At 35.1% G+C, this 72,089-nt stretch overlaps 4 protein-coding genes across 6 annotated transcripts; 2 read left to right on the forward strand and 2 right to left on the reverse strand.

Annotated features, from left to right (window-relative positions):
* Positions 1–341: 341 nt before the first annotated feature.
* Positions 342–19,866, reverse strand: LOC120626080. The gene is made up of 18 exons (XM_039893367.1): positions 19,219–19,866; positions 18,578–18,700; positions 17,866–18,043; positions 17,368–17,522; positions 16,142–16,297; positions 15,186–15,406; positions 14,374–14,545; positions 13,810–13,979; positions 13,197–13,479; positions 12,814–12,897; positions 11,667–11,957; positions 10,283–10,479; positions 9,179–9,263; positions 8,191–8,373; positions 7,411–7,608; positions 6,290–6,374; positions 5,973–6,178; positions 342–5,038 (listed from the first exon to the last, which is right to left on the reverse strand). The coding sequence occupies exons 1-18, from the start codon at positions 19,654–19,656 to the stop codon at positions 4,124–4,126; spliced, it is 4,140 nt and encodes a 1,379-aa protein (XP_039749301.1). The 5' UTR covers positions 19,657–19,866; the 3' UTR covers positions 342–4,123.
* A 452-nt stretch (positions 19,867–20,318) lies between these two features.
* On the forward strand, positions 20,319–22,303 carry LOC120626082 (mpv17-like protein 2). Of its 2 annotated transcripts, none has more exons than XM_039893370.1 (4): positions 20,319–20,445; positions 20,766–20,997; positions 21,426–21,664; positions 22,128–22,303. In XM_039893370.1, exons 2-4 carry the CDS (start codon positions 20,772–20,774, stop codon positions 22,269–22,271), a joined length of 609 nt encoding a protein of 202 aa, XP_039749304.1. In that variant the 5' UTR covers positions 20,319–20,445; positions 20,766–20,771; the 3' UTR covers positions 22,272–22,303. The 2 variants fall into 2 exon arrangements, with proteins under 2 accessions (XP_039749304.1, XP_039749305.1); XM_039893371.1 differs by lacking the exon at positions 20,319–20,445 and adding an exon at positions 20,600–20,681.
* A 2,350-nt stretch (positions 22,304–24,653) lies between these two features.
* LOC120626081 (histone-lysine N-methyltransferase 2C-like) lies at positions 24,654–28,675 on the reverse strand. Of its 2 annotated transcripts, none has more exons than XM_039893369.1 (6): positions 28,483–28,675; positions 28,155–28,367; positions 27,426–27,730; positions 26,506–27,066; positions 25,894–26,262; positions 24,654–24,915 (listed from the first exon to the last, which is right to left on the reverse strand). In XM_039893369.1, exons 2-6 carry the CDS (start codon positions 28,303–28,305, stop codon positions 24,769–24,771), a joined length of 1,533 nt encoding a protein of 510 aa, XP_039749303.1. In that variant the 5' UTR covers positions 28,306–28,367; positions 28,483–28,675; the 3' UTR covers positions 24,654–24,768. The 2 variants fall into 2 exon arrangements, with proteins under 2 accessions (XP_039749303.1, XP_039749302.1); XM_039893368.1 differs by having other exon boundaries at positions 28,155–28,403.
* A 495-nt stretch (positions 28,676–29,170) lies between these two features.
* LOC120625714 (GTPase Era, mitochondrial) lies at positions 29,171–34,697 on the forward strand. The gene is made up of 5 exons (XM_039892873.1): positions 29,171–29,429; positions 29,552–29,676; positions 30,912–31,086; positions 31,798–31,983; positions 34,245–34,697. The coding sequence occupies exons 1-5, from the start codon at positions 29,241–29,243 to the stop codon at positions 34,629–34,631; spliced, it is 1,062 nt and encodes a 353-aa protein (XP_039748807.1). The 5' UTR covers positions 29,171–29,240; the 3' UTR covers positions 34,632–34,697.
* The last annotated feature ends 37,392 nt before the right edge of the window (positions 34,698–72,089 follow it).

The following is a 72,089-nucleotide window of genomic DNA, read 5'->3' on the forward strand; positions in this document are numbered from 1 at the left end:
AAACTTATTTCTCACAAACAAAAATAAATTCGTTGAAAACCTTGTACACGTCTCAAATGATGATCGATGATTTAATATAAGATTAATGCTAAATGATTTATAAAAATAATATTTTCATAGAACATAGATATGTTGTAACTACAGGCAAATAACTTGAACAATGTTCTTTTTCTTGAAATAAAATTAACTGTGATTTATCTTGACGTCAGGCCTGAGCGAGCAATGATGAAAAGTGAAGCGTGCTTTCATAGAAAATACCTTTTCACTCTTTAAAATACTAGTTATACGAATATACGTCTCAAGAAACGGGTTGGAATCAGAAACGTAAATATAATAGTTAGTTTTCAACCTGCGTTCAAAAGAACTTTTTTTTTTTTTGGATAGGTAAGCCTTGAAAATTGACGCTGGTCGTTATTACCATTTTTTACTGAAATTAATTTATTTATTTATTACTGGCTCAGTCGGAGCCTAGTAATAAATAAATAAATAAAAACACGAAAATCACAAAATTAGTGCCATTTTTTGCTAAACACATCATTTGTAGTTGGTTTTTAAAACTAGTTTGAGGCTGGCGATATGGACTTATGAAGAGCACCTCAATATTTATTCTGTGTTCAAGTTATTTGCCGGGAAGTACGCATATAATATAAAATAAGCTGACTCGCCTTTATCACAATACATATTTATAGCAGCAAGCATCTAATAGACGGAGTAAGTTTGTCAAATATAAAATAATAAAAATAGGTAACATACATACATTTGAAACTTAAAAATAATGCAAAAATATATTCAACTATATCTCCGGACGGCAATAAGGCATGTCTAAAATATTTCAATTGCTAGCAAAAAAAGCTAACTTATGGCCTTGACTAGATTAATCATATAGTATGTAAATTAACAATAAAAAAGTTACTGGTGCCAATTCTGCTGTCTTATATCTCAAGAGTGCTTAGTGTGAGTCTTTCTACTGTTTTCCAGTATTGTAACTAGCTGTCCCTCTTTCGATTTCATACAAATCGTAGTTAACTTTCACACGATAGTGTAGGTAAACGAAGCTAGGTAATTTCACACGAGGCATTCAGAACTAAACTTGCGAGTTTCCATCCATTCTGCTGGCAACATTGTGAAAAGGACAGCACTACTTTTATCTCCTATTGGATATTTTAAGAGATTTGGTTACAACAGAACTGTCCCCATTATTAACCTAGTTTTAAAAACACCTAAGAGGAACATAAGTGTTACGTTCTACACATTAATTATCCCAAAACCAAGTGGTATGATTAATATTGAACTACAATAAATAAAAATAAACAAGGGATATGTATGACGGATTATGTAGAGATAATAATCTCTTTTCTATAGATCGCAACAATGACGGCGACGAGATAATGGGTAGTCATAATTTCTCGTGGTGCGCCTACTAGCTCTGCTGGTGGGTGCAGGACTAATAATTTGCGAACAGACATTTGTGTAAAGGGTGGGTACTAATATTTAAACAGAACTCTTTTTAATACGATAAAACTTGTCATATCCATACAGAATTTTACAAAATTTTACTTTTTACTGTTGTGAAATTTTTATGTCACCGGTTGGTAACTGTCGAAAAAATTATACAATACGGTCAATACTTATACAATACAAGATTACGAACTACTTTCAACGATTAGAAGCGGTAGAGTACCCAAATTACTCGATGCGGCGCGTTATAGTGTGGGGTGTTACCCAAATATTAATCTGTGAGGATGGGTCTAGTATAGGCCCTAAATATAACACAACAATACTTGACATAATATCATGGTACTTACAATAAAACAAGGATAATGGAGCCGATTCTGTTTTCCACGAATTAATCGACCTTAATTAACAGGATCTTGAAGTTAGTGCTTTTTTTTTAACTGCTTTTTTTTTTTTAGCTGTATATCCCGCACGGAAAAAGACAATTTTTTATCCTCCCATTATAACCACAGATAAGGGACAAAATTAACTTGTACACCTGCCAAAGACAAACAACAGGGTGACGGAGAATTTAACCCCGTCTGCTATTTATTGCACATATTATTTCAACACATGCGATCATGCTTGGAGAGTGGATAAAACAGGATAGGATACAGGGTTTTAAGACATGTCAATTTAGCTAAGAGAGACAACGGAATTGGCACCATTATCAATTCATCATAACAAACCGTTATAAATATCACTTATCATACATAGTACAATACATATTCCTCCCATCTATGGGTACATAAAAGACACAACTTAACAAAACATCTAAGAGTAAACAAAATACTCGCTAATAAAATTATTTATTCTAGAATAACATAAGATTAATGATTGAAGTAACAATAAAGAGACAACACTAACAAACATTGGAACTATTTTAATAACAACACTTGAAACTATGTATCTATAAAAAAAACATGTCATGGTGATAAAAATCAGCGCAAAAAAGTTACGTATAAGTAACTGTACCTGTCCATATTTTCTTAAAATTATATTGTTTAATGGGTGCGGACCCAAGCTTCCACAAATTCAAGTTGTGGTATTAAAAAAGTAGCCTGAAAACTGTGTTTGTAATAATAAACATTATAATAAATTTGTTACATACACAATTACCCCGATTTGAATATTTTGATATCGGCGTTGCAACAGTAAATAAATTGGGAGCGACTCATATTACAGGTAAATAATTAGCTACATGCGGGCATAGAATAAAGAAGATGCAGAACCCTCATTCAGCCATTATTGCATGCAGTGCATTGTGTCCACAAACATTGATAACGCTCATCGCACGTCTCACTTCACACCCGCGGAAAGTTGCGAGCTCACAGAAACTTTTCCCATTTTACCTATATTATGGTCCACGTTTAGAAAATTAGAGGTAAAATAATTACTGTCAAATGGAATTAAGTGACTAACCTATTCGAAAAACAAGTTGGTATAATCTTTACACATAACATAAAAGTTCATAATGTACAGATGTATGCGAAATACTGAAAAGGACTTAGTAATATAAATTTGTAAGCTATGTAGAAGTTAATACTTGAAATTCATAATAACTTAAGTACTGCTACCACAGTTATATTTTACAATAAAACATATGGAATAAGGTTTGCATGTCCTTTAAAATTGAGCCATTTTAAGCGGAAAATTAAGTCTATTTAAATTAAGCTAATCTGTGAACAACTGTATACATATTCACTAATAACCATAATTTTATTCTTAACTCTACCAAGATTGCTTTATATTGGTACAAATTCTGTTATATAAATATTTCCGTACTAAACCTAATTGTCAAAAAATAGTACTATCCCTATTCAGCATGAATCCAATGAAAGGGATGGCAATACTTCTAGACTTGTCAATACATTTAAGTTTAGACGAGTATACACCAGAATTAACAATTTTATTCGTAGTTCGGCCGTTCAAAGAGTAGGTTCCTGACGCAATGGACGTTTTATACTAATATGTTTTGCCCTGCTAACGAATGATTACTATCATAAAAACTACATCAATAAATAAACCAATAATTGTACATTCCAAATTTAATAATCAATTTAATTCAAAGTGCAAGGTTATGACAACTATATTATTGTTTTATATGACCACCAACCAACAGATTCGTCAGGAATGCAAGAAAATTTTAGGGGTCGGATTATATATTTTATTTGAATATAGAAAAGTGTAAGTTACTAATGATGGTCACACTTTAATACGGATTTTTTTTTAATTAACATCAATGCAATGGTAAAACATTCTGCCGCTTAAGGAAGAGCACGCTTGGCTAGATATTTATTTCATTTTGATTTAGGAGCTTCAAAACATTACTATATTCATGTGATGAATACATGATAATTAATTTTTTTCCTTATAATATGAAAAAAAGGTACGACAGATTGTGGTTGGAAAACATTATGGATATTTAACCGTCTAAACATTGACGATAGCCACGAAATTGCTACGTTACATATTGTAGATTAAGAGAGAAAAATCATCATTTCATCATCAGTTCTAATAGTTAGTCATTCTCTTATAATTTCCAACCTAATATTGTTATAAACACCCAAAATATATTAGGGGAAGAATGTTAGGAGAAAGGCATCCTTTATCTACTTTCAATAGACATTCAGCCCCATGTATCCAAAATTTCGCTACACATGTTCAAATAGAATTTAGGTGACAGTATTTTGCTGTACTGAGCGCAATCGTTCGAATACATTATCGCCGCTGCCATGGTGTTGGCATTGGTCTCCATATATTTGCGCAAAACCGCTTCCAAATCCTCGACGTCCAAACTATTTTCCAAATAGAAATCTTTCGCGAAGCGGAAACAAGATTCCCACAGCCCACTATCGACAGGGAAAATACTTATGCATTTGTCTATAATCTGTGCAGCTTTTACGGATAAACTGATTTCAGTTATATTTGTGATAGACTTGGGTAGGATTTGCTTGGTCGTGTATTTCAGTTCGTCACAACAACAAGGCAATGTTTGGAATACGCTCGTATCGATCAGAGGGTAAGCTTCCTCGTTAAGAATGGTCATGGATATGTCCTTGATACGTTTGGACATGACATTTGTTATTATTATTTTGAGTTCATCTTTCTTCCGGGAAACGTTAGTGTCGTCTAAATCATCTTGATGGGCCACGTAGAACTGGTCCGCTTGGATTCCACGCTTTAAATTACCGAGCATGAACCTCAGACAGTCTGCGTACATTTTCCTGTGGTAGGCCAACTTTGCCGCCATGTTTAGGTTCGCGGAAAGATTTTCCTCGTTGATCCAGGGTTTGAGGAGCTGAATAACATCGTCAGCCCAGGACTTCTTCTTGAAATCCGCGAGGGAATTCAGTGGGTTCAATCTCGGCTCTATAGGGGTTCGTTCAATACCGTCTATGTCGAATGGAAACATTATGTCGATCCAATCAACCGCTTGGAATAAGAACTTGTTGTTGCTTCGACTGGCCGGAATTTTTATCACGCGCTTTGTCGTCTTCATCATTATTACGCGGTTATTCAGTTTTTCCTTGTCGTTATAGCCCTGTCAAAAACAATTTTATAAAATAATATCTACCTACTCTAATCTACTATCGACTTGAGTTATAGGTTAAACGTGTTATGTAAACAATCTATAACGCGGTGCAGTGTAACCTTGATCTCTCCTTGAAAAAAGCATATCAAGTCTCGTAGAAATAGGTTCAGTCGTTCCGGAAATTAGATTGGACAAACCAACAGACAGATAAGCAGTTAAAATTTTTATAAAGACGTTCTTATTTTCTTGTAGGTAGGTTTATAATTGGTTATTTGATGTCCTGAAACTTCAACTACTTTTTTATCGTATCGTTGTAATAATCAAATGAGCCTCGAAAATCACTGGCAGACATAATACCATTTGTAAAGAATCCATATACGTATTATAGATAGATCATGTTTTAAATAAGTAACAAATAATATAAGAAGGGTGCTTGTAAGTGACTAAACGCCTCTCCCAGTGCGACGCTATGCCCAAGCGACAGATTTTTTTGAAATTTAATTTCACTACAACTTAGCCTTCACCTACAATCTCACCTGGTGGTAAGTGATGATGCAGTCTAAGATGCTAGCGGGCTAACCTGTTAGGGATCTACGCGTCATCGCACCGGGACACTAAATCGCTTACGAGAACGTCTTTGTCTGGTGGTAACTAGCCACGGCCAAAGCCTCCCACCAGACCAGACCAGAGAAATTCAGAAATTATAAATACCCAAATTTCCCCTGACGGGTATCGAACTTGGAACCTCCTAGAACAATTCACACCGTTGCGCCAGGGAGGTAGTAAAAGACTTGTTGGCATTTGCAGTAGATGATAGTAGTAACAAAAAGAACGCTGCTGCCCATTCTCAGTTTATATTCTCATAGTAGCCTCGTATGAAACCCGTGGTAAGAGGGGGGATATTGACAACCGCCGTCACCGAGCGTCAAAAAAAATTACTTACTTGCAAATGCATGTTCCCAGTAGCATATACCCTTCCGTCGTCATCAATGAATATAGTGAAGTCGCCACCACAAGCGATCAGCGCCTTGGATTTTGCATCAGGGTTTTCCTTATCGGGTGATTTGTTGGGTTTTACGCCATCGGGCTGCGTGTCTGTGCGGATTTTAACCTCCGTCGGTGTTTGCACTTGCTTGCGATCTCCACTACCTATAGAAAACAAAATAATTCAAATATTTTACTCTAGAAAAATACATCCTTAATCCTATTTTATTATTTTTTAAGTACGTACATCTCAGTAATAAGCAACTATAAACTTACCTAGTTGGCCATCAAAGTTAAGACCCCAAGAGTATATCGTGCCAGCGTCGTTTAATAAACAAGAGTGATGCCAACCTGCTGATAGCTGCAAGAAAAAGTAAATAGTATATAGTGATGTAGAAAGACCATAGAGCAATGGTTCGCGCGCGAGAGTAGTAACAAGTAGAGTGCCTAATATTGAAAATTTCGCAAACTATGAGTAAAAACACGTTCCAGAAACGCTTCCTTTTAGGAATCACGTCGCTTTTATAATGGATGCGACATCCAAGTGGTTTGAAGCACACAGTTTGAAATTTTAGTTTGTTTTACTTTTTATAATTTTTTTATTTTTTTTTATTGCAATTTTTATAAGATTAAAATATAAATATTTTAACTGTCTTAAATTTTGATTTAATGGTAATTTTAGTTTGATTTATGTAAGTTATATTATCGTAGTCTTAATTTGATTATCTTTACTGTATTTTATTGTTTTAATTATTGTCATATGGTTATTTTACGCAAAATAAAAACAGTTATTTATTATTATTACTACTACTAAAACTTAAAAACGGCTAGACCGATTTGATTTTTTTTTTAACAAAATAGCAAAAAAATCAATCTTTACGTTATTTTGTTTGGTACAAAGTTCACTGGGTCATCTTATGTTATGTTGTTTTGCGGATTCTTATGAATAATCTGATGGTTTATAGAACTAATGGGGTTCTACAAAATAGCAAAAAATTCTTGGAATTATCCTTAATGTCATCATGGAATCTCATTACAGGGCCCGCAATGAGGAGAGCCTTAGGAGTTAAGGCCGTACCCCACGCTAGCCCAATGCGGATTGGTGGATTTAGAATTATAAAGTTTGGTAAAAAAGTATCTAAAAAGATTCAAGTGGATTTTCTGCTATAATTTCAGCCTATCCTGAAGATCCTGCTTCCGATATAGCTGCATATATTAAAACTGTTCTTGCGAGGTAAGGTTTGAATCCGAAAAAAATGGCTTACGTGTTAAATTATTTTCCTAAAAAAATGGCTTACCTGTATCATTTTTCCCTTAAATAAAATGGCTTACCTGTATAATTTTTCCCTTAAAAATGGCTTACCTGTATCATTTTTCCCCGGAAAAAAATTGCTTACCTGTATAATTTTTCCGTTAACTTTTCCCAAGTCTACCAGGTGCGGTGACAGATGCGGATCTGGCGCGAGTGAGGTGATGATATTCTGGGAGGGAAGCGGCGCGGCCGTTGGGCTTGCGGACCTGCGTGCTTGAGTCGACCGCACTTGCTGAGGACTCGCGCCCCAACACCAAAGCTGGCCTTTTGATGATAACGCCAACTGCAATTATAATAATAAATAACAATAATAATATATTGGGACAATACTATCATCGCCATCTAGCCCCAAATTAAGCGTAGCTTGTGTTGTGGGTCCTCAGATAACTGATGAGCTTTTATGAATAATTTGCATAGGCATCTTCTAGGCATGCGCGCTCCACCTTAGGTTGCATCATCGCTTACCATCTGGTGTGATTGCAGTCAAGTCGTCTATAAACATATAAAAAAAAAAAAACTATATAGACACTGAAAACATTCATATTCATCGCACAAACATTTTCCAGTTGTGGGAATCAAACCCCCAGGTCTCAGAACGAAGAGTCACTGCTCACTGCGCAAATCGGCTGTGCAATTATGTATTTAAGACGCTGATAAGGGTTAAAATAACTTTATCTATAAATAATCAGGGACATTATTCTGAAATTACTTACGGGGTTAAAAAAACCTTACTATAAATTAAAAAAAAATATAATTAACTCGAGGACTCTTTTTGTGATCATTGAGACACAATCGCTGCGGTACGGAAGTTTTCTTTCCCGCCCCGCTCGCTCACACGTCGTACTTTTCATAAGCTAACACTTACATTGTGGAAGTATCCCACGGCGATCATCTCTATGGGGTCAGTGAGACTTACTCGCAGCGGTACGGAACTCTTCTCTCTATTCCCGCCCCCTAGTTGACCGAACACGCCGGCCCCGCTCGCCCACACTTCGCCGTTTTTCATAAGCACTACGGTGTGACATGTGCCACAACCGACGTTTAGTACCTAAAAGTTATATTAATAAACCTTTAATAAACATTTTACTTCTACCTCCACCGCTCTAAAATATTTGACTACTACTTCTGGGAATTGCCATATATATACGTGAATGTTTATCATTGACAGCTGAACGGATTTGATTAAAATACGGCACGAAACAATGTGTCAAAGAGAAAAACCTTTCTACACAAAAACAGTCAAAATAGTGGCTTTCAACATTTAGAAACTAGGCAGTGCAGCTGATATTTCTGCATAGTTATAAACAAAGCCGCTTACCGCGTCAGTCTGTTTATCCGCTAACTCCTTCTCAACCACATTTACTTTGTTTGATGCGGTTTTCACTATCGTTTAGATCATATTTCAAGGTTGGCAACTCGTAAAGAGTAACCATCACAGAAACGTTTCCAGTTTTGGGAATCGAACACACGGCCTTGGACTAAGAAAGCAGGTTCGCTGCCCACTGCGACAATCGGCCGGAAGCGGTGATTACGCAGTGGGTAGGTGCTAGACTTCACTTTCTGCGGGCCGAGTTCGAATACCAGCACGCACCTCCAACTTTTCTAAGTTATCCGCATTTAAAGTAGTTTAAAATATCACCTGCTTTAAAGATGAAAGAAAACATCGTGAGGAAACCTGCATGCCTGAGTGTTCTTTATAATGTTCTCAAAGGTATGTGGAGTCCACCAATCCGCAATGGGCCAGCGTGGTGGACTACGGCCTTAGCCCCTTCTTATTGTGGGAGGAGACCCGTGCCCTGTACTGGGCCGGTAATGGGTCGATATGATGAAAGAGCAACCGTTAAACTACTTACTTTCCTTCCTTGAAACTTGGTCACTAACTGGGGAGTAAATTGATCGTCTATATTGCCCAGACATAACTGTCCATGTACGCCCCAACTGAAACCATAACAAAACTTATTAAAAACAAAATTACTACCGACAATGTGTTTTTACAGTTAGATAGTAAAATAAATATAAATGAACATTTCTATCCCTGCATTTATAATCACCAAATTTTAGTTTGTAATTTATGAATAAAAAATATACTACGACAAACGCCCAGACACTGAAAAATATTCATGCTCATCACACAAACATTTTCCAGTAGTGGGAATCGAACCGGCCTTGGACTCAGAAAGCAGGGTCGCTGTCCACTACGCCAGTCGGCCAGTTTGTCGTCAATTTAAAATGCTTATATTTTTTGTAAACATTAATATTAGTTTATAATTATTTTTATTTTTGTAAAAATATTTTTCATTGCAAAGCCTACTTGAAATAAATAAAATCATTGTGTTAAGTTTTTTGTAATATAACTAAAATGGCTTCTTCGGAATTCAATAGGGCTCAGTCAAAACGTACAGATGGAAAAAGGACAATTTCACATAAAACTAAACAATAAAAACTCTTCATGCAACATTGTGCCACAAGGGTTTGTTGAATTCCCTATCATTTCGGGCCCACTTGCATAATCTGTGAAGGAATTTCATAGCTCTCCATAGCATTCTTTACCCCCTCCTTTAAATAGGCACAGTCCAAAAATAGCCTAAACAGCCCAATAATGCACTAACAGCCTCTTCCAAAGGGAGTTTTTCCACAATCACCTTACTGGCCAGACGGTTTGGTGACCAAAAAATTTAAAAATTCAAAATTTATTTATTCGCATTAGATGGTATACGAAGGAGTAACACAGAGGCCGATGCTCTCTATTCTCCGTAATATTCTTTTAGTCGCCTCGTACGAAACCCGCGGGAAGATGGAAACTGTATTCTGATCTAACGTCACCAAACGGCACAGTCACTCATCCTCACCAGTACAATTAAAATAGTACACGTAGTAGTAAACGTGGACGAGCACTACGAGAGGTTCGAGAATTATAAGGTTTAGACACCTATAGTACCTCCCGAATAGTCACTCACCCCCAAGTATACAGCCTGCCACCAACGTCGACAGCAGCGGAATGGTAATGTCCAGCTGCTACCAAGGACAATGGCGCGGTCCACTTAAAATCTACGTGCAACAAAGCGCCAGACGGGTTCGCTGAATCCCCTATCGCTCCGGGCCAACTGCTACCCACACCTAATTGCCCGAATGTGTTATCGCCCGCTGCGTATATCTGTAGATGGAGATACTGTTGAAAGCATGGAATTAAAAACATACAGAATTCTCATTCAGCCATGATTGCATGCAGTGCATTTTGTCCAATAAACAGTAAAAACAACCCGAGCACATCTCACTTCACTCCAAAGGAATGCTCTAGCTCACGACAGCTCACAATTTTCTTTATTTTATGGTAAACGCTTAGAACATTTAGAGGTTATATAATTACTGTCAATTGATAAATGTGCAACGTATGTAGAAGGTACATTTATTACAAGGATTGAAGAAATTATAAATTACACCATACAGATTCTCCTGCTTTTCGCGGAGTATAGCAAATTAAGCTTAATTTTCATAATATATAATGGATTTCCGCAAAGTAACGCCTGCTTCTATCGAATAATTGCTAAATGGAATGAAATGACCGCAACTTGGAAACTTTACTAAAGTGGAGTGAATTGGTCGTGTACACGGTTTCTGTATTTTCTCAATTCCGTGGTTAAAAGTTAATAGTTACGAAATAATTTACGAACTCAACTGTTAGGTACAATCATTCGTGAGGATATTCACTGCTGGATATAGGCTACATGTTCCCAAAGAAAGCCACAAGTTTTCAGCCTTCCTGATACGTCAGCTTAAATAAGCATCCATCAGTTAAGTAGTAGTCGGGATGTTTGTGACAGATCTAATCCAGAGAAAGCAATACTGCACTTGTGGCTTAACTTCTTCGACACATGGCATCACTGTGTAGGAAGTGTTATTTGGATACCCTGGGAAGTATTGCTCTGTTTATAGGCGAAGTTTTTCTACTACTATCAGGTACCAGTTATCAGTATAAAGAAAAACAATACAGACTACAAGACAGTCAGTAAATGGTAGGTAATTTTAAGTCGAAGCACACGTTTTAAAGGGCGTATTTTAGCGACTGCAATCTCACACGGTGGAAAGTTCAGATGCAGTCTAAGATGGTAGCGGGCTAATCTGTTAGGGAGTATGGCAGTTATATTAAACCCTAATCGGTTCGGCTAACCGATAAGCGCGTTTCGGCTTAAGTTCCGCTTAGCGGCGTATCTTTTATCAACAATATATCAACACACCAAAGGGATTTAATCTTGTTTTTATATTGAAATAAATAAGTGCCTGTAAAGAAATAAGTTAGATACTTACGTTAAATTATTGGTGCAGGATTCGGAAAAAACTTACCCCATTTTCTGTCAGCAAAAGCGTATGGTGTCTTCCGCACGCCACATCGACCACCATTCCGATCAATTCTGTGTTTACGGGCGTATTAGCCACCATTATTTTAGCGTTTCCATCGTCAGCTACCGCCCAGTGACCCAAGCCGCAAGAAACAGACCTCCGGGGAGTGAACTGATTCTTCCATGTCTCCGGTTCTTGGGTTATATCTGTGTGAATGTCTATGCAGGGATTCCGAGATTCTAGGGCGCAGACCACGTGCATAAATGTTGATATGAGTTGAAGCATTCTTGTAGCCTGTAAAGGTTACATTTTTGCTAAAAACTATGTTGAAACTTCTTCAACAACGCTAAAGAAAAACGAAATAAGACTTTGCAAGAATGTATATGCCTCAAGATTCTATCGCACTAGCCACATGCATAAGAGTTGAATTATTAAATCTGTTTGTTAAAAAATTAAAAAACTGTATGTCAAGTTCTTCCAAAATTAAAAATCAGGAAAATGTTATACGTAGTTGATAATGCAAGGGTTCGGAGATTATAACGTGTACAAATGTTGATAATAGTTGAAGCGTTTTTGTGGTCTGAAATGTATAGTTTTGATTTTATTTTAATCGCAATTGTCTTAGAATATTATTATTTTTGTTCTTATTTTTTTATGGAGGGTTTGTTCAATTCTGAACATGCCCTCATCGGAGCTACTTAAAGAATATTCATTAGTGCCTACGCTTAATGGACACTTTATATATGTCATAAAGTTTTCTGGCCTCCTTAGATAATGGATGCGCCAAAACAGTGTTACATACCGCCAGTTCCCGCAAATCAAGATTAAAGTGAGCCCTGAACGAATCTTTCTAATTCGCTTCGGACACATTCCACCAAAATATCATAAACATCCTCGATAACATTGCACTCTGAGCACTTAGGCGACGAGGATTTTCCCAGCAGGTGTGCAAATCCATTTAGGGGGATGTGCCCGGAGCGAAGTCTTAAGGTCGCAAACCACTGCGACCTAGGAATCGTTGGATGAAAGAGATGGTTGGATGGTTTTGTACCAAATGCCCTTACTGAGAGCCCTGCCCATGCCCTTACTTGCAAATGCATTCATAAGATATGTGTGATGTTTTTTTTTTCAGCAATTTTATAAAACTTACATAAATTGAAGTGATTCCTTGTTTCAGGTCACGTATTATTGGTCGTAGTTGATCTTGTAATGGATTTAACCATAAACATAGTCTCTGAAAGCGGAAATATTTGTATAGATATCAAAATTATTGAAATGACCAACTGACCTAATTGGTCGGTTGGTCATTTCAATCTAAATAAAAAAATTCCGAAGCTGTGGGTTCGATTCCCACAATTGGAAAAAATGTTTGTGCACATGAATGTTTTTCAGTGTCTGGATGTTTATCTGTATATTCTAAGTATTCATGCAAATATTCATCAGTCATGTTTGTACCCATAAAACAAGCTACGGCTTCTTTGGGGCTAGATAGCAATGTGTGTATTGTCTTAGTATATATATTTATTTATTTACCTTTAATATAATTGTATCAAACTTATTACATTTTTCTGTGATGAAGTCAAAAAACCATTGTCCGTTCTCTTCCAACAATTTCGGCACCAGACATTTCTGTTTCAATAGGCACACTAAAGCACCTCTGCAAATGTCACTCCTGAATTTTATAGCATTTAACAGCAAACTGGGATGTCCTCTGTGGATGCTAAATACTGGAACCACTTCCCAAAGACCCACTGCGGCCGCTATGGAAGTAAGTTCTTGTAATTCCAATGGAGTCAGTACTGTAAATTTTACGTCCCTAAAATAATTAAGGTACGTTTTAGAAAAAAAATACTAAAAATAATATTTAAGAAAAACCTGCGCCATTTTTTTTTGTTTTCATGGTAAGTGGGAAACCATCGCATATAAACTGAACAACATTTCGTAGGACATGCAAAGTGCACATCCTACAAACTAAGATACTTTTTATTTAACTGTATTTTTAAAATATCGAAACAAATCATCACCGTCATCATCATATCAACCCATTACTGGCCCACTATAGGTCACGGTCTCACAATGAGAAGGGGGTTAAGGTCGTAGTCCACTACGCTAGCCTAGTGCGGATTGGTGGACAACAAATGCTTACATATCAAAATTTTCTTCACTGTTTGTGCCAATTTTCAACAACAACGCCAGTAATTTTGTCGTGATTGCGGCATTACCAAGGCTGCCGGTATTGCCCACTTGTTTATACATAGACAGCTCATGAAGGCGCCCGAACACGCCAAGACGCGCCACCCAACCGTCTGGCTGACTCTGTAATAACAAATAACATAAATTGGTAACAAGTTTGAGCCTTCCTTGTACAAGGTAGCATGAGGTAAGAGACATGTTGCATACTACTTTGTATAGAAATAAATTAATTAATTAACACACTTTTATAGTACACCACATAAAAATACAGGAATAAGTTAACATAATATAATAATGAAATTGCGTTATACGCAATTCAATTTATTAATACATAGCGATATCTTCCAAGCAAGCAATGGCGTAAAACACAGCTCTAGAAGAACAATTAATGTATCGAATAAATAATGTATGTAGAACGATAAACAGGCCAGCTGCATTTTAAAACACGCCACGGTGCGTGCGTGCGCACTTGTGTGCGTGCGTGCGTACTTGTGTGCGTGCGCGTGCGAGGCAATACCTGTGATAGGGAGTAGAGATACTGCGCAGCGGCGATCTTGCCTCGCGACATGAGCATGTCAGCAGACGCACGCAGTAGAACGGGCACAGGGGCCCCCAACGCCGCCGCTGATAGCTCCGCACCTGCACCTCCACGCATGATCAGGCTCACCAGCCACTCGCACGGCTCGCACCTAGGTACATTCATCATCATCATCATAAGGCACAATCATTCTTACTCTTACTTTGTACTAATCTCGTCTGCATAAAATTTCTGACTACCCGTGCAATTCACAATTTTTCCCTCTTTAAAGGAAGCGATAGGAAAATGCAAAACTTTTGACTTAGGTGTGCCACCTATGTGGGTAGGATGAAAAGTAGAAAACTAGATACAGCTGTAGCTTATCGCTTATCGCTACCTTAGAAAACTACGAAATATATATTCGAAATTTCTGATTTCTATCCAAAAAAATGTTATGTTTTTGCAGCATACGTTTGTGGGTAGCTTGGCAACTAAACATGGCCGCAGTCACAAGATCGGAACAGAGATAATTTGAAACAAAACATTCGAACCCTGGACCTCCCACGTTAAGAGCACAGTGCTCACCACTGCGCCATGGAGTAGTAATATAACAATACAATATACTAAACATACGCTTTATGTGAACGAACATGTGAAAATGTCTTCCACGTGTCATGTTGAAATCATTTTAAAAGAAGACGTAGGTATCTTCTAATTTATGTTTCCGTTTTTTACTCAACTTGATACGTGTTTGTGGTGGATATGGTGATAATGGCATTTTAGCTTAAGCACTGCAGAATAGATAAACTTACACAGTATTCAATACGTAAGCGCCGCGGGAGGTGACGATAAGACATGGCTCGAGTATGAACCGAGGTAACTGCAAGTCGCACATAAACGTGGGTTCCTTCCACCCTGCGCCAACCGAGGATGACTCTTTCGCAGACATTAGGTACGCTCTTTGGACATCACCAATTAATTCCGCACACCAAAGTTCCGAGAAATCCCTTTTTGTTCCAAGTAAAGACTCACTCTATGGGACAATAATAAAAAATATTTCAATGGCCTTAGTGTCAGTGATCATATTGGTGTAAATCTGACTGAGTAACAAATTTACTCTACGCATCTCCGTACAGGCAGATTTACTTACTTTCAAGTTTTTTAACAGCACAGTGTTTTACAGATGTTCTACCTACATTTACTTATTTGATGTGATGAAAGTTAACTACGATTTATATGGTATCGAAAGAGTGCCATCTAGTGAGAGTACGCTTTTCCAGTATTGGAACTAGATGACGTTTCTCCTTTGATACCATATAATCGTAGTAAATTTTCACTCATAAACTCAAACTTGGAACTCAGGTCTTACTAGGTTTATAAAAGCAGGATTATTTTGCAATTATAGTTTTAGATAATAGATTCCGTAACAACACATCAACAATATTGAAATAATACTGGTTTAATGAATGGTAGTAAATGGGTAGGTGTATATAATTATTTTAACCCTACAGTATATATCGACTTGCTATACTAGAAACCTTTCTCCAGCTGATCACTTTGGAGAAATACTTCCAATACCCTTTCTTATACTAGATATACTGTATGTATATAATGGTGATCACAATAGATTGGTATTTAGAGTAGTGTGTGCCCATCCTAGTGAAACTTGATACACTAAATATCCACTTCTTCAGGAAGATATTATACTAAATTTAGCTCAAAAACCTATTGAAATTACAGGCAGTTATAATACTATTCTTCAATTTACCTGAGATTGGGAGAACTGAACACTATGTATTTCCAATTCGTTTTTTCTTAGTAAATAGACTAATCTCTGTGACCATAGACACTGAGTATACATTCCATCTGTCTTAATTTTAGGTCGAAGAGTCCTTGATGGTGCTACGTCTGCAGGACCTTCAAGCTAAAAAAAAATAATACAATAGGCAGTTGTGAAGTAATTTAAAAAAATAAGTTAAAATTATTTATAAAGAATTTTCGTTACATCAAACGAGTGTCCAATTAATATTTTTTTAAATAATTTTGAATCTTCATAAATAAAACACAAAATTAATCGTGTTTTAATTTGTGGTTCACTCCCAACGAAACGTGGATAAAGGCCCATCATCTGTGTGTAAGCAAACATTAATAACTGTGTTTATTCGGCATTATCATCATCATGACATCATCTGTGTGTTAGCAAACATTAATAACTGTTTATTCCACAATTACTTTTTTTATCTAAATTAAAACCAGAAAAGAATTGATAGGTAATAGTAGCATTCTTTTGCTATATCGTCTTGCTAATCACAATTCACAGTTCAACTATTTTTATTATTTTATTTGTGAACATTAATCAATATTTTATTTGGAGTAACAAGTATTTCTGTAATGCGAAACTGAACACTACTAATATTATTTTTAATCCATTTCCATTATATACAAGATTTTAAAAAGCATCTGTTCACTCAATTGCTTTATTTACACACAGGTGACTGTCACAAAGTTTGACGAGACTGTTTATATCAAATATATATGTAAAGCCTGTCTTTAGGTACATTAAATGCTGCATAAAAAATATAATAATGTTTTTTATTGTTATATTTAAGCACTATTATTAATTTAAAACACAAACTGAAAAGTAGACTGATTCCGGATATTTAGTTATACTACATCTATGCAAATAAATATATGGCTATGATTACTTGCCCTTAAATTTCAAATAAAATCTTAAAATAAATACTTCTCAGGACTACTAAAAAGTCTCAGGACCAACCTTATTCAATATTAGACCCACATCTGAATTAAGTTCATCATAGAATTAAGTTAATGATAGCAATAATAAAATTCAATAAAATAAATAATTAGACAGAAAGTTTGTAGAAAAAATTATTCTACTAAAACTCTCTGAATTTTCATGTCTTAATTTTTGTAGCTATTAAGATCACATGAAAAGTATGAAAAGTGTGAAAATTTATTTTAATTATAACTTACAATCACAATGCCTTCATTTAGTTCAAATGCTGTCAAAAAATGTCTGCCATTAACATATTGTGCAGTCAATGCCCAGCTGTTGGAGTTTTTACGATAATTAGGCAAATAATCTGTTGGCTTTAATACATATTCCACTGTCTGTGTTTTATTTTCATCTGAAAGAAATATATGTTGTATATTAGCCATCACTGACGAATTAGCGTATCCGACAAATCAAAAATTTAGCAAAAGCTTGATACATTAGTGAAACAAAAATTATGTACTTGACTTTGACTCAACTTGTATTTATTGTATTGTATCAATGTTAGATGACCCAGTAAACTTTACTCAAAGAAAGTCATTATTGAAAGTATCCCTATGTGGCATACAAAATTACCGATGATGTTATTTCAGCTGTTCCATCAGGTTTATCTTAATTCTCTATTAAATGAATAGTTTAAGTTTGTGTTAGGAATGGCAAGTTTTATATAGATGGAAGATTATAATAATTGAGGCAACCTTTGGATCCACTCTGCGAGAAAAAGGTGATTTTATCCTTTGACAATTGCTTTATATATGACATGAAGCCGTCTTTCTTCTCCTTATCAGTTTGAGCTCTCATTTGTTGAAGCCAATTATATCCAAATGATCTATGTTCCAGTACTAATTTCCATTGTTGAGTAGGACCCTTTGATATCTAAATAATACAAATAAGTGGAAGTCAGTCATTAATTAAATTATTTAATTTTAAAAATGGCTGCGCTAATGATAACTGATTGTACATATATTACAGATTAATTTAAAAAAAAAAATAATCACTCTTGTAAACATGTGAAGCATTATAGAATTACATATCAATAAAGGAAGTAAAGTTTCTATTTGATTATTCAATCTATACTTATATTTTAACATGCAAACATGTGTCAGTTTATTTGTTTGTGGCTTTTACTACAACCAACAAACACATATATAGCTTGTATCCTAGAAGACTTTTGTTATATTTATATATTATTTATGTCCTGGTAAACTATTGGTTCTAGTAGGATCTCCAAAAATAAAAATAACAAACCAGTTGCCAGGAACACAAACTGTTGACTTAATTTAAAAACTTGTTTTAAAAGTAAGAAGATATCTCTGAAATTTTCATGTACGTATTTTGTTTGTAAGGTGATGATGATAATTATTTACTTTAAATTAAAACTAGAGCTATAAAAAGGGCCTATATACTTACTAGAAGGGCTAGCAAATCCAGAGAATCATCAAAACAAATCTGCAAATCAACAATTTCCTCAGGAACTTTGGTCTCTCCGACAACACTATGTGTCTCCAAAGAATAAAATGTTATTGTTCCTGGCTGAAATTTAATTTCACTTTTGTTATAAAGTTATTACTTTACTGCTAATATTTAACCATTATACTGTATAAGAAAAAAAATAGGGTAGAAGCAAAATGCCATTATGATTCCCAATTAATGAAATAGAACTAAGGTAAACATTTGACAGCTTAAATTGGAATATCTGATACTAATACTAACAGAACAGAATTGAAAATTCAGTCTTCAATCCAGTTACTAAATGGTGTTGCATATCCAACACAATTGAAATGTTTGCCCTACTGTTTCTGCAACAAGGCCACAATATCCTATAACATTACTATTATTCCTCAGAGAGCAAATTAATTAATCTTATCCCTTGAAGATTAATGACATTGTTATAGTAATTGTTTAAACCCACCACTAAGTGGTATGTCAAGGCTCTGAACCTGTACTTCCTGACAGAGGAGGTCCAGGTGCAGTTAAATGATGAGACGCTTATGAATTAATTACCTACTTGTAAAAAAAATTAAAGTTGTTTATGGAATTTGGTCACCAACCTTGGAGGCAATGATGATTATATTCTCAGACTCCTTTGTCAGCCACCACACAACTGAAGTAGGCTGAGGTAAATCAATGAGAGGTAAAACTGTAACACTTGATAGGGACCATTTGCAATCAAATGTATTCTGTGGGATGAATCTTGGCAAGAATGGTACAAGCAGCACTTTTTGATCACTAACTATCAGCACCCAAGTCCCGCTAGGCTCAAAACACATGCAATACACCGGGTTATCCACGAAATCCCAATCATAAACATTGTCATGTCTCTCAGCTTGTGAATCTATGTAAAGAAACACCAATTCCTTGTCACTTGCTAGTGCCAAAAATTTTTTTAAGCCTACTTCATAAAAACTGTGATTAACAATCTCGTGTTGAACTAAAACATCTAATTTAAATAAGCCAGAGAAGTCCAAATGGTCACTTTGTAGAGACATGGTGATAGCGGCGCAATTAAATTTTATATCATAATTTGATTATTGTTTTCTTATTTGTCCGCTTCTACTTTTCTTCCATATTAAGTACGAATGTTAGCATTAATGTGTTAATTCTATGAAATCTTTAAATCCAGTAAATATTTATTTTGTTTCCTTCATTCTAATTTTACTGCAGAATTTTATAATTTATTTAGCGCACATAATATGACAGCTGCCCTAGACACCAGACATTAGACAGACCATTTCCACAGATTGTACTTGGTAGTACAGGTGATCCATTTCTAAATTAAAACTTTCTGCAGTTGCTTTGTTGCCTTCTTCTTCGTTTGATTTACGCCTTTTGGTAAATTCGTAGTGCCCAAAAAACTACGCAATGTGTTTTGATACTGTATGAGTAGCAAAATACGCCACCAACAATATGTTTTCTCGCATACCTACAATGCGAGTATGATGACTGTTGTTTCGTTTTATTTTAGTATTTAAGTACCTAATTCTCACTAAAGAGCAATGTGCAGTACCCTTAAAAGGCTTTTGGGTGCAAAAACCTAAAATATATGTTCTAAAATATTGGTTTCAATAAATAAATAAATAAAACACTTTGTTGTTTTGTTCATCTCTCTCATCTAAGCTTAAGTGACATTAACATCTCGGGCAATCGAATCTGTGCCCTGTGGTGAGTGAACCGATTGACAGGAAAAGCCCTGCTTGGCAATTTTGAAGAAAATTTGCGCAAATTTTAAACAATAATTATAAAATTTTGACTAAGTTACTTTGAATAAACAGAAAACAGTAAGTTAAATGCCTAATATAATTTTATAAAATTTGTCTTTGTAACTTTTGGTGCTTAAAAATAAATTTACATCAAGAAATCACTAATTTTGAATTCTATAAATTTAATATTCTTATAATAATGGAAATTATTATGTAAGAGTTATGGAAAAAACTTAACGTAAACATTTTGTTTATAAATCCAAAGTTGTAAATTAAGTATAGCTACAGAATTTTGAAATAATAAATAATAGCAGGTGAGTACTGTAGGAGCTAAGAAATAAGAAGTTTATTTAATAGATAATGTAGGTAATAATCCAAAGATATTTCATCTCTTTCAGATCATTATGTTCCGCCTTAATATTTTGAAAATGATACAGCCAATAGTCAATTTAAGTCACCAAAGAAGAATGAAGTCTTCTTTTTACAGAGGAGTGCACTTTCTATTTAAAAAAAATCTTTTATTGACAAATAGTGTCACATCAGGAGGATTTATGGCTATTGGAGATTGGGTTCAGCAGGAAGTTGAAATACATGCAAAACTTTTACCTGCATTTGACTGGTCTCGGGCAGGTATATTTTCATTAATGAGATACCAATATTATGAGGAATTCTTTCCGTATCAATTTATCTAAATTCCACTCTCCATATCAATAGTGACAATGCTTTCAAAAAAGACTTTGAAATCTCAACAGTCTTATTGTTGGTGTTATGTTGGTTCAGGGTGCAACAATTTTAATAAAAAAAGGAGGTATTCAACCATTATGTAGGTAGGTACTTTGTTTATTTTTAATGACTAACACCTTAGTCTACAAAAGTAACTCCTTTGCTATCAGCACAATGCCTTGGTAAATAGATACTGCAAGCTACTTCTATGTTCTAGCAGTTCTGGCATTTGGGCGACTTCGATTTCTTTATTTTTGATATTATGACTTACTGACTTACTGTAATTTATGGTTTGTGTATGCATTATTTGTTTTCTAATTAATTTACTTTTGCAGCAAGGATGTTAATAGTTGGTACTGTTATGGGGCCGTTACATCACTACTATTATATTTATTTAGATAAATTAATGCCACTAGCCAACCTGAAAACTGTTGCGATAAAGATAATAAGCGATCAGTTATTTGCATCTCCAGCTACCATTTTATGCTTTTTCTATGGAATGGGAGTTTTGGAAAAGAAAACTATTAGCCAATGCACGGAAGAAATAAAACAAAAGTTTGTGTATACTTACTTGGTGAGTGTAAATTTTTATATAATATAAAATAAAATTAGGCAGAATAAGATATTATGCTAATTGATACTCAAACCTAGCCAACCAATAGGATAATTCTGATGACTGAGACTGTTTAATATACAACCAAGACTCAATAGGTACATTACTAGAAGGAGTGTTAATATAACACTCTTTTAAAATGATCCATAGGAGAGTAAGAGCTTAGGCATTATTATAACATATTAGTGACAATACTAGACAGTTTGGTGTACTGCGTTGTGGTGTGGAAGCTGGATGTAACTTTACCAACTCCCTAACTCTACCTCCACATTTCTTGGCTAAAAATTTATATAAATGCAAAATTAACATTTTTTGGCTTTACTGTGGAGTAGCACCCATGTTTATACTATTTAATTAATTAATAAGGTGGTTTAATGGTTAATTAATGATAATCTAAACAGCTAATAATAACTTTCCATTTCAGGGTGATTGTTTATTTTGGCCACCAGTGCAGTTTGTTAATTTTTATTATCTGCCAACACACTACAGGGTATTTTATATTAATATTGCAACAATGGTTTTCAATGTATTTTTATCATTTATCAAGCATTACGATCTTTACAAATAACGAAAGATTACTGACTGTAAATATAAATATTATAATTAGATAAATATGTATAAAGTAATAAAAAAATAGCTTTAATTTAGTAGTTGGTTGTTTTTTTTCTTCCTGGCGGTAATACTCACTTTAGAGTGTTTTAAGAAATAATATTGTATCAGCAAAACCAAAGATCCTACCTACTCATAATAAATAATTAATTTAAGTACAAAACTTCATATAATAAATTTCGAAATCCGTCTAATAGTTGAGATAAGAGCGATCGAACATATAAAAACTTAGTTTTATAATAGTGGCGGGTCCCTTCGGATTTGTCCGCATTATACTTCTTTCCTATCATCCGCTATTTTTCTCCCAACAGCGTAGCATCGCATTTACTTCGTTTGCTTGGCCCTAAGGTACATACTGCGATGTTATAGCACTAATAGCGCATAACTCAAAAATGATACTGTTGTTGTTATAAATTTAACCTAGCCGCCCGTTTCGTATGGGTAGTACAAAGATAATATTTTAATTACTGAAATTAACCACTTTTAGCTAAAAAACTGAAAATCTCTACTTACAGTAGTTTCTAAGATTAGCGCGCTTTAGTAGACAAACTCGACAAATGGGCTTTATGGTCAATCCCTATCCCTACTTCCCTACTAATATTATAAATGTCAATGTAGGTTTGTTTGTTACGCTTTCACGCAAAAACTACTTAACCGATCCTCATGAAACTTTGTACACATATTCTTGAAAGTGTTAGAAGTAATATAGGATACTTTTTATCCCGACATTAAGCTCGGTTCCTCTGGGAGAGGGGATGAAAGTGTTTGACGATTGTACACCATAACTCCGACAAATTATAACCGATTTAAATAATTATTTTTGTACTATAGAGGTTAGAATATGTGTTTTATTTTGCCCAAACTGTGGTTGGAGATAGAGAACAGAACTCCTCAGCGGACAGCAGCAAACCCCTCATTTAAGGCTTAGCGATACTGAATACTTTATTTTTTTTTAGAACTGCAACTAAATTTAATGCCACATGAAAAACAAAATCAAACGCATACGAAGTCGCGGGCGAAGTAGTCAATAAAAGTGTATTATAATAGTTATTTTTTCCAAGCTATTTCAGTGTGTTTGTAGCCTATTTGAGTGCAGCAGAATTATTTCGCCTCGCGAAAAATAGACAAGAATTTACGAAGCTGACTACCAACCTTCGCTAGTCACGAGGCACCGCAAGAAGTAGCCTATATCACCCACATTGGGGCCAGATTCTGTTGAACAAAAATCTAAATTAAATTAAATGAGTAAGTCTAAAAGTACTGCTGATCCTTTCACACTGTGTAACCTGGAAAAAGATAGTCGATTTAGTTTTATTTTGTTTCATCTTTATCAACCCACTACAGGGTAGAGTCTCCACTCAGAATGAAAAGGCTTTACAGGCCTTTTATAGAGAACCGTCGGCATGCAGATTTCTGTCTCAATCTCAATAAGGAAAGTGATATTTAATTGCTTGAAACACACATAGATCTAAAAAGTTATATGTGTGAAGATCAAAGTCGATCCCCCTAAAACAGCTTCATCATAGTTTATTTTAGTACAATAGAATTGACATGTACGTTAATGCATTGATATTCACACACTAACTTTTCCTTCAAGCTTTCCTTTAAATCAAATGATTATTTTCGGTTAGAGAGCTCTTTGCACGCCTCATAACCGCAGCGTTGAGGTTGTGCTCTACTCTCGACATTTCAAAAAAAGCCTTTTTCACGAAACTGAAATTGATTTTTTGTTATTTATATTGCACTTACAGGTTAATTTGAGTACACTAATATCAAGTCAAATAATTTGTCAGTCACATAAAATACATTTCAATAACATTTTTTTTGTTTAACATAGTAAATAATAACATTAAACATAATCTTTTCTGGACGTCCGTGTATGGACGGGTGTATGTGGCATCAAAATTGGTCGAAAAAATGATCGTATCGGAATAATTTTTTTTTAATTATCTAAAGTAACACACGACATAATTTCTTAGTTAATATGAGCGTTCAATTCACTGTCGTTAAATTTCCATGTAATTATTCTAGCTAATATTAATTGTAACTTTCAATGTGCAATCATTATGACATTCCCGTGTCTTGTTTACAAAAAATGAATAATAATTAATATGAAAAAAAAAATTTGTAATGAGCATTGAAAGTTTCAGTTAAAAAAAAATCAATTTTATTGTGAAAAAAATGAGATTATGAGGCGTGCACTTTTGGATTTTCCAAATTTTTTAAAATAGTCCAATGTAAAGAAAAAAATTCTATGTCGAGGAATCCTCCAAATATTGTATCAGTGAATGTTTATATACTTTCAATAGTAAATTTTCTGGGACAAAAAAAAAAACTTAAGAACTAAACAATAAAAAATGTATTTAACCAAAATACTAAGATCACATAGAAATACTCTTTACAAGTATTATGATTTTAATATGTTTATTTAATTGGCTTTATTTAATTGTAGTTTTTCATCCCCAACACATTGTCCAATCATCTTTTCTTGTCTGTAGTTTCACTACAATCCTGTATAGGGCCAATGCAGGACCAAGGGGCAGTCCTAAACCACGAACAATGTCCGCTCGGCGCGCCATACTCAAAGCTTGACCATCAAATTCCTAAAATAAAAAAAATATTTTCCGCTCTATAAATCATAAAAAGAGAACTAATCATGTTCAATATATAGGAAGAGTTCTAAAGCTATGTCTATCAAATCAGGATTAATTTAAAAATAATTAAGGTGGATTTTAGCTCAATAAGAAATTGTACAGCAATATCTATGTTGATTGTGGTGCCATTTCTGTTGCACACAAATCACAAACCAAACAAAACTAAATTGACAGCTCTAAAATAACGGTTATCCTTTTCTACAGGGAGCATTGTAAATACCTGTTGATTAAGTTAAATTCAAATTCATTTATTTCAAGTAGGCCTACTTTATAAACACTTTTGAAACGTCAAGTATGTATCTATGTTTGTAGTGACTCTACCACCGGTTCGGAAAGCAGATTCTACCGAGAAGAGCCGGCAAGAAACACAGTAGTTGCTCTTTAGTTAGGTTCAGAGTTTTGTGAACAAAAAAATTGGCACCTTTAGCTATGTGCTAATAAATGTATAACGGTTCTAAAGGCTCTGAATATTTTTATTTAACTGCTTGTTGCCTTATTTTTTTTTTTAAACTCATAAAACGGTTTTTTGTCCAAACAAAAATCTGTTTTATGAGTTTATATCTGGAATCAATAGAAACTAACTGTTTTAAAAATTAATATAAGAGTTAATCCATCCAAAATATAATCTATCAAGAAGACTTCACCATTCGGTGGCGCAATTAGTAAATAAAAAATATATAAATGAAATCCGGAGTATTAATTTTCGTTAAAAGTCATTTAAAGGTTTGGTATATGCACTACCTGCTATATATTTTTGGACGAGATTTAGTCAATTTCTAAGTAACGTTTTAACACATTTTTTTGAGAGAGATAATAACATCCAATTAAAAATCGTTTGCAGCCTCAGATGTGCTAGGTGTAATGATTTGAGTTTATTTAGCAGTTTCACTTCTGTGATAATGTGGGCATAAACATTTGAATATTTACCTGTTCTTTTAAAATTGGGGCTGCTTCAGGAAAATGCTCAGTGAAGTAGTCATATACATCATCTACATTCCAGTTACTTATATCTGGTATACTTATATCTATCGGCGTTTCATCAATTAATTTTGTGGCTGCTCTATCTAATTCGTGTGGTTTTAAAAATGGGTCTATTGCTGGTGAAGGTTTTTTACAATATTCTATACTATTTATGTTATTTGGTATTATAGCAGGGGATCCCACGACTGTAGGACGGGATTCTAGACAATTATTGCATTCCCACTGATCCCATGCTTTGAGCCTTTCAGGTATCCGTGGGGTGTGGCATAAGGCATGATATGCATCAGAGCAAATACTGCATACAGTTAATGTACCCTGAAATAAAGATAATATATATATTTTTTTCTTTCTTTTTTTGCACTCATTTCAATTATTTGATTAAACATGAAGTTGGAGAGACGGCGGAGCTCGGCGCGAGCTGGCGGTCGATTTTATACACGCAACTTTTCGAGCCAATAAGCTGTACATAAATGAGTCCTGAATTAAGTTCATTCCTTTTTACAGCAGTTACGTAAATAATATCTGAATAATGAGTAAATAAAATTGCATTGAACTTACAGCATCATTAGTTTCACAGCAGACTACACAAGTTTTACAATGCGGGCACTGCCATGTGTTATCTGGCCGAGGTTTTAAAATACCTGAACCAGATTGTAAACAACTCAAATGAGCTTTATTATTACAATCTCGACACTCTACCAGTCTGTCATTTGATCCTCGTGGTTTTTGCACCCTGCAAACTGAGCAGACACCTGATGTTTCGTGAGGTTGGGGTTCATCTTGTTCTATTTCATCTGCACTTCCATCTAATGAACGCTGACTATCTGATAAGGGAGTGTCTTCCTTATCTTTGCCTGCTATCATTAATCTCTTCTTTATTGTACTTTTGTTTAGAGATCCAACTGGTCTGCCTCTTTTACGTTTGCTTGGAACATTATTGTCAGATGGATCAAATACTTTTTTGGCCATTTTACGTCTCTCACCAACTCTTACACCTGCATTGTTGTTTGTAGTGCTACTGTGTGTGCTATTACTGGATGCTCCACCACCACGTTTTTTAGGTCTACCTCTCATGCGCTGTGGTGAGGACCGACATGAAGAATTGGCTGAAGAAGTCATCTAAAAGTGAATTCTGTTTAATAGAATATAACTTTTTTAGTTGGGACAGTTTCAATGTACTAACTGATATTTTTTTAAATCAGTTATAATTACTGTCTAAGTAACATCTAAGCCTTGCCTCACATATTAGTTAAAGTCAAATAAGTAAGTTAAATTAACTGTAAAATAAAATTAAGAAAATATTCAATTGTGTTGTGTAATTGTCTCAGGAGAGGGTGAGACAACTTATTTGTGCAAAATACCTAGGAAAATAATTGAAAGATTTTTGCATTCCATTTTTAAATTTGTTGCCAAATCTAAAGTTAGTCCTAAATAGTTTTCCAATTATCCTATATATACATATAAAAATCCCATTTTACCTTTGTGTTACAATCATTATATTCAAATTTGAAACTATCAGAGCTGTCTCCATCATGATCGGCAGGGCCGAGGGCCAAAGTGCCATTTGGTAGCTTAACCAAACTACCTGATGTCAATTCTTTATTAATAATTGTTTCAAGTTGTTTCTTAGAATATTTGGACTCCTGTGAAGCTGCAACTCTCACAAGATCATCAAATGCAATGCCATTTTCTAAGTAACTTTGATCTTGGTATATTAAAGTTGCGATAGCAGATGTTATAATTCGTCGCTCACTGGTTGCAATAGTTGTATTATTACTCATTTCTGAAAAAAATACAATTTCAATAAAACAGCCAATGGTAATACGGTTGTACAAACAATCTTCTAAGCCAAACTGATTCACAATGTTTCCTTTATAAAAGGATCACTTTATTTTGTCTCACAATTAAGTTGTAATTTCACTTTGATTCATAATTCAATAGAGATATACACAATAGATAATGAGTAAACATTTAGTACATCTTCTGCACATTATTATTTAAAAAAAAAAAAGTGGTTATGACCTGTTTGATACAGCATTGCACAAATGAAATCCATGTTTGTAAAATTAAATTACCTAATTAATTAAAATCCGTTACATAAATACAAATAATAAATTTAAAAAAAGCTGTTTCAAAGATAGCGAGATAGCTACCGCTTAAAATAATAAATCTTAAATATTTATTAGCCGAATTTTAAGAGAACTTACTGTTATTTTGTGTTGATTTTTTTCGCCACTTTGCTGCGTTTCTGTAGCTTACATTATCTTTATAATCAACTTTATAAATACTTTTTTCCTTCAGACAACGCTTAAGGTCCGCCTTAGTATCTTTCGGAGCTACTTTATAACACTTTATCATAAACTTACAAATTCTGTTTATATCTGGTCGTGATTTTCGGGAACGTAAATGATCTATTGCTGCTAGAATTTGATTTTTATACTTTATCTCTGACATTTCTAGAATAAAATTAACTTTTTTTAAGACTTCATTTCGATGAGACGACAGTACAAAATTTACTTTTCATTAAAAAAATACCTGAGCAAATGCATGCCGATAAATTTAAACACTTTCGCTTAAATATTCTGCAATAAATAACATATTTTACAAATAAAGACAAATCAAGTTAATGGTCCGAAATATCTTTTTAGGAGTTGATCCGCTTTTCGTAAACAAGTGGCAAACAAGAAGAAACTAAAATAGACCTTAGAGCCTTAATCCGTGACTGTACCTGTACGTGCCTATATATGCCTGTGTCAATATGTGCCTCTACTGATATAGGTATCGATATTTTTATATCGATATAATCGCTTCGGACTGCTTCCACCGTGTTACCAATTTTCATCCAAAATCGCGAACTATTTTGCCTAAACTAATATATAACTAATATGATATATAAAAAGTTAAATATGATACTAGCTAACACAAGAAGATAAAATATTTCATTTTCACATTTAATACTCTATTTTGTTCTGTTGTAAAAATTTAAATAAAATTGCATCATTTTTTACTCCCTTCCATGTAAATTTTTTTTTAAAGTGGTGAAAGGCTTACCAGAATAGCAAACGAAATAGGACGTTATTAAGACAGTCATGACAAGTATTAAATAAGTTTAGTTGTGCTGTAAAATGAAAAAATAGAAGTATCCAATGAAAAATATCGATATTTTTCCATGAGCCTGCAAGCCTCTAAACTCCTGTCTTATATTTCAACTGTCAATGTCATACGAAATAACCTCCAAAATGAACCGTAAATTACTACTTCGATGTTTACATTTGTAATTAATTAAAAAAAAAATGTCTACACTGGTTTTGATTTCGTTGCACCTGAGAGGTCATAATTTTAATATATTGAGAACATTGTCGTACTCCTCACAGCCTAAACGTGACTTTAAAAAAGACCTTTGTAAAGTGGTTAACGTTGCAATCATAGGAGCTCCAAATGCTGGAAAAAGTACTCTAATTAATAAAATTACTGAGCGAAAGGTATGTTATTTTAATTTGTTTTTAATACAAAATGTATACGCTTTGCTTTTACCGGCTTTATTTTGGTCTAGATGTACTTGTGGTAGAAAGTAACTATTTTAATTTCAGTAATTTAATTTCAGATATGTGCAGCTTCCAATAAAGTACATACTACTACAAAGTTAGTGAGGGCAATCTGTTTTGAGAACGACACACAAATTGTATTTTTGGACACACCAGGCATAGTAACTGAGAAAGAACAAAAAAAGTAGGTGTAGTTAATTTATTACAGATTCTCCACAATCAGTTGTTCAAACACCTCTCTTCTTCAACCTTATAATAAAACAACCATTTGCTGGTGCATTGGCAATTTGTAGTTTTTTAATTAGTTTTCGTTTTGCCACCATGTTAAATTATATAGTTGACCCAAACTCATTTAATTTTTAATATATTGATTAATTCTGGAAGAAAATTTAATGTTATATACCATTGATGATAAAACTTTTTATTTAAATAAGAATTCATACTGCTTAAATTAAATTTTATAAAATTTAGAACACAACAACTGCTATTGTGACTTAACTATGAAGTAATAATGAGTACTTTAATCATGAAGTACATACTTTCTATGTATCATAGCTCAGTGCACACTCAGTTATAAATTTTATAGGCAAAATTATGCTACTTTGGGTTAAATTATTCAAATTTTCTTAGGATCTCCTTTTTTTTTTGGAGATAAATTATAGCCTGTGTTTCTGTATTCACTGATTAATTTAATAATTTAGCAAAAAAATGATTAAAATCTGGTTCATACTTTTGGAGCCCATTGGGTACTAGCACAGTTACATTAGCTAAAAATAACAATTAATGTTTATACAGGAATAGGATTAGTATAATTATACATATTGTCCAATCTGTTTTGAATCTGGTTTTTTTACTAAACATATTAGGTACAATACAATATATTATACAACTACAATATCAATGATATTGGTTTATGATTTACTTATAAATATCAATCTACGTTAAGTTATTGAATGGTTAGGTTAGGCCAGTTATCATGTCAGCCAATGGACGTCCACTGCTGGACATAGTCTTTTTTGGGGAGTTCCAAATACCATGGTCTTGGTTAGTCATGTTATTATTTAGTTCTTGTGAGACTATACAGATTGCCATCTAGCCCAAATTGGAGCATGTGTTATGAGCACTAAGATAACTAATGAATATTTATATCAATAATATACATAAATACTTATCGTCTATAGATGAACACCCAGTCATTTTTCAGTTGTGGAAATCCCACCCACAGCCTTGGACTTTGACACCACACTGCCCACTGCCCCAATCGGTAGTCTATTCTGTTAAATTTAGATAAAGTGGGTTGATTAACAAATTTGTTATGATCAGTATTCTCACCATTAAATTCACATTGTCGCTGTCATTATACAAAATTAATCTACGAAAAGTTAGTACACTTACCCATATTTTTTGTACATCTTCCAGGTATAACTTGCCAGATTCCATGCTTGCAGCTTGTCAGAAGAGTTTAAGGTGTGCCGATGTTATTGGAGTAGTCCATGACATATCTAATAAATGGACGAAGGACAGTCTACACAATGATGTCATTAATATGTTAGAAATGGTTGAAAATATACCAAGCTTTTTGATTATTAATAAGGTAGGTAATAAACTGTCTACCTTGCATCTATAGATTGTCTTTAGTTGGTGATCATTATGCTTTTTATGTTAGCCCAAGCAATGATGCATACTAAGATGGTACCAGGCTAACCTGTTAGGGTTACGGCAGTTTTATTAGGTAAACCTATACCCCTAATTGGTTTCTATGGGAAATCGTACCTGAACGCTAAATCGATTAGCGGCACGTCTTTGTTAGTAGGCTGCATTCTCCCACCAGACAAGACTGGAGAAAATTCAGATATCATGAATTTCCAAAGTGCCACTTGCGTGGAATCGTACCCGCCACTTCCCACTTAAAAACCACAGAGCTCACCGCTGCGTCAGAGAATTAGTCAAAATAGCATCCAGGTGTTCTTTCTAATTTTCTCTAATTTATTGTCCTTTAGGGGTAAGCAATTGAGTTCATTTATATTCAGATAACATCACACCTATCAAAATCTAATTTAATATAACCTTGCCAACAGCCCTATACCAATCTAGATGCAACTTATTGTTTTACTGAAAAATAACAGCATCTTTTCCTTATTACTTTTGATTATTTTCGTCAACAATTGGCTTTATCTGCATAAACTATGGGTATAACTAACTATTGCATTACGGAGAGTGTGGTTTCTGTGCAACTTCAAATGTAACAATGGCTATATTTACGGTACTCTTAATATTTAGTAGAGATTATTTTGTTCTGTTCTAGGTTGATATGCTGAAATCTAAAAAACAGTTATTATCAATAATTAGAAATCTTACAAATGGTGCTATCGCCGGAAATCCAATACCAAATGCAAATAAATACAAAAAAATTGAAGAAAGAGGTTATAGTCATTTCTCTGATGTGTTCTTGGTGTCAGCACTGAATGGTGATGGTGTAAGTGACATAAAGGTAAGGCTGTTTGTTTCACACTACAAGATTTAATAAGTATCATCTTACTATCTCAGGAATAACAGACAGCATTCTCTTTCTGAGAGGTGACCCTTGACCCAAAACCGCCAATACGTAGAACGGGACGGGAAGAGTAACACCACGAAATATTAATTTTAAACTTAATGTAGATAATAAAGCCTTAACAACAGATTTCGAGGTGGCTACTGCTTTTGAAACCTTCTTTACCAACATTCCCGTCTCCACAACAGAATCATTAAACTCTTCACCAGATATGGCTCTCTCTCTATTAAAGGAAAATGTGCCTGAGTGTAACCATTCTTTTAAATTCACGCATGTTAGTGGCTCTGACGTTATTAAAGCCTTTAAATTATTAATTAATAAAAAAACAAATGATCTGTGGGGCATTTCCGTAAACGTTGTCAAATCATTAATTGATATTGTTGCACCCGATTTAGCCTTAATATTTAATAATTGTATAGATTGTGGTGTGTTTCCTGACTTAATGAAACTTAGTAAAATAGTTCCATTGTTTAAATCGGGTAGTACTTCTGACCCCACTAACTTTAGACCAGTATCCGTACTACCCACTTTCAGTAAAATCTTTGAAAAACTCATTTTAAATCAATTACTTTACCATTTTCATAAGTATAATTTACTTCATATTAAGCAATTTGGTTTCACACGGGGTCGCTCAACAATCGACGCAGGTGTTGAGCTAATACAAAACATATTTGAAGCCTGGGAGGAGTCACGTGATGCACTTGGTGTGTTCTGTGACTTATCTAAGGCGTTTGATTGTGTTCAACACGAAACGTTAGTTAGGAAACTACACCACTATGGAATTCAGGGTGTAGCTCTAGACTTAATGAGTAACTATCTACGCGATAGAATTCAGAAAGTCGACGTGAATGGAAAACGGTCTAATGGATCAGTTATGAAAATAGGTGTCCCACAGGGGTCTATATTAGGACCATTTCTGTTCCTTATTTACATTAATGACCTTCCTTACCTTGCCAAGGATAAACACGGGATAGTTCTGTTTGCCGATGATACATCACTGACTTTTAAAATAAATCGACGTGAACTAGCTTTTGACGACGTAAACAACTCTCTCGCTAAAGTGGTACAGTGGTTTGAAGCTAATAATTTGGTTCTTAACGGAAAAAAAACCAAGTGTATAAAATTCACTTTACCTAATGTTAAACACGTGAAAACCACTGTACTACTTAATAATGAGGAACTGAAACTGGAGGATACGACAGTTTTTCTAGGAATAACGTTAGATTCTAAACTTCAATGGGGCCCTCATGTAAATAATTTATCGAACAGGCTTAGTTCTGCTGCCTATGCGGTAAAGAAGATACGCCATATGACCGACGTAAAAACTGCTAGACTGGTATATTTTAGTTACTTTCACAGCATTATGTCATATGGAATTTTACTTTGGGGTAATGCTGCTGATATTAGCACTATTTTCGTGCTGCAGAAGAGGGCTGTTCGTTCTATCTACAAAATGGGTCCGAGAGAGTCATTGAGAGATAAATTTAAAGATTTTAAAATAATGACAGTGTATATAGTCAGTACATATTTGAAAATTTAATGTACGTCCATAAAAACATTTCTAAATTTAAGAAAAAATGTGACTGCAATAATTTAAACATTAGAAGTAAGAATAAACTTACAGTGCAATATACTAGGTTACATAAAATTCATAATTCGTTTAAAGGAAATTGCATACAATTCTACAATAAACTACCAATTGACATCTTGGAGATGTCTCTTAAAAAGTTCAAAGTTTGTATTAAACGTAAGCTTATAGAAAAGTCCTATTATAGTATAAAGGACTACGTAAACGATAAAAAAGCTTGGGTGTAAATTATTGCTCTAACCAGGTTGCTCTTCTAATAATTTAAAATTACATTGTGAGATGGCGATAACAAAAAAAAGAAAAAAAAAAACACCCGGCTAAGTTTGTTGTGGGCTTCTTCTTAGACCGGGACGCGTTTGGAACCCTCGTAGCTTTAGTTTTAAGTTTACGAATGTGGTTATCGCCATCATCTCACTACCGTGTAATTCTTATGTACGCATCAAAAGTGCCACCTGTGGGCCTACTTGAATAAAGATATTTTTGACTTTGACTTTGACTTTGTAGTTAACTACATATTGGCGGTTTTGGGTCGAATTGGTTGGACCTGTTAATTTATTTGTAACGCACGTTCATTTTTCATGATTCTTTAAATTGCACCTTTATTTTCCAGAAATATCTCATAGAAAATTCAAAAACTCGATCTTTACATTACTCTTCGTCCGAATGGTCTGACCAAACACCTGAAATATTAATAGAAGAAGCGGTGCGAGCGAAGTTTTTAGACTTCCTAGCGCAAGAGATTCCATACAACTTGAAAACGCAGCTAGAATATTTCGATGATGCAAAACATGACGATAAAATTATTTGTTCAGTTTCCGTAGAATGCCCCACAGACAGACTCGCTAGGTTGATAAGCGGTGCAGGTGGAGGAAGGCTACAGCAGATAAAGTCACATGTAAGAAATGATCTAATTGACATGTTTAAGAAGACTGTAGTTATAGATATCCGATTAAAAGTGAAAAGTAAAGCGCCTTCGGAAGAATCATTAAGATTTTAGAATAGGTGTATAATTGTTCTGTTTCGTTTATTATAAGCAATCAATAAATAGGAAATACTAAGCAATTGTCTACTGTTTTAATTATTTGCCGTCGCCGCACACTGGTTTGCGACAGACGTGAATCCCGTTTTCTAATTTAATCTATAAAAGTTTTACTGTCGTGACATACCTACGTAATAACCATGCGGATTGGATTTTAGAACGCAAAGTTGCAAGTTGTAGCCGAATATAACCAAAAACCTATACTGGACGAATTATGAAAAACCTGCGATTACCGAAATACAATAACAACGCTTCCTTGCTCCGGGTTGGTACGGAGAATTTATTAAGAAAAAAATTTATAAGGATTGTCGGGAGGAGATCGCTTAAAGCGAAAACACCGCTATATTATGAAAAATTAAGCTTAATTAGCTATAATCCGCGAAAAGCAGGAGAATCTGTGTGGTGTAATTTATAATTTCTTCAATCCTTATACTCCACACCAAACAGATCTTGGCAATGTACTCTCTACGCACGTTTCGCTCCGAAACCGGAGCATCCTCAGGATATGTTGACTTTCAGTGAATAATTGTTTTTAACAATTATTTTACAATTACACAGGGTTGATCTCGGGCTTTTCGCGCAGTACCTATAGCAACTTAAGCTTAATTTTCATAATATATCATGGATTTCCGCAAAGTAACGCCTGCTTCTATCCAATATCCAATATTCGAAAAGACCGCCTTTGCACATTTTTTTTTCTGCTTAGCTTTATCATTCAATCTTTTGTTTTCTCAGTAATTTGTGCTATTAAGACCAATCTACTCACTAAGTACCTACTTAGATACGAGAAATATATTAATTTAAAAGAATTGAATAATTCCAAAAAATATATAGACAGCTACCTAGCTACCTAGCTATCTAAATATTTTTTGGAATCATTCAATTCTTTTAAATTAACAAATTTCAAGCCGTTTTAGAAAACAATACCAGTGGATGTTTCATGCAAAGGTATATTGAATTACTAATATACTACGCTCACTGCTACTGAACGTACCGGTCTAAGGAATATAAAACAGTAACAAAATGTTAACATTAAGTATATATTATAGTAATACTGGTATGTACAGTTACAGCGATGGTAGTAGTACAGTTAATATCTTTAGCTTATATGTTTACTGTGGTGGTAGGTTGTAACACAGCTCGGTCGTAGCATACCTACCGGTCTATATTTACAGACTACGCACACTTCAGGGTAGGTTAATTGCGGTAAATCAAACAGCCCGTTGCTAATTTAATTAGGACTCAACTCGTATTACTAGGTATTAGATACACCTATGAATACTATCTCATGTCCATGATCGTAATCGAACATGCTAACGACTGAACCTGCGAGTCAGGTAAAATGGTTAATGAAATCAATTCATAGTTATACATCTGTTGTTTATGAAGGTATTAAAATACGAATTTGTTTGACTCGTGTTATAAAAGTATCACATGAATGTTTTAATACCTAAGTAATTATTAACAGACATACAAGATTTTATCTACGCCTATAATATGGATCCTGATCCTCATTCTGAAACAGTTAGCTTACTGTGAAGTAGATTGCTGGATATGTCTTTTGCAGCGTTTAAAATATTTGGCGGTGTACCTACTGTCAAAACTTCAGCCGCTCTTTTTTTGTAAACAAAACAATAAAAATATCGAAAAAAGAAAAATGGCGGGGATGCGAATAGCCTACTTTTTTTTACAGCATTTTTTGTTCTTTTTTTGAAATTTATACAGATACCACGCATCGAGCAGTAAGAATGTGGCCCGGAGTAAACCCTTTGCGCAGAAAGGATCGCAAAAAAAACAAAGGAGTGTCATTATGAAATTCAGTAGGTACAATATTAGGTACTTATCATCCGTTTGCATGATATTGTGGTTATTAGGACATTGGGTGTTTTAGTATTGGCAGTAAGCTGTTTCAGAATCTTCTATAGAGGGATTAAAGCAGGGGGATCTACTCCTATGCATATTTTTAATCTACCTATACATATTTTATACACTTATTAATTAACACTTAACTACTAGTTTGCAGGACCTGTAGCACATTAACTTGATAAAATTTGGACCTTTTTAAATCTCATACATTTTAGAACACTTTTATTATAGTTTTTTTTAATTGCTGAGCTGTGGAACATTATTCACAAAGTTAACAGTGTAAAAATACTGCTTTCAGCGATAGTAGTAAGCGCCATTGTTATAGATTATCTTTGACCTATTCGTCCACATATTCGGTAGGCTAATTCCCGTAAATAAAATAGCCATTTGCTAATTCAATTAGCAAATACAAGCTGTGTTATACGCCTAGATAATGCTATTTTTTTCAATTCCTATGTTGAATTATAAGTATTTCAGAAATCAAATTATTATACCTAATAAGTATTGTAATGAAGGCCTAGTCTGGTCTGGAAGCCAAGTTTAGGGGGTTATATCTTTTTAACCGACATACTCAAGATCAATTAATGCGAGGAGGATGCGAAAATCTATGAGAGGTTTGAATGTTCAAAATTTGCCAAAAAGGGGGGGTTTAAATTGTAAAGTAGATAACTTTGCTAGGTAAAGTTTGATACCTAACATCATACAATTTTTTTTGACAATAAAGAACCGACTTTGTTGTACAATTAAAAAGCAAGAAATAAATATTTTCTACAACAGTTTTAAGTCAGTAGGTACCAAGTAAAATATAGAAAGTTACTTTGAATAGATCATAAACTTCGTAAGTATTCCATGTTTAATCGTTTACGAAGTTGCCTAACTAAATAAATTGTATAGGAGACATTAACGTTTTATCTGCTCTACTGAGCTCTACACATATTCAACAGATAATGCAAATTTAATCTAGGCTCAAGCCTAGATTAACTTAGCTAGAGCTGAAATCCATTCCACGCAATAGAAAATAAATAGATAGTTTCATTTACTTATTGTTATCTGATTAGGTAAAGTTCTGAAGCTGGGAGCAAGCGTCTTATCTACTACCTATAGACTAAGCCACCTTTTAAAGGGATTTATCGCTGATTTGTATAGGCTTGAAGTTACTTAGGCATATAATTGCAAATTATGTACCTACCTATTAACAAATTTGTTGCAATATTCTTCAAAAACCTGTATTTTGAAGCTTGTTTGACATGGGTCTAATACGTAGTAGGTATAAAATAAAATAAATAAATATAGGTACTACGACAATATACGCATCGCTATCTAGCCCCAAAGTGAGGCTTGTGTTACTAAGATAGCTGATGACGAAGATGTCGTGCATTTGTTGGGGGAGTGTGTTCGGAATAAACCAATGAGGGACCAAATGTAAATTTAAAATAAATCTATGATGTGATGAAAATTTATGATATGGGGATTTGGCAAAGTATCCTGGCGGCACATTATTCAGAGTGAATGCTATTAGCTGGTGAATACTTTTATGAATATTATACACATTAATACTTATAATATACAGATAAACAGACATTGAAAATCATTCGTGTTCATCACACAAACATTTTTTCAGTTGTGTCAAAAAATAAAATTCATTTATTTCGACCGACTTGGATCATAAATGGTTAGTAAAATACAAAGTTAACTGTTAGTAAACTTAGCCTAAGGAAATAGTTTATATAAAACCCTTCGAGCATGCCTGTTTGGAAAGCACGTGTACCATGCAGCAATGGCACAGGTACTGACAATCAGTCCTGCCAGCAAGTACATTCAGAAGGCCGTTGGAACTAGCCAGAACCCTGCGCACCAAGGATGTACACCGTTTTGTACAATTAAAAAGCAAGAAAGCAAGTGTAGAAACAATCTATATGCGCTTCGGCAAACATCCCTGACGCGCTGCAAGACCGAGGCAATCCCATCAGCATACAATAAAGAAACAAAAGTGACGTTTGACAGCAGTGATTGCAAGATTTACGCATGTCGCAAACCTGTCGTGAGCTACGTAATCACCCTGCCGAATACGGCTGCGACTGTCGTACGAGGCGACTAATATAACCAACTGGGAATATAACCAACTATCACCCACCCGTCTGCCTAGCGAGTGGTGCTTATTGGCAAACCCACCCGGCGCGAAAGGCCTTTAGTCTAACAGTGGTCTATTATACGCTATTGATTGTAAATTTTTAATGTTACGCTTCCTACGGCTCGGGCTTACAAATCCTGCTCGTATTTAATTACCGAATCACTGCCCTTTTATCACGACATAAAAACATTTTTTTACAACTTGAGCAATTTATTAATTATTGAATATTAAACAATATTTTTTAACCCAATGTGCCTACGCAATGCAATTAATTGCTATAATTGTTGTTTGCTTGTGTACAAATTGCGCGGGACAACATGAAAGTTAAATCCGTTTGAAGCCGAAGTAGACTGGAGCGGACGATGAGCTCCCGCTCCGTCACACGTTACGAGAACTTAATCCATCATCAAACCCAGATTAATTAAACTGGAGTAGACCACGATCCTAAATAAACCACGTATCTACCTATACGGGGTGAGTTTTTGAGACGGGCATCATATGATAGCTTATACACAGGGACCTCAATGGCGCAGTGTTGAGCGCTGTGTTCTTGTGTGTGGGAGGTCTCAGGTTCGATATCCCGCAGGGCCAATTAGGAATTTATAGTCTCTAAATTATCTCTGGTCTAATCTTGTGGGAGGCTTTGGCCGTGGCTTGTCACCACCCTACCGAAAAGACGAGCTGCCAATCGGTTGATCGTTCCGGAACGATGTCGCGTAGAAAACGATAAGAGGTTTAACTGCCATTTGCAACGATGTAGATATAATACCTATGGGGTATTATATGGATACACAGTTATAATAATGAAAAACTCGTATTATTAGAAAAATACGCAGTGACAACCATGTCATCAAATGTCATATATCGAATCCTCCATTATATATCGGAGTATGGAGCACGGATACGTATGGCATCAAAAATAAGGTTAAAGTTCTATCATTATTTTTTGTTTCAACTTTAATTTTATTTTAACTTTTTGTTTAATTCAATTCCACACACACTTTGGGTTTCAGCTTAGAACAAAATTTTTTATTACTTATATTTAGATCTACCTTTAGTTATTATCTGTTTTCTGTACCTAGTAACAATAAAAAATAAATTGAAACATGTCCATACGCACACAGTAGCGAAGCTTTTTGTGACAGAGCTCGTATATACTATTCCCATGCTTGTTTCTGCCGCCAAGTAGCGTTGCTGTGTTCCCGTCCGAAGAACGCTGCTCCCGGTGTAATTACAGACACATGAGGCTTAACACCTAGGCTCCAGATTGATGGACACAGGGCGGCGCTTTTAGGACTTTGTCCTGTTAAATTTATGTATAGGCGATGGCTATCGGTTGTTCATTTACCATCTGGTTGATCCAGTGTTTGGTCCGTCAATCAATACTATAAAAAAGACACACGTAAATGCGATGCAATGCGTAGTTTACAAATATTTATTTACTGCCAAAATGCAGTTTAGTCCGACTATATACAAGTAGGTAAGTAATTATATCATGCGAAGAATAGGGCTAAACGCCTTTTATAAATTATCTCATTGTGAACAAATAATTAATCTTCACTAAACGACCCTTGATCAAGGATAAGAAGGGTTTCGTCAAATTAGATTTTGTCCCTGGAGTCAGTATAAGTACGCACCTAACTTAAGATGGTCCATATAAATGGCGCCTCACTTCAGTTAACCCGTTTTACCAATGATAAAAGTATTCTTAGGCGAAGTTTTTTCTTCTTTATATTTGATTCCTAGTACCTTTTTAAATCTCTAACCTTTTTAACACTAAGGTTTATTATATTTTTTTATAATTACTGAGCTGTGGAACATTATTTACAAAGTTAACAGTGTAAAAATACTGCTTTCAGCGATAGTAGTAAGTGCCATTGTTATAGATTATCTTTGACCTATTCGTCCTCATATTCGGTAGGCTAATTCCCGTAAATCAAATAGCCATTTGCTAATTCAATTAGCAAATACAAGCTGTGTTATACGCCTAGATAATGCTATTTTTTAATTCCTATGTTGAATTATAAGTATTTCAGAAATCAAATTATTATACGTATTGTTATGAAGGCCTTGTCTGGTCTGGAAGATACTATAACTACATTACTTAAGTATAACTGGCTCTTTGGTCTAGTGGTGAGCATGTTTGAGTGCAGGTCACCAGATCGTGAGTTCGCCCACTGTTGGGTTAATAAATAGGATTGGGGTTTTATATCAAGGAATTCTTAGTACCAAACTGGAGTTTGGGCATTGGCGGTGATTTACCCCCGTGCCTCGGAGAGCATGTAAAGCTGTCGGTCCTGGGCCTGACCTCTTTCCGGACTTATAGGAATTACCGTTTTATCGGACTATGAGAGGGAATCGAGTGTGCATCTGTGTTCACACAAACACTTATGCACAACAATATCTCCTGCAAGGTTGGGAAATCCCTATGGAGATTGACCATCGTGGCCGAAACCAGTCATGAACTGTTTTTTTTACCATCCCTCTGCTTCATCATCAGACCCTGGACATAGAGGACATGAAGACCCAATTCAAGATAATTAGACGGAATCGTCGACTGCTAATCTAGTTTTACCATTAGGTTAGTCCATAAATAATATGATTTCAACATATCTGTATTGTAGAACCCACGAGGCAGTTGGTAATAGATTGTTTAAGACGTGGGTTTCCTATCATTTTTTTATTAATTATTTGCAGCTTGTCAACCATTAATAATGATATAAGCAAATACTAAATTCTAAGTATGTATTCTGATTCGGATTATATTGCTGAAATACCAACCTAGATACCTACTAACAGGATATTAGGCATGTAAATTGCTGTTATAGTACGTACAGCATCGAAATTACGGTCGACCCATAAAAGCGACCATCGGAATTTCTTCATATCCATATTATTCCTAAAAGCTGGCCACATAAAAATGAGTGCCATAATGTTAGTAGGTACGTAGTACGGGTACGCAAGAATTGAGTTAGCTTGTACATTCCCACCACGTTCGTCGCCTTCATTCACGCGACTCTAACGGCGTAGATAATAGAGACTTACTGCGCACTTTACGCCACCATACCTAAAGCAATAATTCTTTGAGAGTAGTTTTCCCGCAGAAACGTCCGGATCAAAAGCTCTCGGGACGCCACAAAAAGTTTACCGCGGACATTGTGTAAACGAGGAGGTGTAAACTATCCCGTCATATTGCTCCTAACTGATGGATATTTTAACTATACTGGGGATTTAACAAATTGAGGATTGGCTTCCAGTTCTAACATAGTACAAGTTTTGTTTTTCATTCCTTCTTTTAGTGGGCGTCAGATAACGCAATCGGTTAGAATAACTAAGTATTCGGTTATGAGACTCATAATCGAATACTTAGTTTCGTAGTACAGAATGTAACGATTATTTTACGTACGCATTACATTTACGGCGGCCCGTAACATGTTCATAGAACCTTCATAATAAGCATTTAAAGTAACCGCACGGCCACAAGTCACAAATCACTTCAAGGAAAGTTAATTTACTGAATTTTTTTACGATATACTTAGCATTCCTAATGCTTTAAAATAATAACTGTTTTAGAATAACTCTATCATGACACCTTAAACCGTAACAATAATTAAATGTGATAGTTAAATGATAATATTCCGTTCGTAAAAAACGCATAATAGAAGTTCCCATTTTATACGTATATACCTATTATGCTCCGTATGAAAATAACTTGTTGGCAAAGTTTCGCTTTTGAAACCGATTACGAGCAGGTACAAAAGGGATAACGACGCACCATTAATTCTGGTCTGTCTGGAAGGTCTATAAGGATTTCGAGGTGACAGATAAGTATCTAAAAAAAATCAAACATAGGTACAGTAATAAGTGCGACTCAGTGTTGCACTAAATCAGTAGTATGGAAAATGATATCTTAGTACACATTACTTCATGCTTACCTAATTTTTTCCTCATTTGATAGCCGAATGGCGCCGGAGTCCAAGGCCGTAAGTTCGATTTCCACAACTAAAAAATGTTTGTGTGTTGCCCATGTATGTTTTTCAGTGTCTGGGTGTTTATCTGTATTTTATAATATTTATATAACATATTATATTCATAAAAATATTCATCAGCTATCTTAGTACCCATGTCACAAGCTATGCTTACTTTGGAGCTAGATGGCGAGGTGTGTTCTGTCGTTGTACATTTATTTAGTTTTTTTTTATTTACTGTGTTAAATGAAATAAATTAATTATATCTACCTAGTATCCAAAAATATCGTATAAACATTGAATTTATTGTTTATTAATTGCTTCATGTACATAAATAAGAGACATGACGCCCCGCCGGGGCATTGCAATAAAATTTGTCGAAATTATTTTTATTTCTTTACCTAATTTAAATTATTATATCCAAATTAAATTTTATTATTGCAATTGATTTAAATATTAAATTATGACAAGTTAGAACTAAAAAAAAATCAAAATATTAGAATTTGTCTACTTAAAACATAGGAATAGCTAGTTCGTACGCTTAATTATACTTTTAAGTTTATTTACTACACTACTTTAAATAAATAGTTATGTATTCTATGTATAAATAATTATTTAAGTTTATTTCCTGAAGACCACCAGCATAACCTCTGCTAAGTATATTCATTAGATGAGGTGGTGTATTAACGTTAACAATTTTGTCGAAATGTTCTATTTTCATTTAGGACCCTATTTACTTACGTAAATTACTTTCCATAAATAACTGCTTTTAATTCTCTACACTCGACATATTTAATTATGTACGAGAGCGTGTAGACAAGTTTGAGGGGGTGTTTGACAAAAACTGGATGTTTGTCAGGTGTATCTTCTACATTGCCTTCCTTACAATTTTAAATTTAAACACAAAATTCATGATGTGAAAGAGGTACTTTGAAGTTTTAACTGAAGAAACGCCTACTTTTGCTACTTTGCCTCCGAATTGTATAGTCATGCAACGATACTCCACTCCGTCTTGTATAGTAAAGTAATTTAAATCCAAGTGAGATCAGTGTACTGTAAATTTATTCGTGTGCTTATGTCTACAGTTATGCGCTTGAACAGCTAGATTTAGCTATCCTTACTTCTGGTGTGAAGTTTCGGCCGTGGCTATTCATCGCCCTATTGATAAAGGCCTGCCTCCAAGCAATTAATCGTTCCGTAGCGATGCTGAGAAGAAACCGGTAAGGCATCCCAGGAAAACTAAAATAAATACCTACTTAGGTACCAATCTCGAAAACGCTCAAGGGTTTCCCGTAAACTTTAATTTCAGTTTATATCAAACGCGAAATCAAAATTATCTACGCTCTCTCAGGCCATTAAGTATTATACAAGATAAATTGCAGTAACACTACGCCGAGGCAGTTTGTGCTTAATTGGTGTCTAGATGACAGATTAAGGGCGGGAGAGCCGTGACGTAATTGACAGCTCAATCTGAGCAGCGGTTTCGTTGATGGATACCTTGGATGCGTCCAGACAAGAGGTACAATTAAACAGTATTGCTATCTTCTCCGTCGTTATCAACCCATTAACGGACCACCACAGGGCACGGGTCTCCTCCCACAGTGAGAAAAATTTGGGCCGTATTCCACCATGCGGGGCAAGTGCCGTTTGGGCTACACACACCTTTTGAGAACTGTATGGAAGGCTCTTGGCGTATTCTCACCATGTTTTCTTTCACCCTTTGCAAGTTTTATTTAATTTTGAATATTTACGCACATAACTTCCAACTGTCATGCTTACTAAAAATTCTATCTATTTAATCAAAAATATTCACATTTATTGTTACGTGTATCATAAACAAACATTGTTATTAATCTTAATGTGTTTTTTTTTAGTTTTTTATACTTAAGTGCGCTGTCTATCAGTAGCGTGCACTGGGTTTATTACCAGGGTATGCATACAGCGGGGAAAATTGAGCAAAAAAGCAAAAAATTTCCTCCTATACGAGTTATAATCGTATATAAATTTTAGGGTAGGCACTGCTTTTGTGCATGTATGAAGTGCACGCCACTGCTGTCTATGCGGTTCGTGACGGCAGATCATGCATGCATTTGTCACCATTCCTCCCATTCCGGCGAGTGTCGTATTAGGGGACTAAGTGAATAAAACGGAGAGCAGGAAGCAGCGTCCTGTATGCTACTAATGCCAGTAAATGCGATTACCAAACCGTGGTGGTTATTGACACAACCATCTGTCAAAATCAAATACAAATTCATTTACGTCACACAAATACAACTAAATCAAATCAAATTAGTTCGAATCAATAAAATACTTGAATTCTATTTGATGTATAGATATCTTGTCGTTAGGGCTTCGTCCTCTTTTTCAGAACGACTGTTTCGATCCCTGGCATGCACCTAACTTTTCGGGACTATCTATAGCATTTTCAAAAGGCGTGTTTAGTCTATCAATTCTTACTTGGCCAGACTCCAGAGTGGAGATCTACGGCCTAAACCTTTCTCATTCTTAGGGGAGAACTGTGTCCTGTATGTGCCGGAAATGGGTTGATGATAAATCTATATTTAAACTTTATATTATCACTACGTCTACTGTCTACGTAGTATAAAAAACAAAGTCGCTTGCCGCTGTCTGTCTGTCCCTATATATGCTTAGATCTTTAAAACTACGTAACGGATTTTGATGCGGTTTTTAATATATATACTGATTCAAGAGAAAAGTTTATATGTATAATAAATGCATAATCTACTATATTATACTTATAAGCCTGATAATTTTAGAGGTTTCTATTGTGATGTCGGAAATAAAAACATTGTTTTGCGCTTGCATCGCAGACCAGCTGAACCCTACTAGATAGATCAAAATAATGTAGTACAGTATTGTACACCTTAAAAAGGTCCACAAAAAAGTCTGGATGATATGCTTATCTCTAAAGGATAACCCATAGTAACCATTTTTATGTTTTACATTTCACAACAATTGGTTATTTACAAAACTATTTTAAATAATACACTAGTCAAGTTAAAAATATCTTTATTCAAGTAGGCCCATAGGTGGCACTTTTGAAGCGTACATTACATGAGAATTACACGGTAGTGAGATGGTGGCGATAACCATATTCGTAAACTTAATAACTAAAGCTACGAGGGTTCCAAACGCGTCCTGGTATAAGAAGCCGATCATTAAAACATAAGCCAATTTTTATTTTTGTTATCACCATCTCACATTGTCATTTAAAATTATTAGAACAGCAACCTGGTTAGAGCCATAATTCACACCCAAGCTTTTTATCGATTACGTAGTCCTTAATACTATAATAGGACTTCTCTATAAGCTTACGATTAATACAAAATTTGAACTTTTAAGAGACATCTCCTATACGATTCCTTATCTAATACATTAAACTAGTTGTTCATTTCACGAGGATTAAAGTAGTATTTTTCAGCATATCATTCAAATGAATATTTTAAAGGATATCAGAGATTTAAAAAGCGAGGGCAAGTCGGGTGGCGAGCGACATTCGAACTCCCGGAAATCAAATTCAAATTACTCGCTAGCTTATTACAAGGAGGAAATTTGCTTGTTTGTTTGTTTATTTGTGATTGATAAACTTTGAAACTACTGAATAGATTTTAATCATTCGTTCACCAGTAGGAAGCTATTGTATCAAGAAGTAACGTAACAATGTATGCACAATTTCTTATTAGTAGAAGTATAGAAGTTAAGAAGTTACAGTATAATCTACAATATGCATTATATCAATTACCTACATAATGGCAAAACAAATATGTATTTATCTTTGTGAGAAGCATAATTCTCCGGCATTAGGGTATCACCTGGATATTATACGTAGGTAATACATTCTGCAAATTGTGTACAGCATTCCCTCTATTAGAGCTTGTCCGTGTGGTATTCTGTATTGTAATTTAAGATGGTTATTGATTATATATATACACTATACATAACTATTGTATCGGAATATTTTATTACTTGACAAATTAAAGTAGCCCTAACACAGATCGATACTTCCGATCTCTCACTTAAAAGTTGCAGGTGCATTTTCGATACACTGCAGTCTTGTGATAGACTCAGACGACGCAAAGATAGCTGTCAATGTCCATTGTAAGTAAATTTTTTTATATTTAATCTATCCGCAAGGTCAAATTGTATAATATCCATACAGTCTTTAACAAATAACAACTTTGCTAAACAACTTATCAACAAAAATATTGAATAAAGAAAACGGACGTTAGTCGTTACAACTTATAATTCCTAATTTATGGAAAACTTAACTTAACAGTCGAAATAAATAGAAAGGAGCTGCCGCACTGAATTTTGACTCCATCACGCGTTGTTCTTGATCCCTCACAAAGCCCACATTTAATTAGCTAAATCCGACCTCGATTCCGCTCCCAAACAAACCAGGAGTGTTGTTTACAAACTAAGTATTCAAGTAAAATTATTAACACTAACGTCCGCGTTTGTTTTTGTTTTTAAAGCATATTTTCAAGTTTGTATATTATATAAAGAAAACCGGGTGTAGTATTTAAAAAAAACTTATTCAATTAAGTTTTGTTTGGGTGTAGTCCTTAATTTTTTTAACTCGCTATAACTTCTACATTAAATGTTCGATTGGAATGAATTAAAAAGTATTTTACTGCTATTTAAATACTCTTGATGAATTAATACTGCGATACTAATGTAACCCACTTGTGTTTCTACCGGCGTTCTAATAAAATTTTAGAACACAAAAACTGCTATTGCGACTTAACTACGATAGTTAGATAATATACTCCCTCGCGGAAGTTTTTGTGGGTAATAATAAGTACTTTAAATATGCAGCACATAATTTTTATTCAGCATTCTAGTTTTAGTTAGCACAAATTTGCTATTTTATTGCAATTTTTTTTAAGGATCTCCATTTTATTAGAAAATAAATTATATCTTTTGTTACTTCGTAGCTTGAACAATAGAACGATTGATAGTTTAGTAGCTTTCTTTTGTTGAAGAAATGGTTAAAATCGGACCGTATTGGATAAAATAAACAAGCAAAAAATCTTTCCTCTTTATAATATTACTATGAAAGTATAGATTTTTTAAGCTGAAGATTAATGGGAAATAATAATAAATGCGAAGGCTTGTCTGCTGATTTGTTTGTTTGATACCTTTAGTTCAACCGCTGTATAGATCTTGATAAAACTTGGCACTGGGACAGCTTGCATCCTGTGGTCGGATAACTAACTCTCGCGATACAAATCAGAGTAATCAAAACCAACCATCGAAATGTGAGTTGATACTAGCAAATGTTATTTCTTCCTTTATGTACAGAATTCACACGAAAGGTTTATCATAAATAATATTTGACTAACGAACGAAATTTTTCTTGGAATAACGTCATACAAAGACGAATTATAAAGTACCTTATCCTGAGAAGGAGTCAATTCTTCATTACCTCACATAAGTAGATAACCCAGGCATTTAATCCACCAACTGAAAACAGGCTTTGTGTCTTAAAGCCGTTAAAAGTTGAAACAATAGATAACTCAAGGCTGAAGTTGAAAGATTAACTAGCACTTAAGGCTGGATAAGCGTACCTAATTCAATCAAAACTTCTGATGACTTTCTTCTTGGCCAATATTTGCGGATTACTTCAATAATAGAGCATTGTGTTGACTCACTGGCTATAAAAGTGACATGAAAACTTTATGCTTTAAATAAAAGGGAGGAACATTTGTATACAGCAAAAATAATATAAACACGTAGAAATACAGTGCTATATTGCTTCGAGTGTATATTGTTGAGTAAACAAAACTCGTTTACTGTGCTGTGGAGACTATGGCAATTTCTCCGGGTATAAATGGCTCTTTAGTTAGAACCTAGTGTTTTCGGGGAAAAATAACAGTGGAAATCCAACCACCTTCCTAATGTTTACCTGTTTACGGTCAGGTTGCCTTAGAAATATTACTGTGAGTAACATGCCGCCATTACACGCAACACTATTTTCTAATTTCGTTGTATCGTGGTTATATTTTGCGTTCTCATAATTAAGCTATTGTTATTATTTTATATTGGAAACTAATACTTAATAAGTAAGAAAGCTCCCTTAATTTATTTTCATAATATTATATTTTTTGATTGGTTTTTGGGCCATTAATCTACATAATTTTTTGTCTATAGGTATAGTTAGCAAGCATGCATGCTTGAGAGTTCTCCATTATGTTTGGCCAGAGTAGTGGACTACAGCCTTTTCATATTGTGGCCAAATTCTTAGTCTGTAGTGGGCCTGTTATGTTTTTCTTGCATATTATTCCTGTAAAAAGAGCGAATTATTAGTTATTTGCTACCAATAATTACAATGGTACTTGTGTTTTCTATGAGAATAAACCTTAATTTGCTACACTCCGCGAAAAGCAGGTAAATCTGTATGGTGTAATTTATAATTTCTTTAATCTTTATACGCCACAATTGTTAACAATTATTCATTGTAAAGTCAACATCTCTTGAGGATGCTCTTATTTCGGAGCGAAACGTGCGTAGTGTGGAGTATAAATATTGACGAAATTTCAATTACACCATACAGATTCTCTTGCTTTTCGCGGAGTATAGCAAATTAAGCTAAATATTCATAGTATATCATGGAGTTCCGCAAAGTAAAGCCTGCTTATATAAACTTGGGTTTTTCAATAATTTATTTACAACATTAGGGCTATGACAGACTGGCAGACGGGCCTAATAGGGCAAAGTAGCTTCGATTTACGTAACTAAACTAACAAATATCGGGTCTAATGCTAGTTCAAAGAAGATTGGCTCTAAATAGTGATGTATGGCGTGGAACAGAGCGATGCAGCAGCGGTGACCGCAGGTTTCAAATAACAATGAATCACGGATCTTTCTCGTTAACATTCACGTCGCGGGAGTTCATCCGCGGATCAACGTGAAGGATTTATTGGGGTTGTAATGCAATGGATTGTTAGGCAAGCGCGGAGAAAATTACCCATGCAATTCTCTTTACAACAAGTCTCGTTTAGGGTAGAGTCTTGGATTTATACCATGTTTAGCATCTTTTTATGAATTTCTTAATGACAAGGTTGCTTGGAAGCATCCGGCTCCGCTTTCAGCTCTCACAAGATAGAAAAATGAATGTTAAAATGTAAAATGTAAATGTTGGAAAAGAGCAACTGCTGAGTTTCTTGCCGGCTTCTTCTCGGTAGAATCTGCCTTCCGAACCGGTGGTAGAATCAATACAAACAGACAGACTTGACGTTTCAAAAGTGCTTATATTAGGCCTACTTGAAATAAATGAATATTGAATTTTAAATTTTTTGAATTTTTTATCTGACTGTCGCAAAATCAGAAGGTACTCTGTTTAATGTGTTTTTTTTAATTTTATATCCTTACAAAAATGATAAATGCGAAAGTGTGCTTGTTTGTTGTTAATCTACTTGATTTTTAGCATAGATATTGTTGAAAGAATGGAGAGTAATATAGGTTACTTTTGGTTCTGGAAAATATTGATGTCGATGTCCCCTTGGCAAAGATTTTTTAAGTGACCTTGCGCGGGTAACAGCTCGTAGACTATGTCCATTTTGCTACTGTATACTATTGGACTGTAATATTGGACTGTATACTATTGGCAGTGGACGGACAGACCCTACTAGAAAACTGTAATTTGGCATGGGCATATATATTAATCACAACGTACAACGGACGGTTCCGGCCAACCAGGTACGAAGACAGGCCCAGGTTTCCCTTTACCGTTTAAGCAAGTGATATTATTGATACTAATGATAAATAAAAAAAACAAATAACTCCGAAAAATTCAAGGTTATTCTCGCCATCTCCGAGAAAAACTCTCATGTAATGTGCTCGCGACGACCGCTATCTTTTAGATTTATCGTAATGCCTCTTCCAAGCTTCGTATTGCTTTTATACGAAACACGGTATTTTATATTAAATTTTTAATACAATCCCTACTTATATTATTATCTAGTGTCCGTTTGTTTGTTTATTACCTATGTTCTATGTTCGGTTTCACCACTGAACCGTAATCCAATATACCCAATCCTGGTATACGTGCGTCCATAGACTTTTATCGCTGGGAAATGAGTTTACGCGTCGCTCTCAGAAGTAACTAAGTAATTTGGCTGGTTCCAGGAGAGCATATGAGGCCAGAATACCCACTAAGCCCAGCGGAGCCGCTTGAAAGAACCGTGATGTCCCAACGTTGAAACCATAACTTCAGCACCCTGGCTATAAAAGGCTTTACGTCCTTTTCTGGTGGGCTATGTCTATGTCCTACGTGTTTTGACGTAACGTAAGGAGAAGAAGTGTATAGCCGTACCTATTCTGCTCCCCCTGTCTTGCTCTGTGACTAGAGTCCCTCCCTATTCCCACTCAACTTCCTCCTTTTGGTGCATCCTCACGAGGTGATATAACCTTTAAGAGTTAACTAGTCATCCACTAATAAGTCAGCGAACAACTTTTTAAATTACAAAGCACTTGTTTGCCGTCGTTTTTACTTCGTTTGATATTTAAGAATATAAGTGTGGTATATTCATACCTGCTCGGTGAATTGACGCGGATATAAAAATAAATCTACAGTGTTGGGTAAACAGCTCCCGGGAGCAAGACAATCGAAAGACGATATGATTCAGTGGGTCAGAAAATATCCCTTCATTTTTACATTTTCCGCCCTCTTGCCTAAATCAACAAGACTGCCAGTTTGCCTCATTACACAATGCTTAAATTTGCAGTTCCATTCCTGCTCAGACTAGGCATGGACGTACGACCGTCGATTGCGTCCAGCTGCCATTTCCCGGGTCCATTCGTATAATTTGCCAAAACCGTATCAAGCTTCGTACTTTATCGTGGAGGACTTTCAGTTTCCTCCTAATCATATCATTTAATATTTCAATTCGTGTCATCTCGCCTCGAATGGTCGTAACGTTTACGAGAGCGGCAAGGAGTAGCCACGTATAATCATTCAATACCTGGGCCACATATAATGCGATCGTAATAAGCATCGGCGGTACGGATCGAGCAAATTATACCCACCTACATAATTGGACAAGGCTTTATTTAGCTAAACAAAGCGAGGCCTTAGGCTGAGATCTTAAAGCGAACTTATACACTAAACTTAACCTTAACATAATCGTTGTCTTAGAATTTATAGACATGTCACACTGAGATTATGTTGAGCATATTCTCAGTCCAACGAAGTGAAACTTCTTTGAGGGTCGGACTTAATTAATCTCTTAACTATGCATACATTTTAAGTTGATATAGATGAGATAAGATTAATTAAGATTTCCTGAATATGCATGCCAGTTCTTCATAGTGTTCTCAAAGCGACGTGACGTGAAGTCTACGACTCCGCAATGGGCCGGGGTTGTTGCCTTTGGCCAAAGCCCTTTCCATTGTGAGAGGAGATCGTACAGCGGGCCGGTGATGGGTTGATAACGATGATTACGATGATGATGAAAGTTGGTACGAAAAATTTCCATTGGGATTTTACGTAGGTATCAGAAATGGTGAAAAACTATAAGTTGGAAAGGACCCGATAGTAAAAGAGATGTTGGCAGACCAAGCAAACGGTGGGCTGATGACATCAAACGAACTGCAGGGAACGATTGGATGAACCAACGTGAGGGAAGAGAATAATGGAGGTTAGGGAAGGCCTTCACCCGAGAACGGGCTCATATTTCCTAAGATAATCAAAACAAAAATTACTGACTAACCTAAACTAACAACGTAGATTTATAGATATAATTGTGTTACTAATAACATTTGTAACTAATTTGTATTATTGTATTTATTTATGAAAAATAGTAAACCAATAAGCGACTTCGTTAATTTATAAATACTGATACCAATTTTTCAATTCTTTAATACGAAGGGTTAAATTTAATAAAATATCTGACAAAAGTACGCAATCAAGCGCTATCCTGTCATCGAATAAAAACAACTTGGCAGTTTTAGTTATCGATAAAATCGCTCGGATTAATTTGCAACAATATTAGCGAAGTTGACGTGACAACATCGGCAGTCGAAGCACGTTGGGGGCATTCCGTCCCTGAAATCACTTTACTGCCTTGCGCACGCCCGCCCTCCGCGGACAGTGACCTATCGCTGCGCTTCTTTAACATTAACGTAACGGATTTTGTTTTATGTTGCGAAAGTTATCGCATAATTCACCAGACGAATGTTATCTCGACGCTGAAACATTTATTGCGGCACACATCGTTTTAAAGTACCTAGCTGTGTTATGTTTAAGAATTATTACTGAGCCTATTGTTTTAAAGTACCTAGATGTATGTTATGTTTATGTGCCGCTATAAAGTTCAAAATAATTTAGTGGCAGTTTATATGGAGTAACACTGATAGCTATATTTGGGAAGTATAACGATATATTATAGCAAATAATAAAAGTCTAACTGCTACACTAACAGTCCTAGCGAAGAGTATATTTTAAGGTATATATGGATAAGGTGTTTACCGACATTACATATCTACATTCATCATCATCTTAATCGGCCGTTGATAAGTCGATGTACCACCCGTTCATCCTCTCAGAATAAGAAGGGTGTAGGCCGTAGTCCACCACGCTGGCTAATTGCGAATTGGTAGATTTCGCACGCCTTTGAGAACACAATGGAGAACTCAGATATGCAGGTTTCCTCACAATGTTTTCCTTCACCGTTAAAGCAAGTGATATTTAAGTACAATTATCGAATTCGGTCTCTCCAAAAGGAAGGCCGAACCTAGCCCACTAGCCCACTACCAGCTTTACTTATAATAAAACTGTAACTGGAAGAATTCCGTACATTTAATATATTTTGAAAATTTTGACCGGGGGATTGTTTATAATCGATACTGAGTCCAAAACAGATTTTTATTAAATTTTTGTCTGTCTGTCCGGGCAACACACGAAAACTACTGAACGGATTTAAATAAAATTTGGTATTGTGGTAGCTGATATTCCGGGTCATCATATAGGATACCTGTTATCCCGACAAACAATAAGTTTCCTCCGGAAAACGGGATAAATTTTTTTATCAATTTTACTTCATAGCTCCGTTAAATTTGAACCGATTTTAATAATTTTTTTTTTATTATTTAAGCGTATACTATGAAACATGTCGTGTCTAATTTTAATGAAGATCTGATAAATATTGTCGAAGATAAAGGACATAACTCTTCACAAATAACAGTAAGTAGCAAGGCATATGGATCAACGATCGAATACATGCGTACTTAATATTATAAATACGAAAGTTTGTGAGGGTGGATGTATGGATGTTTGTATGTATCAACTAAAATAATGACAACTTACTAACTCAGTATACCTCGTAAAATAATAGTAGGTACTTAGCTAGCCACGATGATTATGATGTTAGCATCACATCTATTATAGCTTCTCGATTGACTCATACGCGGACGAAGTCGCGAGGGTCCGCTAGTATTCTATGTATAAATGGATATTTTTGTTACAAATTATTTTCTAACATTGTTATGAACATTATGTCTTGGATTGTACATTTTTTGTTGCGAAAATACTTAATAAATTCTTCACGTTTATCCTTGGATCAGACCATGCTATGTAAAGAAATAAATAGATAAAAAAGTGTCATTTATTGAAGAAAAATTGACGATTCATTGTTATTTTATGCAGTTTCAACTCTAACAACGATATTCTTTTTGTGTGTTGCCTTTGATGCGTAGATTAGATTTCAAAGCCTAGGCATCTCATACTTGTGGAATGTGGAACGCTTTGCTATGTAAAACCTTCAAAATGTTACAAGTAAAGAGTAAAGCTTACAGACTTTTTCCCATTTTATGGTGAACGCTTAGAGCATTAGAGGTAAAATAGTTACTGTCAACTGCTAAATGGTATATAGTGACTTTGTTCGAGAAACCAATCTAAAGTGGAGTGGTTTTTAATGCTTCAATATTAGTTACGGTTTTTGTATGTTTTTAATACTGTGACTTTAACCATATGTGTGACCAGTGACTTTTCTTTGGTTGTACAATAGTGGCCCAGTCAATCTGTCCTGCAACTGCACTAAACAGTTGGATCTTCTAATAACTCTAAATGACAATGTGAGATGGTGATAACAAAAATAACACCGCCTAACTGGTTAAGCTGGTTTACTGTTGTATACTGGTTAAGCGTAACCGTAGAAGTAAAAAAATAAAATTAAAATCACAAGAATTCTTCAAATAATATATTATTTAATATATATACACACTGTTTTGAAAAGTTTTATATTTTGAATTTATTTAGATTTGATTCTATTTTAACTTGACTTCCAATAGGACAGGAGGAAACTACAAGAGTTTTTGGTGATGCTTTGTATCTTCATCACATTTATACTTATTCTTCTCAAAACGGCTAAATCAAATAACTCGTCCCCATTGCAAAAGTTTAATTAACTTGTAAGGCGTGGCCAGCATCTGTTAAACACGAGGGTGAAAAACGGTTTGGAAAGGTAAGTAGAAATCCAATGTTTAAAGCAAATAGAAACGGGAAAATCGGTAAGTTTTACGTTTTAACGTTTTTGGTAGTCGAGTCCGAGATACTACTAGTAATAGAAAGCTAATATCCTCTGATAAACTTCTATTCCATTTCCCAAGCAAACTTTCTCTTGCTGTTTGTAACGAATCTACCCTACTTGCTAAATAAACAATATTTTTAAAGAACGTAATACTGAAAGAAAATCGGACCTCATAATTTTATTTCTGAACCAAATCTGATCAAACCTGGCTCAATAATTAAGTTTGGAAACGTACTAAAACATGGCATTATAAAATAAATACATTTTAACAGTTTAATTTTCGTATATGCATTAGACCGGACGAAAAACGCGGGCAACAGCTAGTAAACTATAATGATAGTAAAGAAACCCTCGAATTTTTAGCTCAGGCTCAGCATCCGGTTAATTTGAACACAATCAGCACAACTCAAAAAAACTGTTGCGCAGTTTATTGGATCCCGTTGCTCGTTAAATGTCCCGCTGGCAAAGTTCTCACAATGACCCTAAGTAAACTTTCTGCTCCATCTGGGGAGCTTTCGATACGGACGTTTACCCCGTAAAAACTATTCAGGGGGAATTATAGCTGTAGGTATTGTACCGTAAAGTGGGCAGTAAGTCTTTATTATACGTACCATTAAAGTCGCGTGAAAGAAGGCGACGTACGTGGTCGGAAATAATATAAACTAACCTAATTCTCTACATAGGCTGGTTCGTGTGTTTATTAGGTTTTGCTTTAGTTACAGTCATCATCATCATCATTTCAACCCATTGAAGTCCACTGCTGGACATAGTCTTTTCTGGAGAGTTCCAAAATCCACGGTCCTGGGCCGCTTGTTTCCAGCGGCTCCCAGTGACTCGTTTTATGTCGTCTCGTTGGGCGCCGATCAACGCTGCGTTCACCTGTGCGGAGTTGCCAATCCAGCACCTTGGAAGGCCAACGTCAATCGGTTCTCCGAGCCCTGCCTTCGCCACTTAGCGACTAGCTGAGCTAAGTTCATAACTCAGGTTCTTCTACTCATTTCTGATTTCATCACTTCATCGCCCGCTGATTGACTCTCGTGTTAGTTACAGTAAAGAGAACATATTTCAATTTGTTATGTTGCAGCTGAGTCACTACAAACAGACGCATATAATCTATATATATATATATATATATATAAAAGAAAGTTATGTTAGTTACACCATTTATAACTCAAGAACGGCTGGACCAATTTTTATGATATTTGATTTTTTGGATTCCTCTTAGACCGGAATAGGATAATAAGTATTAAAATAAAAAAATCACAGAAAAAAAAAATTCGCGGTACATTGTTCGCCGGGACAGCTAGTAGTAGTATAGTTCTGTAAGAGAGAACTTTTCTCGCTCTTCTCTTTGCTTATTTTTGCTGCAAAGCACCATTGTTGCAATGCTGTGTTTCAGTCTGCAGGGAATGTTTGCCGGTGACTTACAGGCACCCACGCCTCAGGTTGTTGGAGACAGGACGGCACGTTGCAGGACGTGTACTTCCATGCCCTGCGAAGTATTGCTCGGTTACAGGCGATGGTTTACCGATTACCAGCAGGTGGGCCATTTGTTTAGTCAAACACACAACCTCATCCAAACTTTTACTAGACTGTCATAAAGCTATACAAACCCTTAAAAAATCTAATAAAGTTACACTAAGATGGATACGTTAAGAAGGAAGAAGGACCAGTTTGTGGGAGCCATTTGCTTGGCCCGTCACGCACATTCTTCCATTTGGGGGTTTTCAAGGGGCGGATAGTACATTTCTTGAAAGCCGGCATTGGTGACTCCTCAGGAGCTGCGGAGGTTTATGGGCATCCGTGATCAATAGCAGGTGACCCACATATTTGTTTGCCCAATATTTATATGTAAGCATGTAAAAAAAGGACTTATTGTTTCAAAAATGCTTACATAATAAGCCTGCACGATATTAATGTATATTAATGGAATATTATTTCACAGAATTAATCCGTTGAGTCAGAAAGAAATAAATAATTCTTTATTTGTGCAATGATTGCTCAACACTTTTATATTTATAGTAACGTGTACAGTATTTGAGCTATTACTCAGATAAGATCAATGGGAAAAGAATGACAACTTAATTACAATCAAAAAGTATGATTTGAATAAAGTTGATGTTTTATTATGATCATTTTTAAGATGATAAGTGAAAAATAAACATTTATTGTTAAGTCCGTACAGTCCTTGATTGATTAGAAAAAATATTTTATAATTGGAATCCAGGTCAACCCACGCCTATACCCAAGATTTGCCTAACTAACGTTGATTTTATGAAATCCAACAGCAAATTTTATCGTAGCAAACATGACGAAGTTCATCTAAACTCTAAAGTTTTGATTGTATTACGGGTATTTCGTGTTGAGAACTTGTTAATCTTTCGACTCAGGTTTGTGTTACCCGTTGTTTTAACGGTAATAAGCTGTGAAACTTAACTAGATACGTTAGTGAGACTGCGTTTTATAACACAGTCAAAATAACTTCGGGATTTGACACGCCATTTCACTAAAATAAACTACCTTTAGGGTTTGCTTATCCTTTATAATTATACTAACTGTTGCCCGCGACTTTGTCTGCGTTTGATTTTGTTTTTTGATGTGGCATTCAATTTAGTTTTAGTTTTAAACAAAATTTAAGTATTCAGTATCGCTAAGCTATAAATGAGCGGTTTGCTGCTGTCCACTGAGGAGTTCTGTCCTCTATCTCCAACCACATTCATCAGATCTACACAAAGTTTGGGCAAAATTAAACACATATTATAACCTCTATAGTACAAATATAAGTACTCTATAGTGTAAAATCATCAAACACTAATCCCCTCTCCCAAAGGAACCGAGCTAATATATAACCGAGATAATAATGTCAGGATAAAAAGTATCCTTTATTACTTCTAACACTTCCGAGAATATGTGTACAAAGTTTCATGAGGATCGGTTAAGTATCTTTTGCGTGAAAGCGTAACAAACAAATTTACATTGACATTTATGATATTAGAAGGGATAGTTAGTAGGGATAGTTAGTAGGGATAGGGAAGTAGGGATAGGGATATGTGAATTTAAAATTATATAAAATCCCCAACTTTCAATATAGCGCACTTTATTCTAGTCGAGCCCTTTAAATTGATACCAATATTGAGAGTTGTGAAACAAACGTTATTCACCATTTTATGATAGCGGCCATCTTGGATATGGAATTTATCATCGTATATAGCACTTTGCAGGTCAAGCCCCATAATACCCAGTTGGGGAAAAAACGTAATCCGCCATTTTTGTGGCGGCGGCCATCTTGGACCGATTTTCATCAATCATAGCATATAAGAACACTTTTGACTAATACACCTTTCAAATAAAAAAAAAAAAACAAATTCAAAATCGGTTCATCCGTTGGGAAATGCGATGCCGCAGACACACACTAACCCACGTCAAACTTAGAACACCCCGGTTAAAAATCATCATCGATGTTCATCATAATTTTCATTATCAACCAGCCTACTACGGGTACAGGTTTACCCACTGAGTGAACATGGTTTACCTCTGTAGTCCTCTGGTATCTGGGATCTAACCTTTACATTTTGTAGAATAGAGAATTCTCAGATATGCAGGTTTCCTAACGTTGTTTTCCTTCACCCTTAGAACAAGTGATATTTTTTTTATAATTTTTATTAGTATTTTTTAATTACACTTCGGGGAATTGTTGCAGTTTCGATCTACTTTTTCAAAGGTAAATATTATGAAATATATAAAAAAGCAATGTGTCATCTCTTGTTTCAAACGTGTCTCATTGTAATATGGACCTTTGAAAAAGTAGATCGAAACTGCAACGTTCCTACTAGATGGCAAGGAAAGGCATATACTAATTTCGGCATCGAAGATAGGAGAGCCGTAGCTTAATTGGATAAAGCGCTCAGGCCGGTTGCCAGAGAGTCGCAGGTTCAAATACTGTCGGTTCGGAAATATAAAATATGCATTTTAAATTTATAAAAGTGATTTTTTATTGCTTAAACACATGACTCTACTACAAAGGTTTTACGAAGATAGATCACAATCTCTAGAAATGGAAGCCAAAGTCTAAACCACTAGGCTATCAACGCGTCCTCAAAGTTAACATACCTTCGTAGAGAATTCCTTATGCCATGGCAATAAAGGTGAACGGGCAAGATGTTATGTTTTTCATTTTCTATTACTATTTCTATAAGATCAAGCGAGAAAATGGGTATGGGTCAAAGCATAACGTAACTACTTACACGATAAGCTGTTGGTCGTAGTAATTATCACTAACATGCTGTTATAATAATCCTTAAAGCCCACCAACCAGCACGACAGCTGCGTGGTGGGTCCATGCTTCTATGCTCATAAACAATCTCGCATATGAGATGGGAGACCAGTGCCTGGGACATGGTCTCCACTCACCACTCGTATTTGCAGAGAGAGAGAGCTATTTCTCAACTCACCACTCGTATTTGCAGAGAGAGAGCTATATCGCTCAGGTGATCAGAGTTTTTCAAACAAGTTTGTTTCAAACTAATCTCATAAAAGGACTTGTATGTTAGAGGATAATTTCAAGAACTGAATATAACTTATGCTTTGATATATTAGCTTTAGTTTTCATAATATATGTGGTGTGTACTGAATCTTGACTAGGATTGGTAGATATCTCCTCGAGTTTAATTAATTTGGATTTGATGAGGGATTACGTACGCTCGGCTCCTGACGGAGCGAGACGTTGCTTTGGCTGTTTCCATCAGATGCGGTTTTAAACGGATTTGCTTTGCGTATATCGTGACAATATCAGATATCTGCTGTCTTTGTGAACACCCAACTAGCGTAAACAGTAACAATAAAAGTCTTATTAACAAACGTGGCTTAACCTCGGAATTCAACTGAGTGTTATAACACATTTATGTATTAGGTCCTAAGAGTTTATTAAGACGCTATTAAACCTGTATTAGGCAAAGTAAATACAACAATGACTTAATAATTTAGCTCGCCTACCCGAATTAAAGCAGCGTGGTGGAACTAACCTCTTAATCCCCCTTCCATGTGCAAGACGAGGCCTGTGTCCAGCAGTAAGATACTCAGACGCTTAGGCAGATGTTCAGCAAGCTTATTAACTTCATCATCAAAGCAAGTATCAACCCATTACTGGTCCGCTATAAGGCACGGGTCTCCTCCCACAATGAGTAGGGTTTACGCCGTACACGCTGGCCCAATGCAGATTGTTGCACTCCACACGCCTTTGGCAACTTTATGGAGAACTATCAGGCATGCGGCATGCACGTCTAACTTTCCAATTCAGTGCTTTTTAAACGATTAAATATTAGTTGCTTGAACGGAGAAAAAAACATAGTGAGGAGACCTGCATACCTGAGAGTTATCTATAATGTTGGGTTGGTTGGTAAAACATCTAACTATTGCATCTTTGTGGTATATTGCGGGGTAATTTACTTTTTCTTTACAAACAAGTTTTCAGTCGGAACTTCTCAATGAAATATGAGATAACTTTCAATTTATTTACGGTGAAGAAACGCGAGCGCCGGGGTAGTGGAGTGATTTCAGAGGCGGAAAATGCTCGCGACGTGCTCTGACTGTTCATTCTGACACACCGAACACATTATTATTGCCGCGAAACGTGACAGTCTGTGACGTGTATCAATTATGATGAAATTAATTTAGCTAATTATTAATATAATATGTTGAAACTACATAATTTTTAGTTAATTAAAGAAGTATTGCTAAATATTAAAAAATGTTTGACGACCTCCCTGGCGCAACGGTAAGCGCTGTGAATTTAAGTAGGAGATCCCTGATTCGATTCTTGAGCACTTGGTGTATGAGTGTGTACCAACCCAGTGCTCCATAAAGCAATTTTCCCATTTTTCAGATCTTAATGCAAATTACATTTAGCATGGCATTGAATCACGTAGCAGAGGTCAGGGGCGTGGGTGGCGTGTTACAAATTGGTTCCCGTCTTCATTGTTAAAATTTCAAAACATAATTTCCATGTATATAGAAAATGTTGCGCGTGTGTTTTATTCACACCGTACAAAAGAGCATAATATTTTGAATATGCTAAATAGAGCGCAATGATAGAATTCAATCGTTTTTGATATCGCGCCAATCTCGCGCAATTATGCAAATTGCGTAAACTGGAAATATATAGACAAAATATAGGATGTGACTACTTTTGATCACCGAGGTTCCGTCCTCGGTTTCTAGGTGACCTCATTACTGTATCTGCCCCTGATGCTATCACTAATGAATAGCCAGGATAAAGTAGGAGTCTAGGATAGAATATTAAATAGCAGGAAATAGAGCAAAGTAAGGTACGGAGATTATCGCTGAAAAAGTCCATGCTATTTAAAGTATAAATGTGGAAGTTATTTTTGTTGGTTTGTCCTTTTTTCTACAATGGTAAATGTGAAACGTATTATCGTAATTTTTTTCTGCATATACGCATTATTGGCCTCAGAGTGACCAATACTACTTTTATATCTTAGTAAAACTACAAAATATATTAATATAGTACAGATCTTTAGAGCAATTTTATTATGTTATTAACTCTGAGAAAGGTATTGCAGTGAAACACAGTACTTTTTCTATATATTGAACCGAATTATTACCAACTAGCGGATGCCGGCAACTTTTCCTTCGCCCATCTACTATCCAAACTCCTGGCATAGCCAAAAGGAAATGGGAAAATTCGAATTTTTAAATGTAACTTAAACTTTTCATTTCCTTAAGAATCGGGAAGCACGTATGTTTCTTATTTTTTAACCATATAACAAGTTTCATGTAAAATCGAATTCAAGTTTACCTCCCCTTTTTAACCCCTTATGACCAAAAAAAACCTCCAAGAAAACCTTTGGTAGTACCTTTTTACACCTTTAGAAAGAGAGGAATATTCTCTCAAAATTTAAATTTTTACGTTCAGCTATTTTAGCAGTAGGCTTTCTGTCAACCAGACAATTTTTTTTATTTTATAGTTTAAGATATAATATACTTTCAAGCAGACCCTTTTAGAAGCAAAGATTAGGTAAAAGTTACCGAGTACTGTGCAAAGCCTACGAATATCATTATAAATTGTACTAATGTTAAAATTTTTGAAACCAATACAGAGCACCGAGCAGTATCCGGTCACAACATCTGGACCGTAACTGAACTGGCACGTGATTGCCACCGCTAAAAAATATAACACGCTTGTGTGAACAGCGTTTTCATATATAATTATTGATTTTTCTGCTAAACTATAACTATGCTAAACTGACTTCTGCTCTGAGACCTGAGTCATGTTCCTCACAGGAATGAGGAGTTTAGAACTCTCAAAACGATAATTAACACATATTGCACCCCATATTGGGTCCGAATCATGTTCGCTCCTTAGGGGCCTCATAAGATGGCTCAGTCACTCAGCGGGTAATGGACAGAGTTATGTTATGTTGATAATAATAGAAATAAGGGCAGAAGAACTAGAGTTATTAGTGCAATATTTAGGGCACCTAGCGCAGATGGTCTTCAGGGTCCAAAATACTAGAGTGTCGACCCCGCGCTGGAAAGCGCAGTTTAGGTAGACCCCCCCACAAGTGAACATAAAACAGAAGTCGCAGGGAGTCGCTGGATACAAGCGGCACAGGACCTTGTAGTGTGGAAGGCCTTACAAAAGACCTATGTTCAGCTGTGGATGTCTACGGTTTAATATTGTGAATATTATATTATGCTTTGATGACCTCCTTGACTTAGAGCGGAGTGTGGTGGTTTTTTAAGCTGAGGTTATGGGTTCCATCCGCCAAAGGGGCTATTTACAAATTAAAAATTTGCTCTGGTGTGATCGAGTGGCTTCGGCTGTAGTTATTTACCACCCTAACATCTTAGACTTCATCATCACTGCATTCACAATACCACCAGGCGAGATTGCAGTCAAGGGCTAATTTGTTGTGGAATGAAAATAATCCAAAATGATAATAAGCGTAGATAGTGAAACCGTCAGCGTATGAAGAGATGGATTATGTATTTCATATTAATTATTTGAAAATGAAATATTCACTACTCGTTGCCGGTATGGCGTGTTCCATACCCGAAACAAAAATACGTAATGTCATCTGCTCACGGCACAGCTTAAATATGCGTGCCCACATCTCGACACGAGAACACATCCCGGAAGCCGAGTTTTGATTTTAAATTCAAATTTTACGATTCACCTAGTTTGCATTTTTGGTTACATTACTTCACTGTGTTTGTGAGAATAATATCATTTATGTTATTTACAAATACAATGGGGAGAAGTAAGAGAGGTAATGTCCAATTTTTTTGCATAGGTAAAAAATTTTAGTGTAATATTCTTACACCCGTTTTCACTAAACTAAGAAATCGCCTAAATCGAATGCCCAATGATATAGGCGATGTCAATATAAAAAAAAACGTTTCACCAACTCTTAGGTGATAACTATGGGTCAAATGTATGTTTAGGAATATCCTGAGATTAGGCGTTACTTATTTATACATGTCGTTGTTTGTCGTTAGTGAAAACGGGCATTAGTCTCGAGAGCTCTACGGCGTAGAGATAAAATACCGTAGAGTCCGGACTTCGTAGATTGAGTAAAAACAGCATGGCTCTACATTGTTTTATATGAAACATCTTTTGGCGCCTGCTGGTAGTATGACAGAACCCGTATGCCGTCACGGCAAACGGCGTGACGCTCGTAAGCCATCACGCTACCAGCATGCTATGCTTACATTATGCTTATTTTAATTAATATTCTCATCAATTGTTTTGCATTTATTCTTGATTCAAAATATATGTTGATGGACACATGGTAGTATTATTACTACAATTTATATATATATATATATATATATATATATATATATATATATTTCTCTGAGTGTGCTCTTGAAGGAAATTAATCCATTTAAGGGTGTTATACATCTTCGTCGGTCGTTTTAAAGAACCTAGTGCGTAATCTTGTGATGACGCAGCGCATCTTTCCAGAATGACACTAAAATTCATATTTTTATTAGCCTGTATAAAATGATAAATTATGACTAATAAAGTTTACGATCGCATTATACTTTTTCTTCATTTTGCGCTTTCATTTTACTCCACCAGCTATAAACTGAAGTAAAAATTTAATAGTTATTAGTTAGAAGAGAATTTGTTTATCAAAATATACTTTATGTCTGATGATAATATATAGACGTACATATAAGCGGTTATAGCCTTTGGGTATCCGACAAAGACGTGCCGCTAAGCGATTTAGCGTTCCGGAACGATGTTGAGTAGGTACCGTTAAGGGGTGTTCAATATTACTGCCATTCTCCCATCACCATACCATCTTGGACTGCATCGTCACTTACCACCAGCTGAGATTGCAATCAAGGGTTAACTTGTAATGGAAAAAAAGGTTTAGGACTTCAGCCTCGGCGTACCAACTTAGATCCGCGGTACGCACTTTTAACTGTTCAGAATTATGTACATTTCTAGCAAACAAATATAACTTGCTTTATCGCTGAAGGAAAACATTGTGAGGAAAACGGCATGCCTGAGAGTTCTCCATAACGTTCTTAAGGGCCTGTAAAGTTTTTTTTTTATATTAATAGCGGGCAAACGAGCAAGTAGGTTACCTGATGATAAGTTATCACCGCCGCCCATAAGCATCTGCAGCACCAGAGGAGCCACCGATGCGTTGCCGGCTTTTAAGGAATTTGTGATTTGTGATCCACAGTCGGCCAGCAACTCAAACCTGTCTTAAACCCTTCTCATTCTTAACAGGAGACCCGGGCGCTGTATTGCGCTGGCAATGGATCGATAATGATGATAATGAAATACATATATAAGTATAATATATCAACATTTCTTTTTTCACTTGGCAGCTCGGACGGCAACAAAAACTAGGATGCCATAAAACGCAGGTTTCACTGAATTAAGAATATACAGAAACCGTGTATACGACTAAATATTAAAGCATCAAAAACCATTCCACTTTAGAATTGTTTCTCAAACAAACGGTTAGTCACTTCATAACGTTTAGCAGATGACAGTAAGCATTTTACCTCTAATGGTCTAACCGTTCGCTCACCATAATATGTGAAAATGGGAAAAAGTTATTGAGCTAGCAACATTGCGCGGGTGTAAAGTGAGACGTGCAAGGGGCACTTTCACTGTTTTTAGGACGACACAATGCACTGCGTACAATAATGGCTGAATGAGGATTCTGTACGTTCTTCATTCAATGGCATAAATATAACATTTTTCAAAAATGGCAATTGTTAACGAGTTTATACAAATACCGCGCATGCACGTTTTTCTACATAATAAGCGAGGTAAATGGCCAATGAAGTCGAAAGAGCTTAAAAACAGTTCCGTAGTGGAAACTAGAATTGAAATTAATGAGAAAACTTCATTTAAATTCAAGGGTCCCTGTCCCAATCTCAGCTTATTTGTTAGCGGTTGAGTGGTACCCAGCTAGGACAACCATTTTGGTCTTTAATGCCACAGGATAATATCTTTATAAGGTTGTTCAGGAAAAATAATTGAAAACGCAAATTTTTGGTCAGGTTATATATTTCAAAAGCGGTGCCGGGGAGGCAGAGTTTGAACCTTGGTACCTCAATCTTTTTGGAGTTATGTGCGGCTACCGGGAAGGAAAACTTTATGAAGTAATCTGGATGCCTGAGAGTTCTCCATAATGTTCACAAAGACTTGTGAAGTCCAAACCGCACATGGTCAGCATGGTGGACTATGGCCTAAACACTTGTCTTTCTGAGAGGAGACCATGCCCGTGATCCGTACCGTGTGGACCGTTATTGGGCTGATAATATGATGATGAGTCGTTCTAAGAGGATACCCGTGCTATGTATTGGGCCGGTAAGGGGTTAATAATATATGCAAGCTAATTCAGGGAAAAATTTCGAAAAAACATCGGTTCGGTGTTTTTATAATTTTTTATTATTGTTTTTACCTAAACTTGGAGGAATTATCGATTTTATAAATTTTAAATGCACATAAAAATTTTCGGAACCGTTAGGATTTGAACCTGCGACTCTCGGGCAATCGCGGCCTGAGCGCTTTCACCAATTAAGCTACGGCTCTCCTTCCGTCGCTGCTGAAAATTTATATGCCTTTCACATCAGTAGTAGCGACTGTAGCGTCATCTGGAAGGAAACGCTCAGTTTCGATCTACTTTTGCTCAATTGGTGAAAGCGCTCAGGCCGCGATTTCCCGAGAGTCGCAGGTTCAAATCCTGTCGGCTCCGAAAAATTTTATATGCATTTTAAATTTATAAAATCGTTTCGGTGGTTGAGGCAGCCCTATGTAACCAACAAACAAACTATACACATTCACATTTAAAATTTTAAGCAACTTATTTTGACAGCAGATTGGCCCAGTAAGCAGCGACCCCGCTTTCCGAATTCAAAGCTGTGGGTTCGATTCTCAAAACTGGAAAATGTAGTACCGATTACACTACTCATACAAATATTCATTAGTCATCTTAGTACCTATAACACTAGCTACGCTTACTTTGGGGCTAGATGGTGAAGTGTGTATCGTCGTAGTATATTTATTAAATCATTTATTTTAAAATTAACGTTAAAATCGATTATTTTAAACTTATCCTGATAAATAACATGCAGAATTTAGTGCATATAACTGAATATGCAGCAAGCAGTAAAAAATAAGTAGTTCCTGGTTTGTTTATAGTTGAATAAATAGAATGATAAACGATTAAGACACCGGGAGGTATATTTGCATCGTTCGAGTCCATGTAGAACTGCGATGCATGGATAATGCAGTCGTATTTATATCAAAATACACACCAACTCAATGTCATCAACATAAATATCTGGCAAATATGAATTTATAGTTATCAAAAGTTTAATTATTTACCCACTTTAAAATTTACTGTAACATGAAATATCTTATTTAATAATTGATTAAAATTTAGAATTACACTTTCACAAGTTTTCTGTCATAGGCTTATGTTTTAATAAAAATTTTTGCTTTGAGAAAAAATCTTAGAATTTTTAAAAATAACAGCTTGAGTTTGTTATTTATATTTAGAACGAAGTTTTGCATTATAAAATTGCTGTAAGCGCAACTATATTTCACCCCCTCATTACTTCGGATTCGTTGTAAAAAGATAATGCCCGCTGAAACCGCTTTACAGTACAATTGTGAGGTAACTCTACATGAAGTAAAAAATACATATCCGGAATCACTTAGGAACATGGTAAACCTACTCCCAACCAATTTTGTCATGTTGTTCGTGCCTTACGGACCTGAAGTAAGTTTCAACTGGTTATTCTTATCTTGTTCATTAACTTCACTAATTTGATCAAGGTGATTTGACAAATCTTCATAAGTAGAAGGTAATGGAGTATGCATTATAATTGAATAACTGATCTTATTATCTTTTTCGTACGAGCGATGTGTATTAAATATGTCGTGTGTTGATCATATCAATATTTTATTAAAGTTACTTATATGAAAGTTTATGATAGGGGGGCTCGGACACAGAAATGCACATTGTTGGAAAACATAAATTACACTAGAGTTTTCAATGATATTTGTTACAGTAAAACATTGCAGCAATAAGTGAGTGTAGCTAGGTACCTATAAATAATATTGTGTGCCTTTTACCTACGCCATTCGATATTCCTGAGGGAAATATAGTTTATAATGCAATCGAGTTTCTACGCTAGCAACCTGTTGTTGTTATTTGCGAAATAATCTCTTACCTACTATTTCATTCAGACTCCAAATACAACCATACAACACTTCTTTCCTCATACTGACAGATCACTAACATTTAATTCTCATATAAAATAGGGTTTTTTATTTAATAAGTAAGTGAAATAGATCACTAGTTCATTAGTTGGACTCTCAAAGTATCCAATGAGGAAGTTCTGCGACGCGTCAACCAACGGCGTGAACTTTTGCACACCATCAAGATCAGAAAAGTTGCATATCTGGGGCACGTGCTACGGCACGAGAGATATGAGCTCCTTCAACTTATTATGATGGGAAAGGTTGCAGGAAGAAGAGGCGTTGGTCGCAGAAAAAAGTCCTGGCTTCGTAATATCAGAGAGTGGACTGGAATCGCGAGTGCAGTAGAATTATTTCGCCTCGCGAAAGATAGACAAGAATTTACGAAGCTGACTGCCAACCTTCGCTAGTCGGAGAGGCACTGCAAGAAGAAGAAGAAGAAGAAATAGATCATTTTTAACACATTAAATACATAAAACACCTGTAACTTAAAATTATTTAGTTAATTATTAGTTTATACATACCTCTTAAAAAATATTAACTAATCCATCGAAGTTTTATAGAGTTATCAAGAATGTTCTCATATGAGTCTCTTGCCTTTTAATAAAGTAAGAAAGTGACATAACGATTATCAGAGCATCGAGCAAATAAAAGGTTCAAGGCGAAGGCCCAATCCAGTAATTTTTTCCAGCTATTTCTGTGTTGTGTTCTACAGTTTCGAAATAGCGATGGCTTTTCGATATGTTCCAAGTGCATGCATCATTACGTCTGCACATGAACGTACAACTTGGCAAAAGACATTTGCCCATTAGCCAAGTTGTATTTTGCATTCACAACATTTAAAAAAGTTTAGACAAAATGATTATCAATAGCTAATATTACTAGGTGAGAGTAGTTATGAATGATAGTTTGAACTTGTTGTATGTATTCATAATATGATGCAAATTAACTTATCCATAAATGCTTTCCGTTAAACTAGGATCCCAATCTCGCAACATAGTGTTCCTTAACTAGAACCGGCGCTTCCTACCATCACTTGAAACAGTAGGTATTATTTTTAAATGGAAGTTTATTTAACGTACTTCGACATCATAAAAATGACAGCACTATTAAAATATTACTGCTTCAAACCACGGTAGTGAACCTCATGCCAGTTCTTTAAAGTTTAAGTTGTAGGGTCTTTTAAAAATATGCTTAAAACATGTTGGTATTATATTATTTTTTAATTTGTGTTAAGTCAACGAATATAACTATTGGCTCTGTCATTTTGTTGTACCTATTCGTTTATTTTCTCAGAGGGTATGTTAAATAATTATATTAACACCTGCAATTTATGTTTGTAAATGCATTATGCTCGTACATAGTCAGTTAATTAAGTCGCTTGTCGCCAACAACACAGCTTCCGTGGCTTTATACTTTAAGCTCTTAAACACAAACTACCAACTTCACTGTATTATATCCTCTCGGAGAGCTTTTCTGAGCTATCTTCAAATTTAATTAAAAGGTTTTATGAACCTCAGCAACGTAATAAATTTCATCATTGCAGTAATTGGGTAGTTGACTTAATTATTGTTATATTTATTTTATAAGATGGGAAATGCGGTAGTGCAAAATACGCAATTACAAACAATTTTTTTCTGTTTAATACTCAATACAAATCTAGACTTTGTTAAATTTTTATTAAATGAACGTTTCAAAAGAGTATACTTAATGAAAATTTAATTGTTTAGGTTTCCAGTTGAGATCAATATAAGATTAATTAAGGAGTGGATAAATAAGTGTTCATGTTCATGCGCGGCGGTGTTTACTCAACATCAGGTGACCCGCTTGATAGATTGTTTGGCTATTTATTTATTTATATAAAAAAGGTACCACCTAACTATTGTTAACCGACTTACACTTAACAAAGAAAATGTAGAAAATTACTGGTACTTTTCTTGCTACTATATAAAAAGGAAGAAGAAGAAGAAATACTTTATTGCACACAAACATCAAAATATACATAAAATATAGAATAAGCAACAGAACAAGAATTGTAGGCATGCAAAGGCGGCCTTATTGCTGCAAGCAATCTCTTACAGGCAACCTCTGGCAGAAGGAAAAGCTGCAAGAAAGCAGGATAGTGCAATTATATATACATATATATTCGAAAATAAATAGACATACATATAAAATAAATATATATGTAAAAACATATAAATATAAATAAATATAATATAAATACATACATAATTAAAGATTGAAAAAAGAAAAATACAAATAATACACATTAATTAAGATATTTGTTCAAATTACTTCACTCAGAGACAGATAGTAGTAGTAGTAGTAGTAGTCTTGTAGTCTTTGAGAATGAGACGCCATTTAAATATGGGAAGGGATTGACTTTTACGGATGTCAGCAGGCAAATTATTCCAAAGCACAACAGCCTTTAAAGTGGAAGAGTTACCGAAGAATTTGGTTTTTTTTAAATGGGAGAACCGACCAGACGGTTATCGTGCCGAGATCGGAGGTCAGTATGTGAAGCAGAATCGGAAATATAGCGAAAACGGTATTTAAGGTACCCCTCGTACCTTAACGAACTTACTGTAACTAGATTATTTAGGATAGAGTACAAGAATAAGAGAAGATGAAGTTCACGACGCAATCTGATCGGCATCCATTTAAGTCTAACCCGGTACTCCGAAATGTGGTCAAATTTACGCAGTCCAAAAACAAACCGGATACATAAATTTTGTAGGCGCTCGAGTTTGTTCAGCAGTTCTTCGATAAGATCAGGATAGCATGAGTCAGCGTAGTCAAGTAAAGGAAGAAGAAGAGATTGTGCAAGATAAATTTTCGTTTTAACTGGAAGGAAATTTTTCCAACGTTTTAAATAACCAATCGAAGCAAAAACTTTACGACTCACCTTAGCAACTTGAGGGAACCAGGAAAAAACAAACAAAGTGTTTGATTTATACATAGTAACTTTCTACATTTTAAGTGGCACCAACTTTAAAATGTTATAGAAAATATTTATTTCTTGCTTTTTAGTTGTATTACCAATTCGGTTATTTTTTTTAAGATTTATTTTAACGATAAACTTCCGAATTCATGTTCCAATTGTTTATAGAATATTGAAAAGGTACCTTAGTAAAAAATAAATTTAGTGGAAATGTCCAAAATTATTTTGTAACATAGGTCATCATTGTCATTATCAACCACTATATGACACGGGAGGAGATCCCAAGTATTGATTGGTAGACTTATGGATATGGCCGGTTGCCTCAAGCTGGTTTCCTTTACCGTTAAAGCAAGTTACATTTTGATTGCTTAAATTACAAAAAATACGTAAGTACGTTTATTAAATTCGGATTTTTTGATAAAATGAATCAGTAGGATAAATGGCAGATGTGATTTTTCATTACAGAAGAAACCATAAAATGAGTTCAACGTGGCAAAGACGTTTGCAATCAATCATTCTGTCAAAATCAATTAACTTGAGACCATCTTAATGGAATTTGTTCTTTTTGTATTCCTTTTATCAACTTATAATAACTTTTTGCACGGGAATCAGGTAATTACTCAAAAATTGTGAACGCCGAAATGAATAAAATTAGTCCTTATACCTAACTATACTTTAAATTTTTCTTTTTTTTTTAAGCTTTTTTTGTTCTTTTTTTAATTACCTTTTGATATTTACCTAAGTTGGTGGGCTTTACAGGTATAATTCACAATGAGCTAACGAATAGTAAGTTAGTCCGAACCGGGAAATAACGAGATAACGAGACAAAACCCTGCAACTTGTTAAGTTTAAGAATAGGAAAAATATACTTTTACTTCCGTGTTTCATAAAATGAGTGCTCTACATAAAATTCAAAGTCAAATATGTCTCTATTAAAAATGCCTATAAAAGGATGCGCAGTTAAGTAAAGGTATACTACCAATTTTTAATATGGTAGTGAAATGGTGGTTAAACGTCTATTTTTGGGTTCCAAACGAGCTCTAAGAATAATCTGAAAACTAACTTAGCCTGGTGTTTTTTTTACTATCACCATCTTACCTTGTCACGGCGTGAGTGTGTATGTGTGTGTGCCATCGTAGCGGCCAAAATGATAAACTGATTTAGATTTTGTTTTTTTTGAGTGTTGAATGTGTGTTGAT

Source organism: Pararge aegeria, chromosome 8 (genome assembly GCF_905163445.1).
Source record: "Pararge aegeria chromosome 8, ilParAegt1.1, whole genome shotgun sequence".
NCBI lineage: Eukaryota > Metazoa > Arthropoda > Insecta > Lepidoptera > Nymphalidae > Pararge > Pararge aegeria.

Excerpts from the sequence above, each read along its gene's own strand:
- LOC120626080 (XM_039893367.1), bottom strand. The coding sequence starts at position 19,656 with ATGTCTCTACAAAGTGACCATTTGGACTTCTCTGGCTTATTTAAATTA. Across the intron at positions 17,523-17,865 it reads CTCGCAGAGTGGATCCAAAG|ATGAAAATAAAACACAGACA; the intron begins GTTGCCTCAATT and ends TATTTCTTTCAG. Across the intron at positions 6,179-6,289 it reads TAACTTTGATGGCCAACTAG|GTAGTGGAGATCGCAAGCAA; the intron begins GTAAGTTTATAG and ends TGTTTTCTATAG.
- LOC120626082 (XM_039893370.1), top strand. The coding sequence starts at position 20,772 with ATGTTCCGCCTTAATATTTTGAAAATGATACAGCCAATAGTCAATTTA. Across the intron at positions 20,998-21,425 it reads ATTTGACTGGTCTCGGGCAG|CAAGGATGTTAATAGTTGGT; the intron begins GTATATTTTCAT and ends TTACTTTTGCAG. Across the intron at positions 21,665-22,127 it reads AGTTTGTGTATACTTACTTG|GGTGATTGTTTATTTTGGCC; the intron begins GTGAGTGTAAAT and ends TTTCCATTTCAG.
- LOC120626081 (XM_039893368.1), bottom strand. The coding sequence starts at position 28,401 with ATGTCAGAGATAAAGTATAAAAATCAAATTCTAGCAGCAATAGATCAT. Across the intron at positions 27,731-28,154 it reads AAAATCAACACAAAATAACA|AAATGAGTAATAATACAACT; the intron begins GTAAGTTCTCTT and ends TATTTTTTTCAG. Across the intron at positions 27,067-27,425 it reads ATAATGATTGTAACACAAAG|ATGACTTCTTCAGCCAATTC; the intron begins GTAAAATGGGAT and ends ATTCACTTTTAG.
- LOC120625714 (XM_039892873.1), top strand. The coding sequence starts at position 29,241 with ATGTCTACACTGGTTTTGATTTCGTTGCACCTGAGAGGTCATAATTTT. Across the intron at positions 29,430-29,551 it reads ATAAAATTACTGAGCGAAAG|ATATGTGCAGCTTCCAATAA; the intron begins GTATGTTATTTT and ends ATTTAATTTCAG. Across the intron at positions 31,087-31,797 it reads GCTTTTTGATTATTAATAAG|GTTGATATGCTGAAATCTAA; the intron begins GTAGGTAATAAA and ends GTTCTGTTCTAG.